Consider the following 72,089-nt stretch of genomic DNA (forward strand, 5'->3'; position numbering starts at 1 on the left):
TGATATTTATATTGCTTAGGAATAGATAACAACAAGGTTTTTATATGGATTGTAAGGATAAGTTTTTCCGCAAAGTTTTAAAATAAAAGAAAAAGGTTTTGATTTTATTTATTTTAAGTATCCTTACAATGGCATTTGTGAAAAGTTGTTGCTTATAAGATTCCATTGATAGCAATATTGGAAAAATGGATTTGATTCTTTCGGTTGTGGTAGTGTCTAATATTACCAAATAAGGAAAGATTCTCATCACCAAGGTTCAATTGGACCGAAACTTGGAATCATGCAAGTTGTATAGTATGATGAATGAGAACTTTCAGCTTGGAAAATTAAGACTAATTCCTTATGTGAATAAGGACAGGACTAAGGGATCGAGTACACATTCTTGTGCACTGGTCAAGTCCACCACAAAAGATCAAGAAGAGTATTCGTCATGATTTACTTAAGTTCAGTAAATATGGTTATACTTATAAGTTTAAGTATAAGTCTGTAGCATTGGAGAAGTTTCAATGTGAGACAGAACGAATAAGAAGAATCAAAGTATGGCAGAAAGATAAAAGTTTCTCAAATCTGAAAAGATGGGAGAGTACTTTAGTATCATGTTTATGATCATCTTAATGATTAAGATACCATATCACAATTGGTCCTCTAAAGTCATCTTAGTGCATTCTTATGACTAAGAAGAGGAGTCATGAATTGTTGAAATGGTTAAATTAAAAAGATGAGTCATACTTCGTTCCAAAACAATTCTTAGAGTCATACTCCAAGATTGTAACTTGAGTGACATATCTTAAAGAGGGTTTGTTAACACTAGTCAAATGTAAGAGTAAAAGGTTATCTACTCTTGTACATTTGAAATTGGTAAGTTGTGATGTTTTGGATAAAACAGAGACCAACTTAGGCCAATTGTGTAAAGTGTTAGTCTTGATAAAGAATCCGCACTATCTCTTGAATATTTGACAAGGGAGTCTTATATGTCAAGAGGACAGTAGGAGTCTTAAAGCTCTTGAAAGTTTCAAGACTTAATCAAGAATAAAACCTAAAATCCTTCACTAGCACACGACTTGAGGTTTATAACCTATCGTGTTGAAATTTTTGTGCCTATTCAAGTTGGCTTTGCATAGGAGTTCTGATTGTTCTCAATTGGTTGCACAACTACTAGGAAGCAATGGCAGGCACCTGAGCTACCAAATGGCAAGAATTTAAGATTGCACAAGTTTAATCAATATGAGTTTGGATTTGTCACTAACCTTGTCTTGTGATTATGGTTTTGACAAATTCACATGGATAAGAACACATACACTATTAAATCTAAGTGTCATAAGGTTTCTCTCCGATTCATGAAAATGATGGTGAGGAAACACTTTCACTAAGTAGATTTTAGCTAGATAGCAATTGTGATATTTGCATTCTCAAAGTCGTTAGTGGAGCGTGTGTGGTTTACCGGCACACTAACATGGACTTGTGAGAAGTGGCAAAGGTCTAAACAATTGAGACTATGATTACGGCATCCCTTTTCATAGTTCTAAAATTATTTAGACACACATGTAAGCTATCTAAGAGAGGTGTATGATTTTGATAAAGTTTTATCAAAACAATCTAGTATCAGAAATCTGAACTTTGGTAAGAAAGTCAGCTGATTTCTGAGTAGATGTCAAAGCTAGTGGGAGCATAAGTGTTATGCTAATAATCATCATGTTAGTGGGAGCACGATAATTATGACAAAGGTTGCAAGTTAGCAATGTTAATTATAAAAAACAAAAGTTTCAATTCGTGAGCTTGCAGGGGTTGAAAAAGTTGTTTTGCTATAATTAAGGGAGAGGAAATTATACTTCATTTCAATTCTAAAAGCTTAGATTGAGATTTTAATCGTATTTAATCAAGGATATATATATATATATATGGGTCCATTATTTGCGTTCTAAAATTCGATTATGATTACGGCATCCCTTTTCATAATCTGAATTTTGAGAACTTGGCAAATTGAAATGGAAATATTATAGCAAAAGACTGGTTTAGTCTTTATGTGAGACATCATGAATCGTGTCCCATATGCTTCGGATATAGGATCGATTACATGTGCTATATTCATCATTTCTAAAATTTTCCAAATGTCTGGGGCATTATGAAGGGAAAAGGTCTAGAATTGGATATGACTAAAATGATTAAGCAATTGTCGAGGACAATCTAAGGTTTACCAAAGATTGGTTGCTCAAGGACAGTTGGAAGTATAATGTTAATTCTGGAAGGACCATATTGACATAATCTGTAAGGAGGCAACTCTTGTTCAGAAGTGATAGTCAAAATGGAATATGGAAATGTTTCAAAGTTAGAATTTATTCAATCTGTGTAAGATTAGGAAACTTAATGAAAGAAGGATGTTTCCAAGGAGCTGATCTCCTTTGGAATGCTCTGTAATGATTGTTGTCAAGTCTTTCTGACTTTGTGCATAATCATTAAGAGGATCAATGCATATAAGTTTAGAATCTAACAAATTTCAGTAAATGGCATGAATTTGGAATTCTTGCATTTGCAGTAAGGATTTGGGACTGTGAAAAGAGGATCATTGGAGTGATGTTCAATTGATCTATTTTACAAAGTAAAGATCATAGACAAACATAGTATGCATACTTGGTGTATGGCATGACTAGTGTTTAGAAAACATAGTGTACATGCTTAGAGAATGGGACAACTATTGTTTTAAATTCAAGCATAAAGTTGATAAAACCGAAACAATGAATAATGAGTAATCAGTATGGTGATAAATAAAAGTGTTTATTTATATTCATAGGGTTTGATACCATATTTGATTCATTTATTCTTGTGTTTCACTTTGCATGTTTTGACTTCCAGAATAACTAAGTCGCTGTTCCTGAATGATTAAGTTATTCAAACCATCCACAGTCGGTCATATGTTGGAAGTAGATATGAATCAAGACTGTCATGGGTTGGTTTGTAGAGGTCCAAGTTGGTGGACAAAGTGGTGCTACAACACTCATGAGTGCTCATAAGTTCTGAGTATTGGATTCAACCCGCACTCATTTGAATCACTTCATGGATTTTATCACGAGTGATCATGAGACGATAATATCTTATATTCTTCAAACCTAGAGATATGAGTTGTTACTATGAGTTGGTTATACATTGATTGCACGAAAACGCATTGGTAACTCGATGTTATAAAACGTGCCTTTGTGTATGATTCAACAAGTAGTAGAATAAGCCATATGAGTCGAAGTTTATCCATTCCTTTTACCTTCGGGATAAAAGCGATATCTGTGGGCCCCTCGATGATTTAAAGATGATACATGTGAGTGCTTGGCCAAGCCAGGACTGATGTATCATCTTTAAATCATCGAGGGGCTTTGTTCAATCAGTCAGTCATCATGAATCGGAAATCGGGAAACAACAAATGGACAGAGAGAATGATTGATAATCTATGTCTCAGTCCATATGATATCTAGAATGGAGGAATATTGATCCCTTATCTAATGGACAAGTCATTGACAAAGGTCAGAGTTCATCGACAAGGTCAGAGTTCGACAGAAGCTTTTGAGAGCTACGATTGCTGATCGGTTCCTGAAGTCATACGCAATAATAGTTTTAGACTTATCCAAGTGGGAGACTGTTGGATTAATGTCTAAGTCCATAACTATAATTGGTAAGACTTGACCCGACCCGGCATGGTCCATTTGGGTTGCATGGCATCATGCATTTGGATAGACTATAATGAGAGAAATAACACTTAAGGTTGGTTAATATATTATAAGTTCTAATATATTAATAAGGTTATTTAATTAGTATTGATCAAGAATTAATTTGGAATTAATTAAGTGATCAAAAGGAGACTAATTAAATATATGGGTTGATTGTGTAAATCATTCATTCTTATATATGTGGGCTTGTGATCCAAGATTCCTTATGTTGGACTAAGTCCATGGGGTGACCCATGGATACTCCATGGAGGTTAAAATCCATGGAGCATAAGGAATGGGTAAAGTTATGAGTTACATGGTGTAACCCTAATAGCCACCATATAAAAGAATCCCATGGCTCAAGAAATCGTGCACTAATGTGTGAGTGTGAGGGCTAGACGATTTCAAGGAGTGTTCAAGTTTCTCTCAAGTTATTCCAAGTGTATTTGGTGTTGTGTGAACCATTTGAGGTGTCACACTTGGGGCACTAGGCACTCAAGCTTCATGAAGACATTCTACATCAAAGAGGTATGTATTCTATCTTGTTATATTTATTATTTTGTATGCTAGATTAGGATAATACCTTGGATGTTCATAATTGTATGTATAATAGAGAAAACATAGATCCAAGGTATTTAGGGTTGCATGTACACTTAAGAGTGTTAGAATGCTCATAACCCAACAACATCTTATAGTCAATCTTTTCTAACCAAACCAAAAGTTGATTTTGTTCCTCAAAAGCCAAATTTTCCTAATCAGACAAAGAAAGAAACTTTGAAAATTTCACATAAAAAAAGGATAACTTCAAGGAAGAACATTGATCATTGGCTTGAAGGCAAAGGAAAAATGTATCAATCGAATACATTTTCAAAGGAGCAAATTCACGAAGCCTATGAGAAGTATGTAAATACTTCATCAAATGGAAGTTTATCTTCTAAGGATTCGAACATATCAGTCAAAGCATGGAAACCAGTAATCAAAACAACGAATGTACATTCACAAACACAGAATATGAAGGGTATTGTCAGTGAACATTCGAAACCATCAAAATCTTATGTTTCGGTTCCTTTAAATGAATATGTGAACTTAATTGATAGTCTCAAAACCAAAGTTTGTGATTGGGTTAAAAGTGCTTCATTACATTCGAAATTGAAATCTAATTTCCAAGGACCCAAAAAGCCTTGGGTACCTAAATTTTTTCACTAATTGTAGGTACTATGTGACGAGCAATATGACAATAAATGGTACATTGATAGTGGTTGCTCTCGTCACATGACTGGGAAGAAGGAGAATTTACGTGATCTTCGAAGCCTAAAGAATGCTGGAGTTGAGAAGTTTGGGAACAATAAAAAATGTCAAGTCAAAGGATATGGGAAGATCACGAACGGACAATTCACAGTGAATCGTGTTGCGTATGTTGAAGGTCTTCAACATAACTTCATAAGTGTTTCTCAACTTGTTGTGGGCACTGGCAATCAAGTTCTTTTTAATGAAGAAGGAAGTGTTATTTCGAATGTCAACACTAACGAAGTTTTACTTAAATCCAAAAGGAAAGGTGACATGTTCACTTTGGACATCAATCCGATAGTAGGGAAAACTGCTATATGTCTTCTTTCGAAAGCAACATCAGATTTAAGTTGGCTTTGGAATCGAAGACTTTCTCATCTCAACTTTCGAAACATCAATAAACTTGTTGTACAAGATATAGTAAGAGGTTTACCTGTACTTAAATTTGATAATGATTCTTTATGTGCAGCTTGTGAAGTTGGAAAGCAACATAAACAAGGTCATACAATTACGATAGATTCGAAAATTGTCGCACCTCTAGAGCTGTTACATATTGATTTGTGTGGTCCATCAACAGTTTCAACACTTAACAAGAAACGATATATATTAGTCATTTTTGATGACTTTTCCAGATTTACGTGGCTTTATTTTCTCAGGCTTAAATCCGAAGTTGCACAAATCATGATTGACTTTATCAAAAAGATGGAAACAACATTGAAGAAGATTGTTCGAAAAATTAAGAGTGATCATGGAACTGAATTTAAGAACAATGTTCTTGATTCATTTTTGGTGGACAAAGGGATTTCGCATAATTTTTCATCTCCATACACACCATAACAAAATGGTGTTGTTGAACGAAGAAATAGATCTCTATGCGAAGCGGCAAGGACTATGCTGGCATATGCGAATCTTCCATAATACCTTTGGGCTGAAGCAATATCCACCGCATGTTTTACTCAAAACAGATCTTTCATTCATCGTCGTTTTAACATCACTCCATATGAAATTCTCAACAGTCGAAAACCTAACATAAATTTTTTCCATGTTTTCAGATGCAGGTGCTTTATTATGAATCTCAAGGATCATCTTACAAAATTTCAAGCTAAAGCAGATGAAGGGATTTTCTTGGGATATTCGCATAATTCAGTCGCATATCGTGTGTTGAATAAAAGAACACGAAAAGTTGAAGAAACTTTTAATCTTACGTTTGATGATTACTATATTAAACAAACTGAAACGCAGTGTGAAAATCATCCTATTCTAAAAAAAATACAAGATGAATCTGAATCTTCACAAACATTAGATATTGATTATGATTTAATTTTTGGTATTTCAGATCATGCTGTTGATGCTGAAATTAATGCAAATGATAATCATATCTCTGAATTAACGAAGCTTACTGATGATTCAACATCAACTTCTCAAGAGAAAGGCGAAAGTATGCAAAATAATCCAGCGGAGGGGGAGCACTTGGATTCGAACACTCTAGTTGAGGGAGAGCATTCTTTCGAGGGGAGAATGAGAGATTGAATGCTGATGTTGAGGGGGAGAATTTAGAAAACATTGAGAATAATAATGATTTTAATGATGTTTGTTCGATTGCAGGTTCAGAGAATGATGATTTATATGAGGATGCACCTTTGGAATTTGATCCAGCTTATCCGCCAATGGAAAAGTGGACAAGAGATCGTCCGAAAGATCAAATAATTGGAAATCCACAAGAGGGTGTTTTAACAAGAGCGCAAATTCGTGCAAAGAATGAGGTATTGAATACTCATGAAGAATTTTGCATGTTCAATGTTTTCATCTCTAAAATTGAACCAAAAACAGTTAAGGTTGCAATGGAACACTCAGATTGGGCTGTTGCTATGCAATCTGAATTGTCTGAATTTGAACGAAACAAGGTTTGGAGATTAATTCCTAAACCTGAAAATGTTTCGATTGTCAGGTTAAAATGGATTTTCAAAAACAAAACCGACAAAGATGGAAATATTGTTCGAAACAAAGCCAGACTTGTTGTTAAAGGATATTCACAACAAGAAGGAATCGACTATGAAGAAACTTTTGCCCCTGTCGCAAGACTCGAGGCTGTTCGTATATTTCTGGCTTATGCAGCTCACAAAGACTTTGATGTTTATCAAATGGACATGATGTGTGCATTTTTAAATGGAGAGCTTGAAGAAACAGTTTACGTGGAACAACCCCCGGGTTTTATTAACGAAGAATATCCTGATCATGTCTATATTTTAGATAAGGCAGTTTATGGTTTAAAAGAAGCACCACGAGCATGATATGCAACTCTTACTTCATTTTTGAAACAATCTAAATTTAAACAAGGATCTGTTGACCCCACATTATTTCGAAAGAAAGTTGGGAATCATTTAATGCTTGTTCAAATTTATGTTGATGATATTATTTTTGGCTCAACTAACCCTGCCTTATCTAGAGAATTCGAAGATCTGATGAAAAGTAAGTTCGAAATGAGCATGATGGGAAAAATCAATAATTTTCTTGGACTAAATATTCGTCAAAGCAGAGAAGGAATTTTTATTAATCAAGAAAAATATACGAAGAATCTGCTTGAGAAGTTTGGATTGACGAATAGCACAAAGTTACGAGTTCCTATGGCAACTGGCATAAAGTTGACACCTTCATTAGATAAACCTGCAGTTGACCTCACTCTTTATAGGAGCATGATTGGTTCATTACTTTATCTTACTGCAAGTAGACCTGATATCATGTTCTCTGTGTGTAATTATGCTAGGTATCAGTCAAATCCATGAGAACCACATCTCACTACTGTGAAGAATATATTTCGTTATCTTAAAGGAACAATTTCGTTAGGATTGTGGTATCCTTCGAAAACGGGGTTCTTTGTACAAGCTTATTCGGATGCAAACTTGGGAGGTTGTAATCTTGATAGAAAAAGCACAAGTGGCGGATGTCAATTTCTCGATGGCAAATTGGTGAGCTGGCAATCGAAAAAGCAAACATCTGTATCAATTTCAACAGCTGAAACAAAATATGTGGCTGTTGCTGCTTGTACATCATAAATTATATGGATTCAAAGTCAATTGCGTGATTATGCAATCAATATGAAAAAGATTTCGTTATATTGTGATTCTCAAAGTGCAATAAGAATTTGTCATAATCATGTGCATAATTCGAAGACCAAACATATAGCTCTTCGTTATCATTTTATCAATGATCACGTGGAGGATGAAAATATTGAAGTACATTTCGTGAAAACAACTGATTAGTTAGCTGATATTTTCACGAAACCTTTAGATGAAAAATGCTTTGTGAAAATTTTAGAAGGACTTGGAATGATGGATGAAAATTCTGTTCCATTCGAAAAAGGAGAATAATGAATGCCCAGGAATTCAAAGACGCTGAATGAAAGACAAAGCAATGACAGTCAACATTCAGAGGTTACTGTTCATAGTCAACGCTTCGAACCCCTTCGAATTCGTAAATTTATAATATATTTTAAGGGTTGATTCAGAGGTTACTGTTCATAGTCAACACTTCGACCCACTTCGAATTCGTAAATTTGTCACTTATCAGGAGATGATTAAATTTCGTGTATTTGCAACAAGTACAGTTAGTTTTAATTTTTAAAAATTTAAAAATCCAAAAAGATTTTCGTTTGTTTTTGTTTTGTCATTTCATTTTCGAAAATTTAAAAATCCAAAAAGATTTTGTTTTGTTTTTTTTTCTTATTTCTTTTTAGTACTTTGTCTCTATTTTCGAAAAAATCTAAACAACAAAAATATTTTGTTTCTTATTTCCTTTTAGTACATTGTTGCAGATAATCATGATGATACACAGAGGATTATGCTTGCAGTTCTAGGGTCAGGTACATTTTTCGTACGAATTGATAAATTTTTTCAATCTTTTGAACTAGTTAAGTTGTCCTAGAAGCATGCTGCTGCATGTTGTCCAAAGCCTCCAATGACTCAATGTGTGTGTACGAAAGCCTTAATGAAATTGTTTATACGAAAATTTCTTCCCAATAAGGCTTATATTCACATTAGTCTCTGAGCTACCTGACTCTTCTCAAAATGAGGTCAGAGTTTACTGTTTTGTCCAAATATAACAGAGGTACCTTTCGTGTCTTAAAACAATCTTTTTCATCTATAAAGTTCTTACACGATCACACACGAAGACATATGTCCGAGAGGTCTCTAATCAAACCCATCGAGACTTAGATATATCAAAACTATGTGTTAATGATCTGACATCATGAGACCGTGATGAAAGTGAAACCCAATTTTCTAAACTTTTAAGGAATTGACGGGGAACTATGGTCCAGATTTTAACGAAACATTTGATTCAATACCAAAATTCGAAACTGCAAATCATATTCATTTCGTATGAGTGGTCTTGATCAAACATTCGAAACCCATGATGTTTGTTACCCAACAAGATCCAGCACAAAGTTTTTTTTTCTTGAATATGATTTCCGTGTGAGTTTTATTCGAACTTCAAAGTCACTTAAAATTTGTCAAAACAAACTTGTCTCTGACTACAATGGTCAAACAAGTAATTTTTGTTACAATTTATCACCTTATGTTTAGGATGACATGTAACAAAAAAATTTCACTACCCACGAAGCATCATAAATGAAGCCCTTCGATACTTATTAACAAGTATTCGATTGTATTTCACGGGAACCTACACAAGCTGTTGATCATTTCTCTTAATGATTAATGAAGCAATCTTTGCCCGGGATTTTATCTGCCTTCGTGTCAAGTTAATATTTTGACATCACAGTATCCCAAATTTTTCTTATCTTTGTTTCTCGTCTAAATTCTTTGGAACACTGCACTCACGAAGTCCTTGAGGTTCTGAGTAATACCAACTCAGGCTGATGATTTCAAACATCTGGCATATGACTTCGCTTTTCATCCCAAAAGTGAAAGAGCCTTGCTTCCATACGAAGGGTTCCGACGGTTACAATCTTCTTGGGGATAACAATACAGGCTGTTTTTTAATGATGTATGGTATTGTTAGGTTTTGAGCATTCTAACACTTCCTAAGTGTACATGCAACCCTATTAAACCTTGGATCTATGTTTGTCTAAGATACATGCAAAATATTATTTTCCAAGGTTTATAACCTATCTAGCATGGCATGGGGTACTTTTAACCATAAAAGAACTAGATGAATTACATACCATTTGTTGATTGTTGATTCCTTGGAGTTTGAGAGTCAAGCACCAATAATGTGAATGCCTCAAATGGAAATCACAAATCACCACAAACTTGGAAAATATATGAGAGAGTATGCTAACTCTTCATTTTGGCCACCACACTTACACACACATTAGTGTCTTTTTCATGCAACATAAGCTTGTTTATATAGTGTACATAGTTAGGGTGAAACCCTAATAACCCATGTCTTTTCCTCTTCCAAGGATCCATGGGTAAAAGCTCCATGGATCATCTATGGACTTCCATATAGGCTTAGCCCATTCCCAAATGAGTGTTAGCCCACACCATATAAATATAATAGCCCATGATTTAATTAGTCTTCCTTTTAATCACTAAATTAATTCATAATTAATTCAAGATTAAAACTAATTAAGTAACATGACTTTATATTAATATATTATAACTTATAATATATTAATAAATCGTAAGTATACAACTCTCATAAAATTATCCATAACTAGTTTGGGTGAAGTGCAACCCAAATGGACCATGCCGGGTCGGGTCAAGTATATACCAAATAAGTTATGGACTTAGACATCTTATCCAACAGACTCCCACTTGGATAAGTCTAATAACTGTATTTGCCTATATTACTTCAGGAACCAACCGGCAATCGTAGCTCTCGAAAACTCTTGTGAACTATGAAGCGTCATTTTAGATAAGTGATCATATAATCCTCTGCTCTCATGATATCAGCCGGACAAATACATGGAACAATGTCTTACTTATTGTCTAGCAGTTGTTTCTCGATTTCCGATTTGTTTGACAAAGAACTTAACTGAACACATCAATTTAGTTCTGACCGGGCCCGGTACATGGGTCAACACAAAATCATCGAGGGGCCCAGATATCGCTTCTATTTCTAGAAGGAACATATAAACTTCGACTCATAAGCTTGTTCTACTACTTATTGAATTGTACACAAAGGCACGTTTTATAACATCAAGTTACTGATGCGTTTACGTGCAATCAATGCACAACCAAATCATAGGTAACAACTCATATCTCTAGGTTTGAAGACTTATATGATATTACCGTCTCACGATCACTCGAGATAAATTTCATGAAGTGATACAAGTGAGCGTGGGTTTATTCCAATACTCATAACTTATGAGCACTCATGAACGTTGTAGCAACCATTGCTATGTCTAAACACCTTTAGCCATCTACAAACCCAATTCATGACAATCTTGATTCATACCTACTTCCGACGTATGACTGATTGTGGAAGTTTGAATAAATTAATTATTCTGGATGTCAAAACATGCAAAACTGAAACAGTAGTAAATAATTGACAATGATAGTAACACTTTACTCATAAATAAATCACACATTTTATTCATCATCAAACGTCGATTACATTTTACAAGTTTCAGAAAAATTATCTAATCTGTAAAACTAATATCGTCCCTCAGCCCGATGCGCCTCGCATGCTGCAAATGCTTAACCCTCGTCAGTCCCTTCGTAAAGGGATCCGCAGGGTTCTCATCTGACGATACCCTCTTTGCCACGAGGAGTCCCTCTTCTATCTTGTGTCTTATGAAGTGATATTTTCTGTCAATGTGTCGGGATCTGCCATGATCTCTTGGTTCCTTGGCTAAGGCAACCGCACTATTGCTGTCACAGAAAATCTCCATAGGCTCCTTAATAGCTGGTACAACTCCAAGGTCTCCGATGAAGTTCCTCAGCCATATCGCCTCCTTTGCCGCTTCACTCGCTGCTATGTACTCTGATTCACAAGTTGAATCAGCTACAGTCTCCTGTTTGGAACTCTTCCAAGTGATTGCCCCTCCATTTAAGGTAAAGACCCAGCCCGACTGAGAGCGGAAGTTATCCCTATCAGTCTGAAAGCAAGCATCACTATACCTTACTACTCTCAAGTCATCGCTCCCACCAAGGGTAAGGATCCAATCCTTAGTCCTCCGCAGGTACTTGAGAATATTCTTTACCGCAGTCCAATGAGCCTTGCCAGGGTTCCCCTGATATCTGCTGACCATGCTCAAAGCGAAGGCCACATCAGGACGGGTACAAGTCATAGTCATACATGATCGAACCAACAGCGGAAGCATAAGGTAATCGACTCATCTCAGCTATCTCATCTTCTGTACTCGGGCTCTGAGCCTTGCTCAGTTTGGCATTGCTTTGGATCGGTAATTCTCCTTTCTTGGAATTCTGCATGTTGAACCTTTTCAACACCTTATCCAAGTAGATACTCTGCCTAAGTCCAATTAGTCTTTTACTCATTTCTCTTAATATCCATATCCCTAGGATATAGGTAGCTTCTCCAAGGTCCTTCATAGCAAAGCACTTCCCAAGCCAGGACTTAACCTCCTGCAAGGTTGGGATGTCATTTCCTATGAGTAGTATGTCATCCACATACAGTACCAAAAAACTAACTATACTCCCACTAGCTCTGACATACACGCAGGCCTCATCTTCACTTCTTGAGAAACCAAACTCTTTGACCTTCTCATCGAAACAAAGATTCCAACTTCGAGATGCTTGTTTCAATCCATAAATGGATTTCTCAAGCTTGCACACTCTATTGGGGTACTCTGCACTGACAAAATCTTCTAGCTGATTCATGTAAACATCCTCAGCCAACTTTCCGTTAAGGAAAGCGGTTTTGACATCCATTTGCCATATTTCATAATCATGAAATGCAGCAATGGCTAGCATAACCCTAATAGACTTAATCTTTGCTACTGGTGAAAAGGTTTCATCATAATCAATACCCTGAGTCTGAGTAAACCCCTTCGCAACCAGTCGAGCCTTATAAGTGTGCACCTTCCCATCCATGTCGGTCTTCTTCTTGAAGATCCATTTGCACCCGACTGTCTTACGGCCTGGTACATTGTCAACCAAGTTCCAAACTTGATTGTCATACATGGACTGTATCTCGCTGTCCATAGCCTCCTTCCATTTAGCAGACTCTGGGCCTGCCATGGCTTCCTTAACACTGTTAGGTTCATCCAGATTTACCAGTGTACTGTCACTGATAAATGTATCACCTTCCGTAGTAATATGAAATCCATAATAAAACTCAGGTGTGTTCCTAACCCTTGTGGAACGCCTCGGAAGTACAGACTCGTCAGCTGGATCAACAAGAATTTCCTCCTCAAGTTGATTGCTAGTGTTTGAGGTTCCTTCACCAATTGAGTCTTAAATTTCTTCAAGGTCAATTTGCCTCCCACTGTCTCCTTGGCTTATAAATTCTCTCTCTCGAAAGACTCCTCTCCTAGCCACAAAGACCACATTCTCACTGGGTCTGTAGAAGAGGTAACCAAAGGATTTTTTGTGGGTAGCCGATGAAAATACACCTTTCACTTCGAGGTTCGAGCTTGTCATGAGTTTCGCGCCTCACGAAAGCCTCGCAACCCCAAATCTTGATATGGTCTAGATTGGGAACTTTCCCAGTCCACATTTCATGAGGTGTTTTGGCAACCTTCTTTGTAGGGACTAGATTAAGGATGTGGGCGGCAGTCTCTAAGGCATACCCCCAAAAGGAGATTGGTAGCGAAGCTCGACTCATCATAGAGCGAACCATGTCCAACAAAGTTCGATTACGCCTCTCAGCCACACCATTCAGCTGTGGTGTCCTGGGAGGTGTCAATTGTGAGACAATCCCACACTCCTTAAGATAGTCGAGGAACTCAGTAGTAAGATACTCACCACCTCGATCGGATCGAAGCATCTTAATGTTCCTGCCCAATTGATTTTCTACTTCCTGTTTAAACTCTTTAAACCTTTCAAAATTTTCTGACTTATGTTTGATTAAGTAGACATAACCATATCTACTAAAATCATCAATAAAAGTCACATAATAGCGATTAGCATCCCTTGTGGCGGTTTTGAATGGTCCACATACATCAGTATATATAAGGTCCAACAAACCCTCACCCCTTGCACAAGTACCAGTGAAGGGTGATTTTGTCATTTTCCCAAGTAGACAAGACTCACAACTATCATCCGACTTGAGGTCGAACGACTCCAAAACTCCATCCTTTTGGAGCTGGCCTATGCGTTTCTTGCTTACATGTCCAAGACGACAATGCCACAAAGATGCTTTATCCAAGCTAGTAGAAGAATCAATACACAATACATTATTCCCTAAATTATCTACAACCGATACAGCTTCATACACACCATTACAAGGTAATGCTTTAAAATAAAGAATATTATTAAAGAAAGCATTAATACTACCAACTTCATTATCAAAAGAAAAGGTAAAACCTTGTTTGTACAAAGCATGAAAGGAAATAATATTCCTCACCATTTCAGACGAGTACACACATTTATTCAAATCTAACTTTAACCCACTATCTAGCAGCAAAGTATAAACTCCAATCTTGGTAACAGGTGCAACCTTCTTGTTCCCCATGATTAAGTTTATCTTTCCGTGCTCCACATCCTCACTTCTTCTTAGGCCCTGCAAGTCACAACAGATGTGAATACCACAACCTGTATCAAGAACCCAAGAATTAGAATATGGTGAGTTATTAGACAATATAGTGTAAATACCTGCATGGGATGGTTTCACTTTCCCATCCTTGACATCCTGCAAGTACTTTGGGCAGTTTCGCTTCTAGTGCCCCTTATTTTGACAGTAGAAGCATTCAACATCCTTAGGGATGGCAGAAGGAGTGATAGAACCACCTTTGGTTCCAGATGAGGAGCCTTCAAGGGACTTTCCCTTGGTACCCTTCGAAGGGTGCTTCCTCCTTTTCCCTTTGCCTTGCCCGATAGCCAAAACAGGGGTAGTAGTAGGAGTAGGAGTAGCAACCGACTTACTCTTAAGACCACTTTCGGCAGTCTTTAGAAGTCCTTGAAGCTTACTGAGTGTGACTTCCTCCTTGTTCATGTGGTATGTCATACGAAATTGATCATAACACGAGGGCAAGGAGTGCAAAATGATATCAATTGCCAACTCCTCAGGGAAGTTCACATTCAGTTTCATTAGACGGTCCACATACCTTTGCATTTTCTGCATGTGGCTCGTGATTGGTTCGCTATCCTTCATACGGGTAGTGATCATGGAGGAGATTATTTCATACCGCTCTTGACGAGCACTCTGATGGTACCTTTCCATCAGATCCTGATGCATCTCAAAAGGGTAATAGTCCTCATAGGACTTTTGGAGTTCAGCTGTCATGGTGGCCATCATGATGCATGCCACCTTGGTGGCATCTCTTTCATGTGGCTGATACTCAGCGACCTCCTCAGGAGTAGCAGTGGACTCATCAAGCTCCTTTAGCTCCTTATCGAGGACATATTCCTTGTCCTCGTAACGAGTAACCATCCTGATGTTCCGGATCCAATCCATGAAGTTGGAACCATCAAAGATGACCCTCCCACAAAGGTTCATGAGGGAAAAGGAGCCAGTAGGGTTTGAGCCCGAAGCTTTGTTGTTGGAAGACATCTGAAAAGAAGAAAACAAGTTTAGATTAGATATTATAACTTAGAAGAGGGATGCCGTAATCTAAGCTATAATATATTTGAAGGTAGGTGAATGACGATTCACCAATTTCCACCATGAAAACGAAATGAATTATTAGGTTTAATTGGTTTTTGAAATTCCTAGATTCCTTTGAGATTCATTGAACTTATCAATGGCATGTTTCAATCTCGATTGTGCCCTTCAAGTTTTGTGACTGGGATGCCGAGGATCACAAAACAAGGTGTGAATAACCATGCAAATTCACTTGGTACCCTTAATATTATCACCTAATCAATGTGCCGGTTAACCAGACACGCTCCACCGATCTATGATAAACATTAAGTCACCCTTCGTGACCCTTACTAGTCCAAGTTAGTGTGCCGGTTAACCACACACGCTCCACCAACGACTTGGTAAGGTACAAAGTGTGAATTTCATGGGTTAGCACCATATTCACATTTTCCTAAAGTAACTAAGATTGGGAATTTATAAAAGGTTTAGTTACTTTATAATATTCATCATACTTTTAATGAGAATTTATAAGTCCTTGTCCTACCCGTTCGGCTAACGACCCTCCACCAGTCAAGCAAGCGGTGGGTGAGAGTGGACACCCATTAAGTTGCCATTTTATAGGCAACAACCTTATACCCACCTTATAGACTGCCTTCGTGAATGAGGCGTACTAGCGGTAAGACGACTTTAATCTTATACATATATATAATAATTAACCATTAATGTTATAAATAGTATAAGGGTTGAATTTTAACTTTTAAAACTCTAAGGGTTTGGAATTAAAGTATATTAAAGTGTGTGTAACTTTACAAATTCCAAAACTTGAGGACAAGTTTTGAAACTATTCAAAACTTTTCATTTCATAACTTATGAATTAAAGGTTCATAAAAATGAAGACTCTTCATTTCCATGTAACTTATGTGTTTTAAGTGTGTGTTTAAAAGAAGTGACCTTTGGATATCCGTAACTTGAGGACAAATTATTGACTCCATTAAAACACATAAATGATCAAGAATTAATCCTAAACAATTCAGCAAATAATTCCTATCATCTTCTAAATTCATAAGAACATGAACATGATCATCAAAGTTTCAAGAATTATATGAACACATACAAAGCATGAAATATTGATATAAGCTATTGTAAATGGATTAGAACAACCATTACACCAACTAAAACAAGTTTTAAAACACCAAAACAGTTTAGGGTAATGTTTCTAGTCCATTTCCAGCAGCAAAAGTCGAAAATCTGCATTCTGAGGCTCCTACTCGCCTAGTGCACGAACCTACTCGCCGAGTAGGTTGAGTTTACTCATGAACTCGGCGAGTCCCCCCATGGACTCGGCGAGTTCATCAGTCAGACAGCAAAAAATCGACTTTTTATCACTATTTTGCATCAAGTATCAAACAAACAAGCCTAGGCTCTGATACCACTGTTGGGTTTTGAGCATTCTAACACTTCCTAATTGTACATGCAACCCTATTAAACCTTGGATCTATGTTTGTCTAAGATACATGCAAAATATTATTTTCCAAGGTTTATAACCTATCTAGCATGGCATGGGGTACTTTTAACCATAAAAGAACTAGATGAATTACATACCATTTGTTGATTGTTGATTCCTTGGAGTTTGAGAGCCAAGCACCAATAATGTGAATGACTCAAATGGAAATCACAAATCACCACAAACTTGGAAAATATATGAGAGAGTATGCTAACTCTTGATTTTGGCCACCACACTTACACACACATTAGTGTCTTTTTCATGCAACATAAGCTTGTTTATATAGTGTACATGGTTAGGGTGAAACCCTAATAACCCATGTCTTTTCCTCTTCCAAGGATCCATGGGTAAAAGCTCCATGGATCATCCATGGACTTCCATATAGGCTTAGCCCATTCCCAAATGAGTGTTAGCCCACACCATATAAATATAATAGCCCATGATTTAATTAGTCTTCCTTTTAATCACTAAATTAATTCATAATTAATTCAAGATTAAAACTAATTAAGTAACATGACTTTATATTAATATATTATAACTTATAATATATTAATAAATCGTAAGTATACAACTCTCATAAAATTATCCATAACTAGTTTGGGTGAAGTGCAACCCAAATGGACCATGCCGGGTCGGGTCAAGTATATACCAAATAAGTTATGGACTTAGACATCTTATCCAACAGGTATTCTGTCCGGATTTCAAGGTGATGTGACAGCTACTTTTTGACGCATGGCTACTTTTACGCAGTAATGGTCCAATTTTCAAGGTGCCACGTCAGATATCATTAAATATACATCCCGCTTCAAATTCAAACTTCAGAGTTACATATAAAAAGGGATTCAAGGGTTCATTCTCAGTTTACCCGATCAAACAAAAAAAAATTCCCAAATTCTCTGATCTTCAAAGTTTTCAAACCCTAACAATGGCGACTTCTGTTCATGTTAATGCTGATCATTCTCATACCACTGAAGATGTCTCTTCCTTACCAATTATGAAGATTCAAGCAACTAACTATTACTTGGAGGGTGATGTCTTTAAATACCCGGAAGAATTGAAGATGTTAATCGTTGCCTTGAAGAGCTCTGTTTTGTCCAAGGCGATGTTCAGTTCATTCTCAGTTCTAATGTCATGGCTTTCTCAAGCAGGATCAGCTGCTACTTACAACAAAGCTTCTGATACCATTACTTTTCATCTCGTGAATGACAAAAAGGTCAGATTATCAAAGAAACTCTTTAGCCAAATTCTTGAAATTCGGAATTCCCCTCCGTATGTTGCTTTCACATTTCCTCAAATAGTTCATATGTTTAATGAGATGGGATATCAGCCTCAACTATCCAAATAAGTGATTTTAAGAAATTTGGTCTTCCAAGCATCTAGAATTTCTTATTTGGTATTTTTTTTGAGATGTTTAACTGGGAGAACAGTTGGTCTTGATAAAGGAAGAATGGAGGTCTATGTCATGGTTGTTGGGCTCTATTATGATCTTCAAGTGGATTATTCTACACAATTGTGGAAGGAATTCCAAAAGAGTGTAGAACACACGAATGCTCTTCATGGTATTTCGTGTGCAAGATACTGGAGCTTCATTTTGCAATATTTTTACAACAAGGAAGGGATTTTGGTACCCAATGATGAGGAAAAAGCTATTTTTCAATCGTACCACTATCCGAAGGATGTCACAGATAGTACTGAGGTTTTTCCATCTGTTGCTCGTATTCCTGATGCAATGCTCAAAAGAGTTGATCCTTCGAATTCTGTCTTAGTGGCATATTTCAAAACTATTGATTCTTCTGTCGAAACTGGGATACTATTGGAAAGAGACGATAAGAAATCCAAGAAGTCAAAGAAGACTGAAACTACTTCTTTTGAAAACATAGTCATATAGTTGAAATCTTCGAAATCTCCAAAAAAGAAGCCTCAAACAGTTGAAGTGTCTGTTGCTGAGACTCAATTGATTGAGCCGGTTGTTGAAGAAACTCAAGAGCATGTGATCATTCCTTCGAAGACTGGTATGTTTCGAAGAATTAAGATGAAGTCAACACATAAAAGCAAGTCTCCAACACATAAAATGGTCCGAAAACCTCATGTCACTCATCAAGGTGTACTAATTCGAGAAGTGCCAGCACCTGTTTCTCCATTGTCCAAGAAACGAAGGGTTGAGGATATGGCAAAACATCTGTCAAAGAAGAAGAAGAAGAAGACACGAAAGTTTGTGCTTTCTACTGAGTCAACAGAACATGATGATGAGAGAATTCCCGAAACACCAGAGGCAACTCTTCATACAGAAAGTTCAATTCCTGAGCAGACGATAGTCATTCCACACAAAGATTTGGTTGCCAAATCAGTTTCTGTGGAGGTACGAACTTCAGGCATCCCTGCAAACGTATCTGATACAGATGCAAATGTCAATACGGGTGCAGGAGATTCGAAGAAAGACGATCCAGGTCATCCAACTTCTATAGCCTTCGAACATATTGTTTCTTTACCTCCACCGATTATTCCAATTACTTCAACCACTGATTCCCCAACATTGGAAAACATTATCAATCAACCCTTTACTTCTATTTTTTTCTTCTCAATCCACTGATACACCCAAACCTAATTCAACCGCTCAAGACACCGTTTTTATGGAGATAGAAACTAATAATGAGGGTTTTGGAGGCATGTTTGAGGACTTAGAGTTTCATGAAGAAGAAGAGGATTTTCCATATCATATGCTGATGACAATGAAACAATTTAAAATTTTGAATCAGAAGTTGAATTCTATAATTCAATCTCAAGCTGATCTGGGGGGTGGTTCGTCTGTTTCCAGTTTAGAGGTTGATTCTTTGTTGAAAATGTTCGAAGCCAGAGTTGTAAGTAAAGTATATGGGATGATTACAGACTCCGAATCACGAATTTTGGAGAAGGTTGATCATAGTGATCAAACCAATGAACTACGAATCAATTCTCAATCTTCGAAGTTTGCCGGAGATCTGAAAGAATTAAAGAATGTAACAAAGGAAAGGCATGTTCTCTTTGTTCAAGACGTAAAGAAAGTCAGGGAGGATGTCAATTTGCAGATTCGTGAACTTCGTGAAGATATGCAAAAAGAGATTGCAAGTATTCAACAAGATTATGCATCTCTGAATCAGAAGGTTGATGTTATTTGTGACGTTGTCACAAAATTTGTCAAATTATATGAAAATTTGAGTCCACAACTTACTCAACTTTCAACATCTGAAAGTGCCAACTTTTTGGAAGTGCTTGCTTTGCTTAAGGAATTAAAAGAACTATCTGTCCAACCGGTTTCTTCTTCCCTGATTAGTCCTGAATTTTTATCTCAAAAGTTCCTACAATTCGAAGCCATTCTCAACAAGCAACTTGCTCCTCTCTCTCGCATCTTAAGCCTTCTTCCAACAACAAATGCCCAGCCTATTTTCACAGGGGTGCAAGGGGGAGAAAGAAAAACTGGTGATTTGAAGGCTAGTAGTGATGATGCGAAGGTTGTAGGAAAGTCGTTTTCTTCAAAAATCCCAACAACAAAGCCAGTTATAGCATCTGCTGGGCCGATTACTTCTACAATCGTAACAACTATGCCAATTACAAGGCCAATTTCGAAAGGAGTTGTGATTGGTAAACCTACTGATACAAGTGGGAGTAGTTCGAAAACACAGGAGGTGAAAGATGATTTTGTCTTGAAAGAGAAAGGGAAAACAATAGTGGTGGAAAAATCGAAAGAAGAAAGGAAAGCCGAAGCAGAAGTTGAAATAGAAAAGCTAAGGCTAATTCAAAGCATAATGACTCAGCGTGCAAATGATCCGAAGGGTATGGATAAAGGTGATCCGGCCAAACACTACAATTATGAAACAATTGATGCCAAGGTAGCTTTCAATCATATGTATTCGTTTGAGAAGAAACCAAAACAAAGTTATATGGTTACGAATACTGATTCAAGTCAGCTGGATTTTCCAATAATTGAAATGATGTTCATCATGCCTCAATTTAAAGCAGAAGGAAATTTCAAGGAAAAGGATGATGGAACACACATGAAAATTCGATTTCATGCTGTTCTTGGAAAATCCCCTGAGGAAGTTTGGTCTTTGATAAAGATCAAGAAAGTAATCAGTATGAAAAAGGATGTGGTGTTCGAAAACACAGTCCAAAATGTCAAGTATGTGGTTGCCAGGGCAAATGGAAATATTTGCGAATTTACAATTGCAGATTTTCCATTAATGAACTTGTATGATCTTATACAAGTTGCATTGATTCTAAAAGACAAATCGTTTTCATATCTTCAAAACACTGAACTAGATGAATTTAAGCTTGGGGTTGCTCACATCAATATTTTCATTGAAAATTATTATGAGTGCTTAGCTCTAACAGATGTGGAGTTAGCTACAGCAAAAGGTATGGAAATAAAAGTTCCAATGGCTCCTACGAAGACACAAGCAGAATTGAAAAAGTATGTTGATGGTGAAATATGCTTAAAGCCATTTGGGATGGTCTTCGCAGGAAAAGACAAGGCTGGAAAAGCAAAACGTTTCTTATTCCAGGCATGCGAAGTGGAAAGATATTCAACGTCTCAATATACGAACTTAATTGTTCGTATGAATCATTGTAAGAAGAACAATGAAGGAGATAAGAAAGAGCTGAAGAAGATTATTTCCTGGTACACGGAAATTCGAAGAGTGATGCTGTATTCCATCCAGCTTCTTACAAATTAAGGAGTTCGACTATGATTACAAAGGGGGATATTGTAAGGGTTGAAATGTTGTTATTAGTCGAAATGTATTTTGCTATCTTCGAATGTTTTGTAATCTATTTTACTAAGGCGCTTTTATTCGAAGCTTAAGTGTCTATGCCTTAGTATATTTTTTGTACGCTTTCTGTTCCCTATAAATAGGGATATTTACTAGAGTTAGATAAGAGTTTTTGCAGACCTGTCTTTGTACTCTGTAAACATTCGAAAGCGTAATAGAGCTGAAACAAGATCATATTTACATCCGGTGTTCAATCTCGCATTCTTACTTGATTTTTTACTCTGATTCATTCTATACTCGATTCTTTGATTCATCAGCCGTCAAGCGTCGGTCGGACTTAGAGTTCCAGGTGGGAGATATGGTTCTCCTGAAGGTGTTACCTTGGAAAGGTGTCATCCTTTTCAGAAAGCGAGGCAAGTTGGGCCCCAGGTACATCGGTCCGTTCAGGGTTTTGGCCCGGGTGGTCCGGGTTGCGTATCGACTGGATCTGCCAGCCGAGCTTAGTCAGATCTACAACACCTTTCATGTTTCCCAGATGCGGAAGTGTTTGGTGGATGACTCCGCAGTTGTGCCCATGGAGGATATTCAGGTAGACAACCGCCTAAACTACATTGAGAGACCAGTGGCAATTTTAGATAGGAAGGAGAAAACCTTGAGGAACAAGGTCGTGCAACTAGTGAAGGTGCAGTGGCTGCACTGTAAGGGAGTGGACATGGGAGCCATAGGAGGAGATGAGGGAGCACTATCCAGGATTATTCGAGACAGAAGACTTCGAGGATGAAGTATGAGATAATTGGGGGAGAGTTGTGACGCATGGTTCCTGGTATGTAATTAAATTTATAAATTATTCATTTTTGTATAGAAACTCGACGAGTTGGAGGCCCCAAACTCATCGAGTAGAGATGGATTGGGACGCGGGTTAAGAAGTCTACTTGACGAGTAGGCTAACAGAATGAAACCCTAATTTTCAGGGTTTTGCACCCTATTTAAACACCTTAACCCCCATAAGCTGGCGTTATTTACAACCTCCATTTTCTCAAACCCTAGCCTCGAAACCCTAATTCACTTTTGAGAGTTTTGAGCCAACTTTTGTGCATTCTTGGTGATTTTGAAGAAGAAGGTACTTCAAGAAGGAGCAAGGACGTGTAGAAGGAGAGTAGATCTAGAAGTTGGGCTTCATTGCTGGTTCATCTAAGGTATAAAGCTCCTACCTTGTCTATAGCATGCTTAGATCTAGTTTTAGGATGCTTTCTTCATGTTTTGGTCCAAGAATGTTGGTTGTTGGGATTTAGACGTCCCATGTGGGAAAACCCTTCAGATCTAGGGTCTTGAGGAGGCTTCATGGCATAAAGGTGCCAACTTTATGGCCATGGAATCCCCATGCAACTTTTAGACCATCTTTTTGGTCTTTTGAGCCAAGTAGGTCATGCACGTTAGTAAAGATAGGAACTTTACATGAACAAACTGTCCTTAGAGTCCAGATCTATGACCTTATGGTCTATATTGAAGTTTTGATGGCCTTTGGAATTGTATCTAAGCCATTTTGAGTTAGGGCTAGAGTTTATTTCTTCTAGGATGAGTTTTAATGGGTAAATTTGGAAACTTTACCCTCCTAGGTGTGTTTTCGACCCAGATTTGGAATATGGGACTTAGACTCGAAGAATAAAGGCTTAATGCATTAAGAAGGTTTAACAGACTAAAGAACTCATCGAGTTCATAGAAGAACTCGATGAGTTGGGTCGAAGGATCCCGATTCTGTTAAAAGGAAGGACTCGACGAGTTCAAGGATGGACTCAAAGAATTGATTTGAAAAGTCCGGATTCAGTGATAGGAGGAACTCAACGAGTTCATGAAAGAACTCGATGAGTTGGATCGCGACTTCAATATTTTATGATTTATGGAACTCGTCGAGTTGAAGGGCCAACTCGGCTACTTGAGTCAACTCGAAATGTAGACTTTAACTTTGACTAGGGTGTTGACTTTGACTTTGACTTTGACCATAGTTGACCCTAAGGGGTTATGAGTATGAATGGGGTAATTAAAGGAAATCCTTTATGTGTAGGGGTTTGAGTTAGGTTGATTTCAGAGCCGATGATTGTTCACCTACTTTACAGCATTTGAGGTGAGTTACCTTCCCGGTAGCAGTGGGTCTAAGGTACCAAGGTCGGACCACTAGTAGAACTTTGTAGTTAGATGATTGTCTTTGTGATAGTTATCTAATATGCCACTATATGTTATGATTTATGTGCTAGTATGCTATGATATTATGTGATAGTGGTAGGGGGTGAAATAGACCCGTAACCGGTCGATAAGACCGAAGGGGTAGGTCGGGCACCCAGATATGCCTGACAATATGATTATGTATGATATTGTGTGGTAGTGGTAGGGGTGAAATAGTCCTAGTAACCGGTTGAAAGAGACCGAAGGGGTAGGCCAACAACCTGATATGATAGGCAGTTACCGGTTGAAAGAGACCAAAGGGGTAGGCCACTACCCTGATATGCTAGGCTGTTACTGGTTGAAAGAGACCGAAGGGGTTAGCCAACACCCTGATATGCTAGGCAGTTACTTGTTGAAAGAGACCAAAGGGGTAGGCCAGCAACCTGATATGCTAGGCAGTTACCGGTTGAAAGAGACCGAAGGGGTAGGCCAACACCCGGATATGCTAGGCAGTATATTATTGTATGGTATGTGGTATGATGGGGGAACTCACTAAGCTTCGTGCTTACGGTTTACAGTTTTGGTTTCAGGTACTTCTTCGAAAGGAAAGGGGCCAACATGATCGCAGGGCATCGCACTATGATTTTCCACACATGAGATCTTTGGGAGTTGTACTCTGATGATGTTTTCTTATGACATGTTTTGGTTATTGAGATACTGGTTTTGATTATGATTTGAGATGATACTATTGATGTTTTCGGACTACTATTTTTATACATTAATTAAGTTAAAATGAAATTTTTGGTCATGAATTTTAGGATGTTACAGACCAGGTGTGAGTCTATCAGCCTCTACCATGGGTGGAGGATTTTATATTTCAGTACAATGAAAGGTCGCCCTAGAATCAGAGGATTTCACATAGAATGCAAGTGTTAATCTTTGTGTTTTGGGATGGGAGTTATGTACCCGGTTATCGAAAGGGGGTTAAGAATTGCGTTGGGAGTCACCATTGATCTCAATTGAAGAAGTAAACAGTGATAAATGGTTGGTTATGTTAACTTTGGTTGGATTAAGAGGGCTGTTGAAACCATTATGGCAAGTGGGATAGGACAGTTCTTGCCAGTTAGACACTCGTTCAGGAGTCGCGTGGTGCGACTGTGTTAGGCTTTCAGCCACATCAGATAGTTGGAATTCTGGTATATCGGTTATTTGGTAGGTATGTATGAGACAGGGAGGTCTCGGTTGCATCAGAATTATAATTATGGGACAATAAGGCGAGCCCAATATGGTTCTAATGTTGGGAACCCGTGTTAGGAGTCGCCTTGTTATCAAGTGAAAGGTTTTAGGAAGCAATGAATGGTCATGGATTCTATTTCCCAATGGAAACAACAAGATAATCCAGGGTTGGAAAGATTTATGCTCAGTTTGGATAGCATAGTGGAGCTGAATTTGTAGTATTTCATAATTGTCTGTCTCTCAGGGAGTCAGACAAGGTTTTTGGATTTCAGATTTCGGGCAGAGTAGTAACGGTTATTCTTCAGTGGTTCATGCTAGTGGGGTAAGGATCCATTCATCGTCAGGAATTGAGAACCCCGCTAAGGTTGGGTTCAATTATAGTTTTGGGAGGTACTTATGTGTGTGATTCGACTTCTCAATCTGTATCGAGGTTGTGGAAGTATAGCCCAGGTTGTCTAGCGTTTCTCGAAGGTAGTAAGGTGTTATTTCGAGGAAAAAATATAATTTAAGTGGGGGAGAGTTGTAATACCCGTTTCCACGATGAATCGAATTAGGGTTTCAAGGAGTTAAAAGGCTGGATTTTGGAATAAAATAAGCCTCACGGCGTGAGACATAGAGGCTCACGATGTGAGATGGGTGTTATAAAAGCTTTTTTTTGGGACTGGTCTCACAACATGAGACTTAGAGGCTCACGACATGAGGGTTGTTGCAGCTCAAGCCCATGATATCTTAGGGTTTACTTTGCATTTAAGCATCTCTAACCTCATGTTAGGGTTTCTTATCAACCCCAAACCCTCTTTCACCTCAGAAAACCCTAGTCTTCATCCTTTATTGATCTTTCATCATTTCGGAGCTTTTCCTGGCTTGGAAGAAGGAGAAAAGAAGAAGAAGAAGGTGATCTTGTGTTGAGGCTTGTAAGGAATCTTCATCATCATCATCATCTTACATTGTTTCTGGACCATTGTAAGTATAAAAAATTCCTCCTTTATTGTTCTATGAGGATAGATCTAGGTTTTGTACCACTTTTTCTCTTGGTTGTGCAATTTTGATGAATGGAAACCGTAAAATTGGCAACTTTATGTGTTATTACAGGTCTTAAGAGTGATATGGAGTTCAGCTCTAGTGAATGGTTGAGTTTTGGAACCTTGCATGAAATTTGGATGTCTTTTCATAAACTATTGACCCAAATGATATCTAGACATGTATTGGACATATATGTCTAAAAAGCACCGACTTTCCAGTGTATAATGGAGTTATAAGACCCTCTAGAAAGTTAGGGTTCAAGGCTTAATGGATTAAGGACTTAAATGTTAGACTTTATGTTTCAGACTGTTCCCATGATGAGAAACTTGGGGTCTCATGACGTGAGGGTTCAATGACCCTAATTTCGGTTAACTTCTTGGAGCTCACGAAACGAGAAGAGGCTTCTCATGACGTGAGGTCAGCTCCAGTGACTTTTTATATCTGAGTTGTCTGCATTGAGTCGGGATGATTTGGAATCGGACCGAGTGAGCTCTCACGACGTGATCAAGGACTGGTCACGACGTGAGGATGGATAGTTGATAATTTGGGCTTTTGGTTGGGCCTTTATGGAATTGGGCATGTATAGGGCCTTCGATTTCTTTTGGATTTGGGTCGGTTATTGGGTTTTTAGTGCCATTGATTTTGGGCCTTGGTCTTTGGGCCAGTTGAAGGGAAGGATAAAATAGTCTTTTACCCTAGGAGTCGGGATTAGTGAATTAAGTCCTAATTATGGTTATGACCTGATTATTGATAATGATTGTATTGCATTGGTTAACGTGAGGATTCTCCTGTCTAGTAGCTCGAACATCTGTTGGATTGTTAAGAGGACTGAGGTGATTTTGTTCAGTATACTGTAGGACATTAGGATTATATGTGCTTGTAGTCTTTGTGACTCTTGTTGTATGTATGTATGTATGCCTATGTGCCTGTTTGCTATATGTATATGGGGTGAAATAGACCCGGTACAACCTTGTGATGACATATGAGTTGAAATAAACTCGGGGGTGAATTAGACACGGGGGTGAAATAGACCCGATACGGCCTTGGGCCGATACATGAGTTGAAATAGACTCGGGGGTGAAATAGACTTGGGGTGAAATAGACCGGGGACAGCCTTAAGCTGGTAGATATGTGTGGTATGCAGTATTTTGGGGAACTCGCTAATATTCGTGCTTATGGTTTATGTTTGAAATGTTTTTCAAGTACTCCCGGTTCGCGAGGGAGGGGCCCGTCTTGATCGCAACGCATCCACCCATGTTTCCGCACTTAATGATTTTGGGAATTGTACTCTGATAACTATTCTACTATGATATACTTTTTACTGATTGAAATGATTAAATGGTGTTTATGGTTGAACTAAAAATGAAATTTTTACCTTATAATTTTGGGATATTACAAGTTTTGTCAAGATTTTTTTTTTTTGATGTATTTGATTGATATATTGTTTTATTTCTATTTGTTTTTAGTTTCACCGAGCCCACCTAGGTAGTCATCTCTGACAGGAAAAACTTGTACAAATCAACCAGTTCATACAAACCATACAGATTATAGAAGGTACCAAAAATATTAACTAATTTTATATACTCCAAAGGGCAAAGTTGGAATAAATTGTAGACTCAAAAGTGATCAATGGAATCAACTTCACAGGGGAAACACATTAAAGAACTTAATCGAACAAGTGCAATGGACCTTTGAATTTGATGTAACATATTCATTATTTAAACCATGAACCAGGCGCTTCAGACACACAGAGAAAAATATACCCAAGTGCTGAATCATCCAAGTCGGATGTTAGCTTAGAGCTGATATCATAATCTAAGGTCTTATGCCAGTGGATGGTATCCACTTAATGATAGAGCCTATTGTCTGGTTTTACTTGAAATGCATAACAATCTAAAATAAAACCACATTAACCTATTTTAATGTAATTTCACATACACCGAAAAATGATCTCTAAATCAAACCAACAGAAAAATACAAAGAAAGTGTGTTATTTGATTAATTAGGAGGCTTTTTATTGGAAACATAGAACATGATGAATTACATCTTATTAAGTAGGAAGCTAATTTGTTTAAGAAGCTTTTATAATTATTGATATTATTTCTGCAAAATTTAAAACCTTTAAAGTGGGAATCAGGAGTCAATGTTGTTGTTGTTTTTTTTTACCATTTTGTCATCTGCTCTTTTTTATTAATTTATATTTGTTATGGATTATGAATTATGACCAATATGGTCAATTTACAGGCTTGTTTCTTTATGAATCCATCAAAAATTTAGTCTTTTTCACCCAACTGAGAAGTATATGTCACCTCATTGCTAATTATTTCTGCAAAATTTTAAACCTTTAAAGTGGGAATCAGGAGTCAATGTTGTTTTTTTTTACCATTTTGTCATCTTCTCTTTTTGATTAATTTATATTTGTTATGGATTATGAATTATGACCAATTGGTCATTTTACAGGCTTGTTTCTTTATGAATCCATACAAAATTTAGTCTTTTTCACTCAACTGAGAAGTATATGTCACCTTATTGCTATAAATGTATGCATATGCATATGTATATGAGAAGTATGTTCGTTTTTTATCAATTTATATAAATGTATTCATATGCATACTCATAAAACTAAGTATATTCATATGGCAAGTAAATACATATGATTATGAATAAGTATATGATATGCATTTGATTGATGCTACAAGTTTTGTCAAGAAGAAAAAAAAGCTGATGTATTTGATTGATGCATTGTTTTATTTCTATTTGTTTTTGGTTTCACATAGCCCACCTAGGTAGTCATCTCTGACATGAAAAACTTGTACAAATCAACCATTTCATACAAACCATACATATTATAGAAGGTACCAGAAATATTAACTAATTTTATATACTCTAAAGGGTAAAGTTGGAATAAATTGTAGAGTCAAAAGTGATCAATGGAATCAACTTCACACGGGAAACACATTAAAGAGCTTAATCGAACAAGTGCAATAGACCTTTGACATTGATGTAACATATTCATTATTTAAACCATGAACCAGGCGCTTCAGACACATAGGGAAAAATATACCCAAGGGTAGAATCATCCAAGTTGGATGTCAGCTCAGAGCTGATATCATAATCTAAGGTCTTATTCCAGTGGATGGTATCCAGTTAATAATAGAGCATATTGTGTGGTTTTACTTGAAATGCATAACAATCTAATATAAAATCACATTCACCTCTTTGCATGTAATTTCACATACACCGACAAATAATCTCTAAATCAAACCAACCGAAAAATACAAAGAAAGTGTGTAATTTAATTAATTATGAATGTTTTTACTGGAAACATAGAACATGATGAATTACATCTTATTAAGTAGGAAGCTAATTTGTTTAAGAAGCTATTATAATTATTGATATTATTTCTACAAAATTTAAAACCTTTAAAGTGGGAATAAGGAGTCAATGTTGTTTTTTTTACCATTTTGTCATATGCTCTTTTTTATTAATTTATATTTGTTATGAATTATGATTTATGACAATTATGGTCATTTTACAGGCTTGTTTGTTTACGAATCCATCCAAAATTTAGTCTTTTTCACCCAACTGAGAAGTATATGTCACCTCATTGCTATAAATGTATTCATATGTATATGCATATGAGAAGTATGTTCTTTTTTTTATCAATTTATATAAATATATTCATATGCATACACATAAAAATAAGTATATTCATACGGAATGTAAATACATATGATTATGAATATGTATATGATATGCATAAGACTAAGTATATGCATAAGGCAATTAAATACATTTGATTATGCTTATGTATATGCATATTCATATGCATAAGAATAAGTATATGAATATTCATAAGTATATGCATAAATATATGAATAATTATATGCATATGCATATGTATATGTATAAGAATAAGTACATATATATGCATATGAATAAGTATATGCATACACATACTATGACATATGCATAAAAAAAGTATGTGCATGCTCATAAGTATATGCATATGCATAAGAAAAGTATATGCATATGCATATGAATAAGTATAGGCATATGCATAATATGACATATGCATAAAAATAAGTATATGCATATTCGTAAGTATATGAATGTGCATGTGAATAAGTATATGTATACGCATATGTATATGCATAAGAATGCGTATATTCATATACATATGAATAAGTATATGCATATCCATATGCATAAGCATAAGTATATGCATAAATCAAGTAAATACATATGATAATGAATATGTATATGCAAATGCATATGCCTTTTAAGATGAATATGCATATGCACATCCATGTGCACTTATTCATGTACATATGCATATGTATATATCCATATGCATATACATGAACATATATATTTGCATACACATTTTATATGCATATGCAACTTAAGATGCATATGCATATGCACATACATATGAAATGTGTATACATGAACATATGTTTACGTATATACATATTCATATGTATCTTAAGATATATATGGACATGCATACTAATACATTTTTGAAACATCACCTCAGCCCGCTCGTTCTCTTCTTTGTTTCCGCTTTATTTTCTTCTAGTAACTGACCCCATCCTTCTTTTTTCCCTCCAATTACACCTCACCAAATCAATGTCTATGGAAAGAAAAATAGAAAAGAATGTTAAGATTATAATAGCAACAAACTCTTATGACACACCATTAATAACATTCTATGTTAAGGTCAACTTAGCAATAATCAATATCTTTTGTTCTGAGTCTTTAAGCAAACTAACACCAAGGGTAAAGATGTCATATCCGAAAAAAAGATGAAAACCCATTATAATTGTAAACATACAAGCTCTTAGATAAAGCACCTAGGGATAATGTTGTCAACTTCAAGGACTATAAATTTTTCAATATTTTCCATTCCTCCAAGCTACAATTACTGGCACCAAGGGCAAGAATGTCACTTTTATTGAAAAAAGAAGAAGATAATCTGGTTAATTTTGGTCAACATTGGTAACAAAAGAGAATTATATAACAAAAGCTCGTTAAAAAAAGAGGATATCGCGTCCTTGAGTACCAACCAGGGGTAATTTTTGTCAATATAAAAGAAAAAGTTGTTTTATCCTCATATTCACTATCTCTTCAAACTGCCAATAAAACCATGAAGTAACACTGCTTGTAACCTTCCAACATGAGATTCTTATTTTACATCTATGTGTTACCCCTAATGTGACCGGATTACCAACTAATGGGTAGAGCGTGTAATTTTACCAGGCTATATAGACTTAAATCCAAACACTGCAGCAACTACCATCATATTTAAATAGATAATTTTATATTAAAATCTAAGATAAGTGAAATAAATGAACATCAAAAACCAGGCAAAATGCAATAAATGACATTGAAATGAAAGTAAGAAAATTTATTTTTTAAGGTACAATGCTATTAAAAATAGAATTTCATATATATATATATATATATATATATATATATATATATATATATATATTAAAACCTCACATTTGACTTGACTTGGTACCAATATACATGAAAAAACATAAAGAAAAATGATAACTTAGTAGTCAGCAGATATGTCATCTGATGCATTCAGCTCTAAAACTTCTTGTTAATTCAGATTACATCATCAAATTGATAAAATAAACCTTACACCCAACTAATTGATGCAGGTGATTACTATTGGTGATGCGTGTTTTAGGTGTGCAGAGGTTCTGTTCCATCCATCCATTATCGGAATGGAAGCTAATATGATTCATGAGAGCACTTATAACTCTATCATATAGTGTGATATATATATATATATATATATATATATATATATATATATATATATATATATATATATATATATATATATATATATATATATATATCAGGTAGTATTTGTATAGCAACATTATTCAATTACATAATTTAAAACTTATTAATTTTAAGTAAACTTTAAGAAAAAATCTTATGAATTTGATTGATGCACTATTTTTTTTTCATATTTGTTTCGCATGTAATGCAAATCGACAATTCACTCGAATCATGTGATGATCCAACATTTTTTTAAAGGTTTAAGAACTATATATATATAAATATATATATATATATATATATATATATATATATATATATATATATAATAAAATTATAATTAATATATAAAATAAAGAAGAAAGTTTTACATAGACGTAGCGGGTAAACGAGTAACAAGTTGTGCCACAACCCAATGTAATAGATAATAAAATTTAACACAAATGTAGCTTGAAGCACAGTTATAATGTAATTTGACACATATGCATTGAACCAATGCATAACTGTATTGAGCGATTTTTTTTGAAATTCATTAACTAAATCGAATAAATATAATCAAAAAATAATTAGAATCGAAATAACAACACGACCGAACTGTGTCTAATAATCAATTACTTGTATTTTTTACAACATCAACAATTTTCAGGGACGATCATGTGATTTCAATCTACAGGAATCATTAGATGAACCAATTGTTGAATACATTATATAGAATCGTGATAATGTATATTGCCCTTCTCGTAAGATTTTTGCTATAATCTGTAACACCCTGTTCGGGATCATTCTGTAATTCAGGGTCGTGGGCCGGAAGTTGATTGTGTAAAGGCTTTGGGCCTTAAGGAGGTGATGTTTAGACCTTTTAATGATGGTTATGACATCTAAACCTTTGAATTGTGTTTTGAAGTCACAGGGTAAAACGGGAAAAGTCATAGGCCGGGTTCTTTCATGAAATATGGATTTTTGTTCGAGATGGTTTTAGTACAATATATTTAGATAATATTGTAGAGCTCCTCAATACATTTTCGCGGATATGTAGAACGTTAAAATCGGATTTAGAACGAAGAAGTTATCTTCGTTTGAAGTTCGGTCGGTTTTGGGTTATGCTGAGTACGTTGGGCATACATAGGGGAGTGTGTTGGCCGTAATGAGGCACCCTGAGTACGTTGGGCATACCCGGAGTACGCTAGGTGCACGCGATCAATGAACAAACCCTATTTTCATGGTTTGAGCCATATTTAATCTCCTTAGCTCCCCTAAAGCCACTCCATTCTGAGCTTCTACCGCTTCCATGAAACCCTAACCCTAGTTGAGCCTTGTGTGCTAAAAGAAGGTGATTTTAAGTGCTTTGGAGTATGCATGGTGCACCTTGGAGAAGAAGGAACTTCTTAGAGAAGTGTTGGTGCATTGGAGCTTGTAGATCTGGACTTTGTTCAACTTGATCTATCTTCTAGAGGGATAAAGTTTAAATCTTGATCATGCATTTATTAGATCTAGCAAGTTTTGGATGTTAGGAGTTTTTGGTCATTTTAGTGCATAAATTTTAGATCTTGAAAGTTTGTGACCTTGTTATGGATAAAGTTGGAAACATTATCCATCTAAACATCATTATGATTCAGATCTGAAAGTTGGAGACTTGTACTTAATGGGCTAAGTTGGAAAAGATGAACTTTGGGTCCCTTTGAAACTTAAAGACTAGATCTTATTTGTTGGGACCATTCTAATGGAAAAAGTTGGAAACTTTATCCATTATAAAGCTATTATGAACTATAAAAATGTGATCTTGGTCCTTCTATCCTTTCCATGCAAGAGTTGTGATGTCTTATTGGGTTAAGAACTTAGGGTTTTGGGCATTAAGCACTTTATAGCCATGCAAAGTCATAAAGTTGGAAACTTTATGACTTAGGACATCATCTTAGGCTTGGATCCGAGTTGGGGTGTAAGAACTAAATGGAATAAGCTCTTAATGGAGTTTTAGGATTGGGCTATGTACGCTGGGTGTACCTAGTGGTAAGCTGCGCGTACACGGTCAGCGCCCTGCTTTTGGACAACACCAGAGTACGTTGGACGTACTCTCTTGGTACGCAGGGCGTACTCTGCTGGGAAGAAATATTGACCTTTGGACCTTGACCGTTGACTTTGACTTTGACCGGGGTTGACCATGTTTGACCTAAGGGCATTTTGGGTAATTTAATTTATAGTTTGAGATTTGGGTTCCTGCTAATTGTATAGGTGACTGTTAGAGATAGCTTTTAGAACAGTGATCGGTGTAGCCAATCTTTCAAACAGTGAGGTGAGTCTCCTCCTTGTATCCACGGGTCGAAGGCACCAATGTCGGCCCATTATTCGGTTATGTAGAATGCTAGCTTTTGTGTGATATATATTTGTGTGTGTATCATTGGGTTGAAATATACCCCAGGGCAGGGCCCAATATGGCATGTCGGGTTGAAATATACCTAGGGCGGGGCCCAATATGGTATGTCGGGGTGAAATATACCCCATGACAGGGCCCATTATGTCATGTTCGGGTTGAAATATACCCTAGGGTGGGGCCCACTATCGTACGATCGGGTTAAAATATACCCCAGGGTGAGGCCCTAGTACGGGGCCCATACTTGCTTATTGGGTCGGAATATACCTGTTGGGACAAAATTTGGTTTATACTTTGCTTTTCTAGGCAATTGGGTTTTCTGTAATGTAATATATGTTTGCGGTTGTGTTTACGGCCGTGAACCTGTTCACGGACCATGTTCCCCACATATATATATATATATATATATATATATATATATATATATATATATATATATGTATATATATATATATATGTGTGTGTGTGTGTGTGTGTGTTAGGGGTGAGGAGAGGGTGTTGAGTGTACGACCAAGAGAGAGAGTGTGTGAGGAGCTTAAGTGTGTGAAACTCAAGGTGTTTTAGAGAGAAGAACTAGTGTGTGTGTGTGCTATGTGTATGGAGCATCATTCTATTCATTGAATACATCATAGATTCACTTATTCTTCTTCTTCTTCTTCTTCTCTATTTTGATCTGGCATCATCCGTTTGATAGGGATTCCGCACCATCAAACAGATCTGATTGATACTCAAGCAGATTTGGGACTTACAAGTTATCGGAAGATCCGACCTGGGACACAAGATATGCACCCTACTATCTATATAATCCTTTATCTCTGTTAGTCATATGTTGTCCCCTCTGTGTGATTAAGAGAGATCCGACCTGGGACACAACATATGCACCTATCTCTAAATATGTCTTCCTCCTTAATAATTGTTTACTCACCTAAAGTACGGAGTTCTTTGGAAGTTCTTGATAACCAGGGTATATCGGGAAGTGGGGAACACGTTCTAGTGCAATTAAAATTGAACCATTTAGAGGTTGTCTGTAGATCTCACTGCTTAATTTAAGTGGACAACAATACCCATGGTCGTCGTCAGCTGATGGTATATTTGGAAAAGTTTGTCAATATTCTTCGTGTTTAAGTGGACCACAATACCGGCAATTGACCAGATTTATTCATGAAGGTGAGGGTACTGATAAAAAAAGTTAAGACTGTCTCACAACTTTGATCCCAAGTATTTTTGGTTTTGTTAAATTTGTTCATAGTTTTCCTCTATGCAGAAATTTAGGGGGGGAATTAAAAAAAATTTCAAAAATCAAACAAAAATCAGAAATTTAAAAATCCAAAAATATTTTGTGCTAAGTTTTCTTTTAGTTTTGTTTTATCTTTAAAAGTGAATTCAGATGTAGACGAGACTCATGGAGACTGTATCGAGATTTCTGAGTCAGAACTTCATCCGTGATCATCGAAGAATACTCATTCGAAGGAGCAAGAAATGAAGACTATTCTTTCAACATTCAATCTTTCAACCCTAGAATCAAGGTGAAGCTACACTTGAATATTATGTGACAGATTGCATTGAAGCCTCCTCAATCAATTTGCTGCTATCTATGAACCTGCTGAAGTGATCAAGAAGATTAGATCTCTCTATTGTTCTCTCTAAAGATTCTCAAGCTGAAAGCGCCATCTTTCAAGAATCTTTTCAAGAAGCCTCCTCACCCAACGTGCGTTCAAAGCCAAATTCTGAAGAAAAGCCCAAGTGCTCAAGATGAAGTCATTTATTGAAGATTCATTAATTTCATCTTGAAGCTGTGAAGAAATCGAAGATAAACGTTGAATCCAAGCTCCAAATGAAGATTGACAAGAAAAGTCAGCTACTTTTTAGGGGGAGCTTGTTGGGTCAATTAGAAAAGAAAGCTATAAACCAAGGGGGATATTGTTGGGTCAAAATTTGGTTTATACTTTTCTTTTCTAGGCGATTGGGTTTTCTATAATGTAATATATGTTTGCGGTTGTGTTTACGGCGGTGAACTGGTTCATGGCCGTGAACCTGTTCACGGCCCATGTCCCCCCCCCCACACACACACACACACACACACACATATATATATATATATATATATATATATATATATATATATATATATATATATATATATATATATATATGTGTGTGTGTGTGTGTGTTAGGGGTGAGGAGAGGCTGATGAGTGTACGACCAAGAGAGAAGAACTAGTGTGTGTGTGTGTACTATGTGTATGGAGCATCATTCTATTCATTGAATACATCATAGATTCACTTAATCTTCTTCTTCTTCTTCTCTATTTTGATCTGGCATCATCCGTTTGATAGGGATCTGAGTGATACTCAAGCTGATTTGGGACTTACAATAGCTCAGGGATAGGACCTGTTGTATGTTACGTATGTGGTATTTTGGGGAACTCACTAAGCTTTCTGCTTACGGTTTCATAATTATGGTTTCAGGTACTTTTGGTTCGAAAGGGAATGATCCGGTGTGACTGCACAACACCCCCTAGAGTTTTCCGCATTGACAATTAATGATATTACTCTGATGTTTAAAAGATATATTCACTTTGATCAATTTTTGTCAAACCCCAGCCGGCGGCGGAAGCGCCGACGTTGTGACTTTGAAAATTGGATCACAGTTAACAATTATACATTGAACAGTACAAGACTTGAATAACATTACATGTCTTCATAGAATTTGAGTACAACGATTACATTTATTCAAACTTCAAAAATGCAAGTTTACAAAACAAGTTCAGCAAGGCATAATTTAACAAAAACAAAAAGGCCTGAACATGTTATCGAACAATAAAAGATAGTTTATTCCAACTCGCGAGGTTTATCATCAAACTTCTATTTCCCTCAGAATACACGCGAGAATACGTCAACAAAAATTGTTGGTGAGTTCTACATGTTTTGACTCTGTTTGTTTAGTTTAAAAGAGGATTTTTGTATAAAAGTCAACAGGTATCAGATTTTACAAAAATGTTACTTTTATAATTCAAAGTGGAAAAACAACAATGAGAAGTGTCATCCTGACCTAAGTGTAAATGTACTTGTAATCCCATACAAGTATGGATGTTGATTTTCTTATAAAATATAAGTTGAAGTCAACATGATTTCGTATTATATACTCTTAAGTGTTTATTTTATTTAAATAAAACACTACACTTAATCCTGATCTGAGAGTAAATGTTTATAAAACGTAGAATGTTTAACCAAATAGTTTGTGCAAAAACATAGTCAACAATGTTACCGATATGCATCGTGTGAGACCTAATACTTGTAATATGATACAAGTATTTATGTTAATATATTTATAATGATTAAGTAAAATTAACATATTTTGTGAAGTGAAATATTAAGTGTTTATTTTATATAAATAAACACTAACAATCTGTTTAACAATTTACACGTGAAACCTTATACTACATACACTATACGGCTTGATCTTGCCTCCGTGAAGCACAATAATAGGTTGGTACTTGTTGTCCTAACGACGCTTCATCAACGCCGTGAATAAAATAAAAATAAAACAAGAAGTTGTCATCCGTTTTGTGTCGTCAAATGATGGTTGTAGCTACCAACCACAGACGGGGGTGTCAACCTGTATAGATCTATACACACATTCTTCGCTCACAAAGGAAAAACAGTTATTACAGAGGACTTCACTATGTTGGATTTCTTAGTTTGATGAATGAGAAACTTCCACAAATATCCCATGTTTTAGTTAAAGTTCTACAATTGTCTTTGTTCGGAAACTTTTTTAAAAATCAATATTGTTTCCTACAAAAATCTTAACAGCACCCCCGGCTGTAAGTGATTTTGACCTAAACCATTTGTGATTATATATACACTGAGACTTTATGACCAATTTTGTAATACACATATTATTCATTATAATGACACTTTTATGTCTCCCTATACGAGTTTAAACAAAACGTTAGCTTTAATTGTCCTTACACGAGTTTAAACAACATGTTGGCTGTTAGTGTCTATAAATGTTTATTACGCAACATGTAATACAAAACAGTTTCCTATACAAATTTTGACAGCACCCCGGTTGTAAACGACCATTACCAACACATTTCCAATCATTTATACCATAAGACTTTTAACATGTTCATTTTATGAACAACTAGTTATAATTAACACCTTTGTGTCCCTAAAGTGTGTGAATTAAAAAATATTATAAGTTGTGTTTCTCTTATCTACAACAAGTCTTTATGCATGTATTTGAAAGACAAAACAACAAAATTAATCTAGAATGCCGATTCTGTCCCTGTTTTAGAAAAATTCTAGAAATATCATCATGATTCGGAATTAGGATCTGTAAAGTCTCAAAGCTTAGAAATTCAATATACTTTGTCCATGATTTTTTCTCTGAATTTATGTGAAACCTAACCAGGGTGAAAATGTCCATTTTTACAGACTGGTTCGAAATGTAATGAAATGATATGCAGTTTTGTAAAAATCATCATAGATTGTAGAAAAATCGTATGAACGTGAGTGAGTAGTCCGTAAAAAGGTATTAATCTGAACTACTTGCATATTTTACATTTTTTCAAACCATAAGGTTTAATAAGGGAAAAATAGTTCTTGAACATACCACAATTTTACTGTAAAAATGTAACGCCTGCAGATTCAGGCTAGTCAATTTAGAGAAGATAAGCGTTAAAAATGACTTTTTGATAGAAAATTGTTTAGAGTAAACAATCTTAACCAAAGTTATAGTATATTTCGCAAGGATTCCGTAGATATAAAGAATGCTAAAATCCGACTTATAATGAAGAAGTTATGACCCGTCAAAGTTTTACGATTAAACCGGCATAGCTCTGCATATCGTAAAAAGTAGATTTTTGATGAAATACTTTTTAGCCTTAGAAATCGAAATGAAATTCGTAGTATACGTTAAACCGAGAGCGTTCATATAGAAAAAAACGTCCAAATCTGACTTCGTTAGAGGAAGTTATGATTTTTCTAAGATTTATCGTAGCAGTACAAAGCCATGGAAATCGAATTTTAGATCGATCGATTTTTAGCAAACACAACCTAAACTAGAATTGAATAACTCATTAATATGAGCTCAACGATATAAAACCAGTCAAAAACGGACGTCAGATGACAAAGTTATGAATTTTTAACGGACTTTAACTGTCTAATACTGTTAAAATATAACTTTAAAAGTAAATCAAATTTACCCGATGGAGTCTAAACGAAAGTTGTAGATCACGTCGATACCTACGTGTGGATATAAAGAACATAAAAAAACAGAGCTCGTATGTGAAAGTTACGGTTTTTATAAGATAATTGGTTTTTGGAGCAACCAACGAGTGACACGTGGCGCGATCTGGGCCGCACCTTCTTCCCCACGGATTTGCACGAGATGGTGACACGTGGCATGCGAACGCCCCACGTTCCGCTCTTGAACGCCCCCCATTTGAGTGATTTCCAGCCTATAAATAGAAGGCGCAAATAACTTATTTTCTCACACCTTTCTCAAGCATTCTCTCTTAAACACCCCCAAACCCTCTAAGACTTTCCCTAGAACCTCCTAGGTGTTAGTAGCGAGTCCCAGAGCGCCAGAAGGCCTTGAGAAGAAGAGCTTTTGGCTCAGAAGTTCTGCCCGCGTAGAGCCCGGTTCCTCGCTAAATCCCCTTGTAAGTGAGTTATGCTTAACATACTTTAAGTTTAACATATTTTTAAGTTCAATTTGCTGCTATCTATGAACCTGCTGAAGTGATCAAGAAAATTAGATCTCTCTATTGTTCTCTCTGAAGATTCTCAATCTGAAAGCGCCATCTTTCAAGAATCTTTTCAAGAAGCCTCCTCACCCAACGTGCGTTCAAAGCCAAATTCTAAAGAAAAGCCCAAGTGCTCAAGATGAAGTCATTTATTGAAGATTCATTAATTTCATCTTGAAGCTGTGAAGAAATCGAAGATAAACGCTGAAGCCAAGCTCCAAATGAAGATTGACAAGAAAAGTCAGCTACTTTTTTGGGGGAGCTTGTTGGGTCAATTAGAACAGAAAGCTATAAACCAAGGGGATATTGTTGGGTCAAAATTTGGTTTATACTTTTCTTTTCTAGGGAATTGGGTTTTCTGTAATGTAATATATGTCTGCGGTTGTGTTTACGGCCGTGAACTGGTTCACGGCCCATGTTCCCCATATATATATATATATATATATATATATATATATATATATATATATATATATATATATACATATATATATATATATATATATATATATATACATATGTGTTAGGGGTGAGGATAGGTTGATGATTGTACAGCCAAGAGAGAGAGTGAGGAGCTTAAGTGTGTGAAACTCAAGGTGTTTTAGAGAGAGAATAACTAGTGTGTGTACTATGTGTATGGAACATCATTCTATTCATTGAATACATCATAGATTCACTTAATCTGTCACACCCCCGAACCAGACGGCGGAAACGTCCGAGGGCTCGCGTGACTCAAATTGAATATCATCACAATTAATATACATGAAACACAACATAAACTTCACCATGCATTAATACATTACAACTGACATTGTTCACATCAAGTACATTGTTTAAATATTACATATTCATATCATAAATTGTTTGAAAGTTTTTCAAAGCATAACACCCTAACATACTTGGTATTACTCTTCAGCTTACCTGTTACCTGAGAATACAAGTTATTTTGAAAACGTCAACATATGGAATGTTGGTGAGTTTATAAGCAGGGTTGTTATAAAAATGTTTGGTGTAGCTCATAAAACCCAGAAAATCCGATATTTTCTGAAGAAAAAAAAACAATTGTTTATACCAAAGTGTGAAGATCCATAAGTTTGTGCATGAATGATTTCAAAACGTGCATAAATGAGAAGTTTTGCATTATAGTTGTTGAAAAGTACAAGTGAATGGTGTTGATTTCCTCGAAAAACCCGATGTTTTCCGATAAGATAATATAATTGTTTCAAATTGTTATACCATCACAACGAATGATTATGATTTTTCCTTGATTACTCGGATAGCATTGGATTTATTTATTTATGTGACTCGTTATAACCATGCATGATAATGACTAGTTCGTCTGTCTTGGCATTCTAATGAATGCCGGAATTGATCTTAAGATTTTGTCACCCTAGACTGGCCGAGTCTAACTGTAGTGAACAACTGAGGTGTGGGGGAGTCACCCCTGTATAGATCTATACACAAACTCTCGCTCTCCCTCCAGGAGACTTTGATTATAACTACAGACTACGAACGACACTTAGAGGTGTCGCCCATTATTACTCACTTAATCCAAACGAAATTGATTACCATTGATTAACAACCTGTATTTGTTTACTTGAATTGAAGGTAAGCCTAACAAACGAGGAGAAGAGGATTACAAAGTCCTGCTAATTACATGTGTTATTGAAGGCTGTTGGTTATATGAAGGACGCGTTGGCCCATTTCACATTTGATTTAATTGGACCTTACTAGCAATGCTAATGGGCCACTAAGGCCCAATAGCACATAGAAGCCATTGAGGGTCCCTTAAACATGTAATTGGGTCACAGGAGGCCCAATAGACAAGTGTTATTATGGTTTTGCCCAAAAGTCATGTCAATGGGCGACGAAGGCCCAATAAGCATGATTAGGATCTTTCAAGCCCAACTATTTGAATATTTACTTGTTTTAGGTATAGTATAATTGTCGGAAGTTTGATTGAACAATTGTTAAATTCGCAACGACACGAAACTTGTCGATTGTTTATAACGATATTTGAAAATATATGTATATTCTTCATTCTATTTTCATAAGTTGTAATTTGGTATTTTTGACCCAAATATCTTAATAATAAAATAATTGACTCAAAATTTTGGTTTGACCCTTTCAGCCCTTCTTTAATAGAAATGACAATTTTAGTCCCTTATTAACAAAAAAAGACATCTTAGGCCCTTAAACCATTTTCTTGACATTTTTGACCCATAGACTTGTTTAGGTAAATGTTTTTAGCTCAAAATTTACTCTTTGGCAGTTTCAGTCCTTCAAGCAAAGAGTTTTTCAGTTAAAGTCCAAACTTTTCGCAACTTTTACAATTTTGGCCCAAATTCCAAAAACTTTACATTTTTGATCCTTTTTGGAAAAAAAAATCATTTTAATCCCTGAAACAGTTTTGTTTACCCTTTTTACCCCCTGTTTTTGAGAAATTTACCATTTCAATCCCTTGAAAACCATATTTTCGCAATTTTTGGGCCTATGGGCCGAAAAGCCCAAAAATTGGCCCATTAAGCTACAAATTACATTTCTAGTCCTTTAAAGAGTATAATATTCATAAAAACATTTATTTTTACTGTTTTGTCTCTTTTGGTCCTTAAGAAAATCGTAAATGACAACTTTCAACCCAACTTTTGTTTGTTTGACAATTATAGCCCAAAAATGAGTTTCATATTGCAATATGTTTATTATAACCCTAGAGGGTAATTTTCCTTGACTTGTTTAGTGTAATATATCTTAGATCATGTTTATTTTTCCGTCTTGTGCCATAGATCTCGAGGTTTCTTTCATTATTGTTGCATATTTACCACATAAACACATGAAATCACACATAACATAGATAAAATCACACATAACATACACATGCACATAGATCTACAATTTTACTTGTATTTTCCCCCATAAAACTGATGAAAACCGAAAATAGAGGGGTATGAACTCACCTTCTCTTGTTGTTTTCGATTTGAAGAAGAAATGGAAGAGTTTGATGCTATTTTTCGGCCCTAGCAAGCTTTCTTGGGTTGCTTTCAAACTTAAGGAGCTTCTAAGGAGTAGATCACGAAAATTGTGTGAGTTAGGAAGAAGTTTTGATGAAATAAAGAGACTAGGTTATGGATCTAAACAATAACCTACCAATGATGATGATTATTGTGGAATAACCTTCTTGAAAAGCCCTAACTTTGGAACATTTTGAAGGAGAAGTGAAGAAGTTGTTGTGTGTTCTTGAGAGAAGCTTAAGTGAATTGTGTGTGTGTGTTTTTCCTTTGGCCGAGAGATAAGAAGAAGAGAAAGATAAGAGAGATAGGTGAAAGGATGGATTGCATGGAGATTTGTGATGGTGCATGGAAGTCCATAATGTAATAAGGAGGTGGCTAACCCTCCTTATTTCATTAATTTCTATTATTTTTTGTTTTCCTCTTGGGCCGAGAAAGAGAGAAGAGAGAAGAGGATTTGGGCCTATTGTGCTTAAGTCTCCTAATGTAAAGCCCAAGTTAATGGTTTTCGGCCCAATAGGTCCTTAAGGGCTAATTAGATTTGTTATGGCCCAATAAGGGTATTTTATTTCATTCTAGGCCCATTATGGCCCAAAATGTTAAAATAAATGAAAGTGGGTCCAATTAGAGCCTATTTAAGAGTTCTAAGCCCAAAATAGTCAAAATTGGAAGCATATTGGTCCATTGGGCCCAATAAAAAAATCCTAGTCCAAAATGGATTTAAACCGGGATTTTTAGGATTTCCAATTTTTTTTTACTATTTGAATGTTTGTATAGAGTATCTGATGGAATTTTGTGGTCATTGAATAAGCACCATACACGTTTTCAAGTTTTAACTACAATGTTATCTTGTTAAGGGTTTTACAAAGCATCAGAATTCCCAGTTGTGACATCATCCCCCCGTTAGAGGGAATTTTGTCCCGAAATTCTTTTTAAGGCTAGCTTTGAGAATGCAAGAATAGGTGAGGGTACTTCTACTTCATTTGGTCTTCGTGTTCCCATGTGAATTCTGGTCCGCGTCTCGCGTTCCACCGAACTTTCACAATCGGAATGCGACTTTGCTTAGTACGCTTCACTTCCATGTCCATGATTTCGACTGGTTCTTCGATGAACAGGATATTCTCGTTGATTTCGATTTCTTCTAATGGAATGACGAGAGTTTCGTCGGATAAGCACTTCTTTAATTTGGAAACATGGAACACGGGGTGTACACTGCTGAGCTCAGCGGGTAGCTGCAGTCTATAAGCCACTGGACCTATTCTGGCAAGAATCTCGAAGGGTCCAATGTATCATGGGTTTAGTTTTCCCCGTTTCCCAAAACGAATCACCCCTTTCCAGGGAGAGACCTTTAACATCACCTGATCCCCGACTTTAAATTCCAAGGGCTTTCGCCGCTTATCGGCGTAGCTCCTCTGTCTGTCTCGTGATGATTGCAGTCGGGCTCTGATTTGAATTATCTTCTCGGTCGTTTCGCGTATGATTTCTGGTCCCGTTAATGCATTGTCTGGTGTTTGTCCTCTTGCTAGCTGAGTGTCACCTACCTCAGCCCTACACAACGGTGATCTACATTTACGCCCATACAATGCCTCGAAAGGAGAAACTTTGATGCTTGAGTGATAACTGTTGTTGTATGAGAATTCGATCAAAGGCAAGTGGGTATCCCACGACCTTCCAAAGTCTATCACACATACGCTAAGCATATCTTCTAGCGTTTGAATGGTTAGCTCGCTTTGACCATCCGTTTGTGGGTGGTGGGCAGTGCTCATGTCAAGTTGTGTTCCCATAGCTTTCTGAAATGATTGCCAAAAGTGTGAAGTAAACCTACTATCTCTATCTGAGATGATTGATATTGGCACTCCGTGGAGTCTCACGATTTCCTTGATATAGATCCTTGTTAATCGTTCCATCTTGTATGACTCTTTTATTGGTAGGAAATGAGCGGATATTGTTAACATGTCAACTATTACCTATATGGTATCCAAACCTTCAGTCGTCTTGGGTAGTTTGGTCACAAAGTCCATAGTAATCCTTTCCCATTTCCACTCGAGAATTACTGGTTGTTGTAGTAATCCCGAGGGCTTCTGATATTCCACCTTTACTTTAGCACATGTGAGGCACTTGCTAATGTAAGTGGCAATTTCTGCCTTCATGTTAGGCCACCAATAATGTTGCTTGATATCCAAGTACATTTTATCTAAACCCGGATGGATGGAGTATCGTGTCTTGTGGGCTTCATTCATGACTACTTCTCTGAATCCCCCAAGTTGAGGGATCCAAATGTGGTTCATGAAATAATATCCTCCGTCCTCCTTCACTTCGAAATTCTTTTCCATTCCACGTAACGCTTCGCTTGTTTTGTTTTCTGTCTTCATGGCATCGAACTAGGCTGCTCTGATTTGGGAGGTCAGGTGGGATTGAATGGTTATGGAGAGAGTCTTCAAATGAAGATTCGAGTATTCCTTTCGACTCAAGGCATCAGCTACCACGTTAGCCTTACCGGGGTGGTACTTGATTTCGCACTCATAATCGTTCAGCAGTTCAACCCATCTTCGTTGCCTCATGTTTAACTCTTTTTGATTTAAAATATGTTGGAGACTCTTGTGGTCAGTGAAAATGGTGCACTTGGTACCATAAAGGTAGTGCCTCCAAATCTTCAAGGCGAAGGCCACAGCTCCCAATTCAAGATCTTGGGTAGTATAATTCACCTCATGTGTCTTTAGTTGTCGGGACGCATAAGCTATCACCTTCCCACGTTGCATGAGTACACAGCCTAAACCCTGATTCGATGCATCACAGTAAACTACGAAGTCCTCTGTTCCCTCTGGTAGTGATAGTACCGGTGCACTGCAGAGTGCTTGCTTTAGAGTTCGGAATGCCACTTCTTGCTTATTCGTCCATTCAAAGGGTACGCCCTTTTGCGTAAGCAAGGTAAGTGGCTTGGTTGTTTTGGAGAAGTTCTGAATGAACCTCCTGTAATAGCCTGTGAGACCTAAAAATTGACGAAATTCTGTGGGTGTCGTTGGGATCGCCCATCCTTCAACGGCTTTGACCTTAGAAGGATCCACATGAATCCCTTCTTGACTAACAACATGACCTAAAAAGTTCACACTACGGAGCCAGAACTCTCACTTAGAGAGTTTTGCGTATAGTTTTTCGGTTCTTAGGGTTTCTAAGATTTTCCGGAGATGTCGGCCATGCTCCTCTTCGCTTCGAGAATAGACTAGAATATCTTCGATGAAAACGATGACAAAGTTGTCGAGGAATGGTCAGCAGATTCGATTCATTAGGTCCATGAATGCGGCAGGGGCATTCGTTAGACCGAAGGGCATTACAAAAAATTCTTAATGTCAATAACGAGTTCGGAAAGCGGTTTTGGGGATATCCTCCTCCCGGACTTTGAGTTGGTGGTATCCGGATCGCAGATCTATCTTACAGAAGTAACTCGCTCCTTGGAGTTGGTCAAATAGATCGTCGATTCGTGGAAGTGGATAGTGATTTTTGATAGTGAGCTTATTTAGTTCCCTGTAGTCAATACACATCCTAAAGGAACCGTCTTTCTTCTTAACAAAGAAAACCGGAGCTCCCCAAGGTGAGAAACTGGGTTGGATGAATCCTTTGTCCAAAAGTTCGCTGAGTTGGCTGGACAGCTCTTGCATTTCCGCAGGAGCCAATCTGTAGGGCGATTTGGTGATGGGTGTAACTCCTGGCACGAGGTCAATTCGGAACTCGACTTGTCTTTCTGGGGGTATCCTCGGAAGATCTTCAGGAAATACATCCGGGAAATCGCAAGCCACTGGGATGCCTCGAATATGGACCTCTTCTTTGGACTTATCCACTATATGAGCCAGAAACGTCAAGTCCTTCTTTCGTAGATACTTCTGTGCCTTAATGCACGAGATAAGACGAAGGTTCGTGCTGGGTTTGTCTCCGTATATAGTTAGGGTTTCGCGATTTGGGAGGTGAAGGCGAACGGCCTTCTAGTGACACATAATTTCAGCATGGTGGGGGCTTAACCAGTCCATGCCGATAATCACATCAAAACTCCTAATCGATACAGGCATTAAGTCTATTTGAATGACGTGATGGTTCAAGGTCAGGGTACATCCGATGTAGATTTCCCCAGTGGATTCTGTTTTCCCATTAGCCATTTCCACCGTAAAGGTTTCATTAAGCTTCTGGGGTTGTTGCTTTAACAAGTGTTTGAATCTATTACTTACATAGCTTCGTTCTGCCCCGGTATCGAATAGGATGCATGCATAAGTGTGGTTTGGGAGAAACGTATCGGTGACAACAGCGGGATCCTGAACCGCTTCTCCCTGACCCATGGTCAGCACTCTTCCTGCTCCTCCATTCCCAGGGTTGTTGATGTTAGGGCAGTTTCGACGGAAATGCCCAGTCTTTCCACATCCATAGCAGGTGTGGCTTGGTCCCACATTATTGCCGTTGTTGTTGGTGTTGTTGTTGTTGTTGTTATTGTTGTTTCCTTGCTGCTGGTTCTGGGGAGGATAGGACATGCAATATTTTGCCGTGTGACCCTTTCGATTGCAACTGGTACAATGCATCTCCCTGCATTCGCCATTATGATGGAGACTGCACTTGTTGCACTTTGGGAGATTCCCGGAATACTGCCTAGGGGCACTTGGAGTAGCTGAGATAGGAGCATGTGGTGTGGAGGGAACTTGGGTGATTGCAGCATTGACTGTCACTGTTTGTTGCTTCTTTGACGACTCTGAGCCTTGTCGCCCCTTTCTCTTGTTATTCTTTCCTTTCTTGTTGTCACTCTCCTTCTTTCCTTCAGTTTCCCCTAGCTTCTCGCCCTTCTTGTTGTTGTGGCCAACCTCTTGGCACTGTCGAAGGTTTCAGGATTTGTAGCTATCACATTTCCTTGAATTGGGGAGGTTAATCCCCAGATGAATTGTTCGATTTTCTTTCCCTCTGAAGTAATCATGCCAGGGAAGAACAACAACAGTTCGCTAAACCTTGATATGTATGCATCAATGTCGGAGTTTCGGACGGTGAGATTCCATAACTCTTGCTCCATTTTTTGAATTTCGCCTCGCGAGCAGTACTCGACCATCAGCATTTCTTTCAACTCCGCCCACGGCATGGCGTTGGGTGCGGGGAGAGTCATGGCCTCTACATGTCCATTCCACCAGGTGAGAGCTTGGTCAACGAATGTGCATGCGGCAAACTTCACTTTCATCTCCTCGGGGCATTCACATATCTCAAATACCGATTCCACTTTTTCAATCCATCTCTTTAGGGTTATCATTCCACCCGTGACATTAAAGGTTCGTGGCTTGGTGTTGGTGAAGTCCTTGTAAGAGCATGTCTTGGTAGGTCCTTGATTTATTCCGTTGTTCGAACTTCCAGCCCCTTGTCCATTGCATCCACCATTGTTCCCTTGGTGGATTTGCGTCATGGCTGCCGTGACCGCAGCAGATACAGCTGCTTGAAATGAAGCTGAGTTGATTTCTGGTGGGGTTGGCTCAGGGTTTCCACGGGTTGGTCGTTGAGGCATCTTTCTGTCATTGAACGGAAAGATGTTGAGTGCCTATGATTTTTGTGAGTTTGTGGTCCTATAAACTAGGTGTATTGCATGTACTTAAGTAGTTTCACATATTAACATACAATCATAGATACATAACACATAATAGATAACAACATCACAATAGAACACATATATTTTTCCATTAATAATATCCGTACTTTGATACATGAAAATTTGCTCGAAAGAGCATACAAAGTGGTGCAAGTTCAGCAGCGTAACGACTCTATGAGTAGTGTAATCACTTAAACATAGAGTCGATGGTACACATCATAGATCATATAAGCATAATACTAAAGACGGATATGACTAGTCCTAGTCATGGTGGGATGTGCCAGGGGGTGGTGCTAAGGAAGTGGACGCTCCCTGAAGGCGAGCCACCTGTCATTCTGCGTCTCGGAGTCAAGTCTCCCACCTCACCTGCCTCATGTGGAACTCTCGGATAACCTCTCGCGTCTCCTGTTCTGCACGCTCAACTCTAGTCCGCATCTGGTGCATCTGATCGGCAGTGCTCTGAGCTAGGTCGCCAGTGTTCCACAATCGTCTCACCACGACCGGAAGCGCGCGATCAGCCGGTCCTCCCTCCCTCAAGTCCTAGAACTCGCGTGCCATGCCAAACGGGGGTCGCTGTCCCTGCTGCCTGCTCCACCTACAAAGGTCGATACCCCAGGGGGGTGTAGGGCCACTCGGGCCCATCCGATGAGCGGGCACCCTAGTCGGGCAAGGGGGGTTGATGACTTCAGACTCCGCGTCCTAATCACCATCATCGCTGGGTTCCTCCTCGAGGTCTTCTTCGGCTTCTTCATCTTCAAGGTCTACCACTGGCTCAGCAGGTCCGCCCTCGACTTCCGCCTCAGGTTCCTCTTCAGACTCCTCCTCAGGGTCTTCTTCAGGTTCCTCCTCCAACCATTTTTTATTCCTTTGATTAGGGAAATACGGATCTCCGGGGTGATGGAAGCCGACCATACTGTCTGCGAGAGTGTATAAATGTACTAATATTATTCCTAAGATGTTCTAATTATTATGTAAATTGATTCGGTGTTCTCTTCTTGGTAACAAAGGGGTATGTTTTTAGGTTTACCGACCATCGAGGTTTCCCCGAGGCACGTGATAGTTGTACTTCGGAGAAAATGTAGTTGATCAGGCTACATTCACCCCTTAATACAACTAGGAACAGTCCCGACTTAACCGAGATGTCAGTATTATCTTATTTGATTTGGTATTATGTTCTTTTTCCTATATCGTACAAGTAGAGATGTTTTATCGTTGTGTTTTATTTGTTTTGTTCAGAGTTGTTTTAGTCCCTCTTTGGTTTATAGTTGCATATCAATGTGTGGTTAGATATGCCAGTTCACTATAAACAGAGCTCTAATACCAACCTGTCACACCCCCGAACCAGACGGCGGAAACATCCAAGGGCTCACATGACTCAAATTGAATATCATCACAATGAATATACATGAAACAAAACATAAACTTCACCATGCATTAATACATTACAACTGACATTGTTCACATCAAGTACATTGTTTAAATATTACATATTCATATCATAAATTGTTTGAAAGTTTTTCAAAACATAACACAATAACATACTTGGTATTACTCTTCAGCTTACCTGTTACCTGAGAATACAAGTTATTTTGAAAACGTCAACATATGGAATGTTGGTGAGTTCATAAGAAGGGTTGTTATAAAAATGTTTGGTGTAGCTTATAAAACCCAGAAAATCCGATATTTTCTGAAAAAAAAAAAAACAATTGCTTATACCAAAGTGTGAAGATCCATAAGTTTGTGCATGAATGATTTCAAAACGTGCATAAATGAGAAGTTTTGCATTATAGTTGTTGAAAAGTACAACTGAATGGTGTTGATTTCCTCGAAAAACCCGATATTTTCCGATAAGATAATATAATTGTTTCAAATTGTTATACCGTCACAACGAATGATTATGATTTTTCCTTGATTACTCGGATAGCATTGGATTTATTTATTTATGTGACTCGTTATAACCATGGATGATAATGAGTAGTTCGTCTGTCTTGGCATTCTAATGAATGCCGTAATTGATCTTAAGATTTTGTCACCCTAGACTGGCCGAGTCTAACTGTAGCGAACAGCTGATGTGTGGGGGAGTCACCCCCATATAGATCTATACACAAACTCTCGCTCTCCCTCCAGGAGACTTTGATTATAACTACAGACTAAGAACGACACTTAGAGGTGTCGCCCGTTATTGCTCAGTCAATCCAAACGAAATTGATTACCATTGATTAACGACCTGTATTTGTTTACTTGAATTGAAGGTAAGCCTAACAAACGCGGAGAAGAGGATTACAAAGTCCTGCTAATTACGTGTGTTATTTAAGGCTGTTGGTTATACGAAGGATACGTTGGCCCATTTCACATTTGATTTAATTGGACCTTACTAGCAATGCTAATGGGCCACTAAGGCCCAATAGCACATAGAAGCCATTGAGGGTTCCTTAAACATGTAATTGGGTCACAGGAGGCCCAATAGACATGTGTTATTATGGTTAGGCCCAAAAGTCATGTCAATGGGCCACGGAGGCCCAATAAGCATGATTAGGATCTTTCAAGCCCAACTATTTGAATATTTACTTGTTTTAGGTATAGTATAATTGTCGGAAGTTTGATTGAACAATTGTTAAATTCGCAACGGCACGAAACTTGTCGATTATTTATAACGATATTTGAAAATATATGTATATTCTTCATTCTATTTTCATAAGTTGTAATTTGGTATTTTCGACCAAAATATCTTAATAATAAAATAATTGACTCAAAATATTGGTTTGACCCATTCAGCCCTTCTTTAATAAAAATGACAATTTTAGTCCTTTATTAACAAAAAAGACATCTTAGGCCCTTAAACCATTTTCTTGACATTTTTGACCCATAGACTTGTTTAAGTAAATGTTTTTAGCTCAAAATTTACTCTTTGGCAGTTTCAGTCCTTCCAGTAAAGAGTTTTTCAGTTAAAGTCCAAACTTTTCGCAACTTTTACAATTTTGGCCCAAATTCCAAAAACTTTACATTTTTGATCCTTTTTGGAAAAAAAATCATTTTAATCCCTGAAACAGTTTTGTTTACCCTTTTTACCTCCTATTTTTGAGAAATTTACCATTTCAATCCCTTGAAAACCATATTTTCGCAATTTTTGGGCCTATGGGACGAAAAGCCCAAAAATTGGCCCATTAAGCTACAAATTACATTTCTAGTCCTTTAAAGAGTATAATATTCATAAAAACATTTATTTTTACTGTTTTGACTCTTTTGGTCCTTAAGAAAACCGTAAATGACAACTTTCAACCCAACTTTTGTTTATTTGACAATTATAGCCCAAAAATGAGTTTCATATTGCAATATGTTTATTATAACCGTAGAGGGTAATTTTCCTTGACTTGTTTAGTGTAATATATCTTATATCATGTTTATTTTCCGTATTGTGCCATAGATCTTGAGGTTTCTTTCATTATTGTTGCATATTTACCACATAGACACGTGAAATCACACATAACATAGATGAAACCACACATAACATACACATGCACATAGATCTACAATTTTACTTGTATTCTCCCCTATAAAACTTATGAAAACCGAAAATAGAGGGGTATGTGTTGGATAAGGTGTCTAAGTCCATAACTATTTCTGGTATGTACTTGACCCGACCCGGCATGGTCCATTTGGGTTGCATGGCACCATGCAATTGGATAAACTAAAATGAGAGAAATAACACTTATGGTTTATTAATATATTATAAGTTCTAATATATTAATAATATTATTTAATTAGTTTGATCAAGAATTAATTTATAATTAGTTAAGTGATCAAAAGATAACTAATTAAATATATGGGTAGATTATGTAAATCTTTCATATCTTATATAGTGGGCTAAGAGGCTCCAAGGATTATCAAGTTGGGTTCCACCCATAGGATGCTCCATGGATGCTCCATGGGAGTTACAAACCCATGGGTCATGGAAATGAAGAGTCATGACACATTAGGGTTTACATGGTGTAACCCTATATGTGTCAACACTATATAAGAAACCCATTCTCCACCAAAATCGGCGACACATAAGAAACAAGAGGGCTAGAGCCGATTTTAGAAGTGTGTATTCTCTCTAAAGTCATTCCAAAAGCATTTGGTGTTGTGTGAAGCATTTGAGGCATCACACTTAGGGTGCTAGGCTCACAAGGTTTCAAGGATCATAAGCAACAACAAGGTAAGTTATTCTATCTTTCATGCAAGTTAAAATTTGTTCCCCATGTATGCTAGATAGGAATATAACCTTGGAATTCAACTTTGCTTGATAATTAGACAAACATAGATCCAAGGTTATTAGGGTTGCATGTACACTTAGGAAGTGTTAGAATGCTCAAAACCCATCAGTGGTATCAGAGCGTAGGTTTGTTTGTTGTTTTTTTTTTGTGTGCAAACAGCTTGAAAAAAATCGTTTTTCTGTTTTCTGCTCGTATGAAAGTTTGCACATTTGTTGCTGGAAATGGACTAGAAACATTACCCTAAACTGTTTTGATGTTTTAAAGCTTGTTTTAGATGGTTTAATGTTTATGCTAATCCATTTACAATGGCAATTATTAAAATTACAAGTTTTTTTAAGTGTAATTTTTGATTCTTGAAAGTGTTCATATTCATGTTCTTGAACTTATGAAGATTAGATGATCATAGGAATTGTTTGTAACCTTCATGGTAGTTTAATTCATGATCATAATGTGTTTTAATGGAGTCCATAACTTGTCCTCAAGATATGGAAAACCAAAAGTCTCACTTTTATTAAAGCCATTAAAAGAACACAAGAGTTATAAAAATGAAGAGTCTTCATTTTTATTACCCAATTAATTCATAAGTTATAAGAAATGAAAAGTTTTGGAAGTTTACAAAACTTGCCCTCATGTTTTGGAACATGTAAAGTCTTGATTAAAACTTTAGTTCCAACCCTTAGAATTTTAAAAGTTAAAATTCAACCCTTATACTTTATAATATTATAAGTTACTAATATATATATGTATAACGTCAAGTCGTCTTACCGCTAGTACGCCTCATTCACGAAGCCGGTCTATAAGGGGGTATAAGGTTGTTGCCTATAAAATGGCAACTTAATGGGTGTCCACTCTCACCCACCGCTTCCTTGATCGGTGGAGGGTCGTTAGCCGAACAGGTAAGACAAGGACTTATAAATTCTCATTAAAAGTATGATGAATATTATAAAGTAACTAAATGCTTTTATTAAATTCCCAATCTTAGTTACTTTAGGAAAATGTGAATATGGTGCTAATCCATGAAATTACACTTTACACTTTGTTTAAGTCGTTAGTGGAGCTCGTGTGGTTAACCGGCACACTAACTTGGACTTAACAAGGTAGGTAAAGGGTGACTTAAAGTTTATTATAGGTCGGTGGAGCTCATGTGGTTAACCGGCACATCGATTGAGTAATAAACATTGAGGGTACCAAGTGATTTGCATGGTTACTTCACACCTTGTTTTGTGATCCTCGGTATCCCAGTCACAAAACTTGGTGGGCATACTCGAGATTGAAACATGCCTTTGAAAAATTCATTGAATCTCAAAAGAATCTAGGAATTTCTAAGAACCAATTAAAAACCTAATATTTATATTTCGTTTTTCATGGTGGAAATTGGTGAATCGTCATTCACCTACCTTTCAAATATGTTATAGCTTGGATTACGGCATACCTCTTCTAAGTTATAATATATTGTGATTGGATCCTAGCCTTAATATTACATTTGGGTGTTTTATTAAGGACTCTCTTAATATCTAAACTAATCTTGTTCTCTTCTTTCAGATGTCTTCAAACAATGCTGCTTCTGGCTCTAATCCTAATGGCTCCTTTACCCTTATGAACTTGTGTGGGAAAGTCACTTTTGATGGATCCAACTTCAATGAATGGATCAGAAACATCAGGATGATTACCCGCTACGAGGACAAAAAAATATGTCCTTGACAAGGAGCTTAAGGAGATTGATGAGACCACTGCAACTCCCCAGGAGATCGCTGACTTCCGGGCACATGAAAGGGATGCTACAAAAGTGGCATGCATCATGTTGGCCACCATGACAGCGGAACTCCAAATGTCCTATGAGGACTTCTACCCTTTTGAAATGCACCAAGATCTGATGGAAAGATACCATCAAAGTGTACGACAAGAGAGGTATGAAATCATATGCTCTATCATAACAACCATGATGAAGGACGGGGAATCCGTCACGAGCCACATGCAGAAAATGAAAAGGTATGTGGATCGGTTGCTGAAGCTTAATGTGAACTTCCTGAGGAGCTTGCAATAGATATCATTTTGCACTCCTTACCATCGTGCTATGATCAATTCCGCATGACATATCACATGAATAAGGAAGAGGTCACACTCAGCAAACTTCAGGGACTCCTCAAGACCGCAGAAACAGGTCTTAAGGGTAAGTCGGTTGTTAACACTCCTACTCCAAACTCTACCCCGGTTTTGGCAATCGGGAAAGGTAGAGGGAAGAAGAGGAAGAGCTCTTCGAAGGGTACCAAGGATAGGACCCTTGATGGCTCTTCTTCAAGTGGAACCAAGAAAGGTTTTGTCACTCCTTCTTCTGACCCTAAAGAGGCTGAATGCTTCTATTGCCATGAAAAGTCACATTGGAAGCGGAACTGCCCAAAGTACCAGCAAGATGTGAAGGATGGGAAAGTTAAACCCAACCATGCAGGTATTTACACTATCTTATCTAATAACTCACCCCATTCTAACTCTTGGGTCCTTGATACCGGTTGTGGTATTCATATCTGTTCTGATTTGCAGGGACTAAGAAGAAGTGAGAATGTGGAGCATAGAAGAATAAACTTAATCATGGGGAATAGGAAAGCTTTACCTGTCACCAAGATTGGAGTTTATACTTTATCGCTAAGTAGTGGGTTTAGTTTAGATTTGAATAAATGTTGTTATTCGCCAGAAATGGCAAGAAATATTATTTCCTTTCATGCATTGTATAAACAAGGTTTCACCTTTTCATTTGATAATGAAGTTGGTTCGATTAATGCTTTCTTTAATAATGTTCTTTATTTTAAAGCATTACCTTGTGATGGTGTGTATGAAACTGTATCTGTGGTTGATAACTTATGAAATAATGTATTGTGTATTGATTCTGTTAATGATAATAACTTGGATAAAGCATCATTATGGCATTGTCGTCTTGGACATATAAGCAAGAAACGCATAGGCCAACTCTAAAAGGATGGAGTATTGGAGTCATTTGACCTAAAGTCAGATGATAGTTGCGAATCATGCTTACTTGGAAAAATGACAAAGTCACCCTTCACAGACTCTTGTGAGAGGGGTGAAGGTTTGTTGGATCTTATACACACGGATGTGTGTGGGCCCTTCAAACATGCCACAAGGGATGCTAATCGTTATTATTTGACTTTTACTGATGATTACAGTAAATATGGATATGGCTACTTAATCAAGCATAAGTCAGAGACTTTTGAGAGGTTTAAAGAGTTTAAACAGGAAGTCGAGAATCAATTGGGCAGGAACATTAAGATGCTTTGATCTGATCGAGGTGGTGAGTATCTTAGTTCAGAGTTCCTCGACTATCTTAGGAAATGTGGGATTGTCTCACAATTGACACCTCCCAGGACACCGCAGTTGAATGGTGTAGCTGAGAGGCGTAATCGAACCTTGTTGGATATGGTTCGTTCCATGATGAGTCGAGCTTCGCTACCAATCTCATTTTGGGGGTATGCCTTAGAGACTGCCGCCCATATCCTTAATCTAGTTCCCACAAAGAAAGTTGCCAAAACTCCTCATGAGATGTGGACTGGTAAAGTACCCAAACTAGACCACATTAAGATTTGGGGTTGCGAGGCTTTCGTGAGACGCGAGACTCGTGATAAGATCGAACCTCGAAGTGAGAGGTGTATTTTCATCGGCTACCCACAAAAATCCTTTGGTTACCTCTTCTACAGACCTAGTGAGAATGTGGTCTTTGTAGCTAGGAGGGCTTTCTTTCGAGAGAGAGAGTTCATAAGCCAAGGAGATAGTGGGAGGCAAGTTGACCTTGAAGAAATTCAAGAGTCAAGTGGTGAAGGAACTTCAAACCCTAGCACTCAACTTGAGGAGGAAACTTCTGTTGAGCCAATTGACAAGTCTGTACCTTTGAGGCGTTCCACAAGGGTTAGGAACGCACCTTAGCATTACTATGGATTCCATATTACTGCGGAAGGTGATACACTTATCAGTGATGAGAGACTGATAGGTCTGGATGAACCTAACAGTTACGCGGAAGCCATGGCAGACCCTGAGTCAGCCAAGTGGAAAGAGGCAATGGACAGCGAGATACAGTCCATGTATGACAATCAAGTTTGGAACTTGGTTGAGAATGTACCAGGTCGTAAGACTATAGGGTGCAAATGGATCTTCAAGAAGAAGACCGACATGGATGGTAATGTACACACTTATAAGGCACGACTGGTTGCAAAGGGTTTCTCACAAACTCCGGGAGTTGATTATGATGAGACCTTTTCTCCAGTGGCCAAGATTAAGTTTATTAGGGTTCTGTTAGCCATAGCTGCATTTCATGACTATGAAATATGGCAAATGGATGTCAAAACCGCTCTCCTTAATGGAAAGTTGGCTGAGGATGTTTACATGAGTCAGCCAGAGGGTTTTGTCAACACAGAGTACCCTAATAGAGTGTGTAAGCTTGAGAAATCCATTTATGGGTTAAAGCAAGCACCTCGCAGATGGAATCTTTGCTTTGATGATAAAGTCAAGGAATTTGGCTTTTCTAGGAGTGAAGATGAATCTTGTGTATATGTCAAGGCTAGTGGGAGTATAGTTAGCTTTTTGGTATTGTATGTGGATGACATACTACTCATAGGAAATGACATTCCAACTCTGCAGGAAGTTAAGTCCTGGCTTGGGAAGTGTTTCTCTATGAAGGACCTAGGAGAAGCTGCCTATATTCTAGGGATAAGGATCTTGAGAGACCGGAGTAAAAGACTAATTGGACTTAGTCAGAGTACTTACTTGGATAAGGTGTTGAAGAGATTCGGCATGCAGGACTCCAAGAAAGGAGAGTTACCCATCCAAAGTAATGCCAGATTGATTAAGACACAAAGCCCTAGTACTGAGGCTGAGAAAGCAGAAATGAGTCGAATACCTTATGCTTCGGCTGTAGGATCGATCATGTATGCTATGACGTGTACTCGACCTGATGTAGCCTTTGCTTTGATCATGGTTAGCGAGTATCAGGGGAACCCTGGCAAGGCATACTGGACTGCGGTAAAGAATATCCTCAAGTACCTACGGAGGACTAAGGACTGGGTCCTTACCCTCGGTGAGAGTGAAGACTTGAGAGTTGTAGGGTATAGTGATGCTAGCTTTCAGACTGATAGGGATAATTTCCGCTCTCAGTCAGGCTGGGTCTTTACCTTAAATGGAGGAGCAATTTCTTGGAAGAGTTCCAAGCAAGAGACAGTGGCTGATTCAACTTGCGAATCAGAGTATATAGCAGCTAGCGAGGCAGCAAAGGAGGCGATATGGCTGAAGAACTTCATTGGAGACCTTGGAGTTGTACCAGCTATTAAAGAGCCAATGGAAATTTTCTGTGATAGTGAAAGTGCAGTTGCCTTAGCCAAGGAACCAAGGGATCACGGGAGATCCAGACACATCGACAGAAAATACCATTTCCTCAGACATCGAATAGAAGAAGGACTCCTCGTGGCAAAGAGGGTATCATCGGATGAGAATCCAGCAGATCCCCTCACGAAAGGACTGACTCGGGTTAAGCATCTCCAGCATGCTCGGAGCATAGGGCTGAAGGATGATATTAGATTTAGTAGTTAGATAACCTTGAAATTTGTAAAGTGTAATTGACATTAGATGATGAATAAAAGGTGTTTTATTTATGAGTAAAGTGTTGCTATCTCTTGTCGATCGTTTACTACATTTCTTTTGCATGTTTTGACTTCCAGAATAATTATGTTTGGTATATCATATTATTCGAACCTCCACAGTCGGTCATATGTCGGAAGTAGGTATGAATCAAGACTGTCATGATTGGTTGCAGAGGTCTAGGTTGTTGGACATGGCTACAACACTCATGAGTGCTCATAAGTTCTGAGCATTGGACTCAACCCACGCTCACTGGAATCACTTCATGGAATTTATCTCGAGTGATCGTGAGACGGTAATATCATATAAGTCTTCAAACCTAGATATATGATTTGTTACTTATGAGTTGGTTATGCATTGATTGTACGAAAACGCATTGGTAACTCGATGTTATAAAACGTGCTCTTGTGTATAATTCAATGAGTAGTAGAACAAACTTATGAGTCGAAGTTTATCTGTTCCTTCTTGGATTAGAAGCTGATATCTGGGCCCCTCGATGATTTTGTTTTGACCTATGTACCGGGCCAGGTCAGAACTAAGTTGATGTGTTCAATTAAGTTCTTTGTCAAACAAATCGGAAATCGGGAAACAAACTGCTGGACACAAAGTAAGACATTGTTCCATGTATTTGTCCGGCTGATATCTAGAACAGAGGATTATATGATCACTTATCTTAAATGGCGTATCATCATCTTCTCAGTTCCGAGAGACCTTGAAAGAGCTACGATTGCCGATCGGTTCCTGAAGTATTGCAGTTATAGTTATTAGACTTATCCAAGTGGGAGACTGTTGGATAAGGTGTCTAAGTCCATAACTATTTCTGGTATGTACTTGACCCGACCCGGCATAGTCCATTTGGGTTGCATGGCACCATGCAATTGGATAAACTAAAATGAGAGAAATAACACTTATGGTTTATTAATATATTATAAGTTCTAATATATTAATAATATTATTTAATTAGTTTGATCAAGAATTAATTTAAAATTAATTAAGTGATCAAAAGATAACCAATTAAATATATGGGTAGATTATGTAAATCTTCCATATCTTATATAGTGGGATAAGAGGCTCCATGGATTATCAAGTTGGGTTCCACCCATAGGATGCTCCATGGATGCTCCATGGGAGTTACAAACCCATGGGTCATGGAAATGAAGAGTCATGACACATTAGGGTTTACATGGTGTAACCTTAGATGTGTCAACACTATATAAGAAACCCATTCTCCACCTAAATCGGCGACACATAAGAAACAAGAGGGCTAGAGCCGATTTTAGAAGTGTGTATTCTCTCTTAAGTCATTCCAAAAGCATTTGGTGTTGTGTGAAGCATTTGAGGCATCACACTTGGGGTGCTAGGCTCACAAGGTTTCAAGGATCATAAGCAACAACAAGGTAAGTTATTCTATCTTTCATGCAAGTTAAAATTTGTTCCCCATGTATGCTAGATAGGAATATAACCTTGGAATTCAACTTTGCATGATAATTAGACAAACATAGATCCAAGGTTATTAGGGTTGCATGTACACTTAGGAAGTGTTAGAATGCTCAAAACCCATCAGTATGAACTCACCTTTTCTTGTTGTTTTCGATTTGAAGAAGAAAGGGAAGAGTTTGATGCTATTTTTTGGCCCTAGCAAGCTTTCTTGGGTTGATTTCGAACTTAAGGAGCTTTTAAGGAGTAGATCACGAAAATTGTGTGAGTTAGGAAGAAGTTTTGATGAAATAAAGACACTAGGTTATGGATCTAAACAATAACTTACCAATGATGATGATTATTATGGAATAACCTTCTTGAAAAGCCCTAACTCTCGAAAATTTTGAAGGAGAAGTGAAGAAGTTGTTGTGTGTTCTTGAGAGAAGCTTAAGTGAATTGTATGTGTGTGTGTTTTTCCTTTGGCCGAGAGATAAGAAGAAGAGAAAGAGAAGAGAGAGAGGTGAAAGGATGGATTGCATGGAGATTTGTGATGGTGCATGGAAGTCCATAATGTAATAAGGAGGTGGCTAACCCTCCTTATTTCATTAATTTCTATTATTTTTTTTTGTTTTCCTCTTGGGCCGAGAAAGAGAGAAGAGAGAAGAGGATTTGGGCCTTTTGTGTTTAAGTCCCCTAATGTGAAGCCCAAGTTAATGGTTTTCGGCCCAATAGGTCCTTAAGGGCTAATTAGATTTGTTATGGCCCAATAAGGGTATTTTATTTCATTCTAGGCCCATTATGGCCCAAAATGTTAAAATAAATGAAAGTGGGTCCAATTAAAGCCTATTTAAGAGTTCTAAGCCCAAAATAGTCAAAATTGGAAGCATATTGGTCCATCGGGCCCAATAAGAAAATCCTAGTCCAAAATGGACTTAAACCGGGATTTTTAGGATTTCCATTTTTTTTACTATTTGAATGTTTGTATAGAGTATCTGATGGAATTTTGTGGTCATTGAATAAGCACCATACATGTTTTCAAGTTTTAACTACAATGTTATCTTGTTAAGGGTTTTACAAAGCATCAGAATTCCCAGTTGTGACATAATCTTCTTCTTCTTCTTCTTCTTCTCTATTTTGTTCTGGCATCATCCGTTTGATAGGGATTCCGCACCATCAAACGGATCTGATTGATACTCAAGCAGATTTGGGAGTTACAATACCTCAGGGATAGGACCAGTTGTATGTTACGTATGTGTAAGTCCCCAATCTGCTTGTGTATCAATCAGATCCGTTTGATGGTGCGGAATCCCAATAAAACGGATGATGCCAGATCAAAAAAAGAAGAAGGAGAAGAAGATGATGATGAATCTTTGTATAAATTGATAAGAATTAAGATCCAGATACAAGAGATTCACACACACAAAACTTCTCTGTAGTTTCTCTCTCTAGAACACCTTAGAATACACACACTTAAGCTCCTTGTCCAACTCTTAATACAATTATGCACTCCTCACCGTATATATAGTAGACATGGGCCGTGAATGGGTTTACGGCCGTAAACCTGTTCACGGCTGTAAACACAACCGTAAACACGTATACGGCTGTAAACACCAAGCTGTTTACGGTCCAAGACACAAAAATACATTTTCCTAGAAAAGTAAAGTATAAACCATATTTTTGACCCAACAATCACCCCCTTGGTTTATAGCTTTCTTTTCTAATTGACCCAACAAACTCCCCTAAAAAGTAGCTGGCTTTTCTTGTTAATCTTCATCGGGAGCTTGGCTTCAACATTAATCTTCAAAGTCTTCACAACTTCAAGATGAAACTTGATGAATCTTCAACGAATGACTTCATCTTGAGAAGTTGGGCTTTTCTTCAAAATTTGACGTTGAACGCTCGTTGGGTGAGGAGGCTTCTTGAAAAGATTCTTGAAAATTTCGCTTTCAGCTTGAGAATCTTCAGAGAGAATAGAGAACGCAACTTTTGGATCATTTCAGCAGGTACAAGATAGCAACAAATTGATTGAGGAGGCTTCAATGCAACTTGACACATAATCTTCAAGTCAGCTTCACCTTGCTTCAGGGGTTGAAGGATTGAATGTTGAAAGAATAATATTCATTTCTTGCTCCTTCGAATGAGAATTCTTCGATGCTCACGGATGAAGCCTTGGCTCAGAAATTTTCGATTCAGTCTCCATGAGTCTCATCTACATCTGATTCACTTTTCAAGACAAAACAAAACTAAAAGAAAACTTAGCACACAAACAAGACTAAAAGAAAACAAAAATATTTTTGGATGTTTGATTTTCTTGAACAATAAATAAAACAGAAATAACACTATTTTTGGATTTTTAATTTTCTGATTTTTGTTTGATTTTTGAATTTTTTAAATTCATTTTTGGATTTTTGATTTTCTTGAACAAGAAATAAAAAAGAAATAACACTATTTTTGGATTTTTAATTTTCTGATTTTTGTTTGGTTTTTAAAATTTTTAAGCCTCCCCTAATATTTAAATTAGAAGAAAACTATGAACAAATTTAACAAAAACAAAAATAATAGCTAACTTTAAGAGTGATTTGGGATCAAAGTTTTTTTAGACAGCCTTTATCCGTTTATCAGTACATCTCCCTTCATGAATAGATCTGGTCAATTGCCGGTATTGTGGTCCACTTAAACACGAAAGATTGTGAAAAAATTAGGACATACTATAAGTGACAAGACAATGTGATCCTATGTTCCTAGATAATATTCCTTAAGGATCATTCAGCTGACGACGGCCAAAGATATTGTTCTCCACCTAAATTGAGCAACGAGATCTACAGACAACCTAGTGATTGTTCAATTTTAAATGTACTAGAACATGTTTCCCACTTCCTGACATGCCCCAATAATCAGGAACTTCCAAAGTACTCCTTACTTTAGGTGAGCAGACAATTATTAAAGAAGAAGTTAGATTTAGAATGCATAAGTTATACACTCAGGTCGGATATCTTCCAATCACGCAGAGAGTGATACATATGACTAACTAGAGTTTAGATGGATTGAGAAGTAGAATGCTGCATATGTTGTGTACCAGGTCAGATGGTTAATCACGCAAAGGAGACAACATATTGCTAACAGGCATGAAGAATTGCATAGATAGAAGATGCATAGAAATAGAGTTGCATATGTTGCAGTCTAGGTCGGATGTATTTCAATCACGCAGAGGAGGCAACATATGATTAACAGAAAGAAAGCAATAAAATAATTTCCTACAAACCTACTTTATCGGAATTCCCCAGTCGCCCCATCAATACCGGAATTAAGGAAAGAGTCCGTACATCAAGGAAGAGTTAAACCATAGTTATAGATACGGATTACTTTAATGTGACCGGTGGATTATCATGTATATCTCCCTGCTCAATCTACCCAAGCGTCGTATCGTCAGGCTAAATGGAACTATCTAGGTTAAGATTTGTCAACTCTCTAGATTCCTTAAGTTCATCTATGCCTAGTCAAGACCATTTTAATCTCTCGTGCCTACCAGCGCACTTAACACAGAGCCTAGACAATTCAGATTCAGTCCCTTACACATGTTTAGGCTGCCCATTATCACTTGAATATATCACTTCCCAACACATCACCGGTAGGCACATTTCATTAACACCATATTTTTGGATTTCCTGATTTTCTAATGTTTTTTGATTTTTTTTTAAATTTTTAAATTTTTGTTTTGTTTTTATTTCTCCCCCTAAATTTATGCATAGGAGAGAAACGAAAGTAAATGCGCAAATTTAAACTATCCTAAAACAAAATTTAGTCTTTAAAGTGAATCAGCTTAAGAAAAACTCAGGAGTATCGAGAAGAAAACTCAAACCGTAAGTCACCGATTGAATTTGCATCCAGAAGGTCTGAGAACAGCACGCATAATCTCAGAACAGATCCAAAAAATTTTCATGTTATTAAGCACAAACCCCATGTGTGATCCCTTCCTTTCTTCCCTTCCCGCAAAGGAAACATACTCTCAAACAAAGTTCTGAATGTTGTACAGTTGAGAGATGCCTCCTATCATGTGCCTGGAACAGCCACTACCAACAAACCGAAGTCTGAAGATATGCCTCCATAGCTGCTCCGACACAGAGCGGGATCAGTTGGTCTTTGGAACCCAGTCCATTTTGAAATTGGGTTGACCTTTGTCATCCTTGCACGGTACCCTCTCCCATGACATATCCTGTTTATCACAAACAGAAGATGAAGAAATATTAGACGCATTAGGAGATTTAGGAGATTGACCCTTTGGTACCCATCTGTAGTCGGGTTTAACCCATTTCTTTTTCGAGAGGATGGGTGCCTCGGTACTTGCTTTCGAACTTGAAGTCGATCATCAAGATGACTTTGACCTAACTGGTCTTGGCTTCACGGGAGCATCTCTTGAATTTGACTTCTGGGCCGACATACCCTTTTTGCCCTTGGGATTTTGATTCTTGGCCTTTTGCGCGTTCCATTCGCCATTGTCTGAACGTGACCTTGAGGGGTTTCTTTTGGAAAATCTCCCTCTTGGCGCGTTGTTCCACACTTGTGCATAGTAGGGAACGTACGCGCGATTTGGACAATTTCTGACAATGTGTTCAGGTGTTCCACAATGAAAGCAAGTCTGCTTCTTCACGTAGGAGTTGTTTCTTCCTGCCCCTGGTGGCGTATGCTTGCCTTGTCGCTTGTTGTTCCCACAAGCACAATTACAGCAAGCACTTTGTTTCGCTTGTTTTGGTGGCCTGTATTTTTAAACAGCAGGTTGATCAGAAGTAACTGAGTTAGAAGCAACAGATTCAGAGTTCAAGGAGACATTTGTTTGTTCAACAGTTTTCTCCTTGTTCTCATCTTCTGTTACTTTACCTACACAAGAATTAGAAGCATTAGAATCGTTCAGCTCAACACTTTCTGACACAACCACATCAGAATCATCAAAGATATCGAAAAAATTTAATTCATCAGACTTTCATACAATTTCATTATCAGACACACTCTCTTCAGAAGCGTGCTTGCAATGACTTAGAGGTTGATCTGCATACGAATTAGAAACATTAGTATTTTCAACATTAATACTACCTCCTGACACAAATCCATATTTAAGATGTGGCTCTCTGTCCATTTCCTCTTTTGTCAAAGGGATATTTGTATATGTATGATTAAAAGGAGGAGGCACTTTGTCATATCCTAAACCCTTGGACTGATTCTCTTTGAATTTCAAATTGGTTTCTATCATTGATGCAACTACTTCACTTGGCACATCAAATTTTCTAAAAGTAAAATCTGCATTTTCAAATTTATTTTTTAATGTGTCAAGCTCAGCATTTGCCTCAGTAAGTTGTTTAGTTACATATCTATAATGTGTACTCTTAATACTATACTCTTCCTGAATTTTTCTAAAGTCCTTGGTTTTTGCTTCTAATTCAGCCTTCAGGGGCCGTAAACCCTTCAACAGATCGCGAAAAAAACGATGTTTTTCACCATTTTTGCTCCAAAACTCGATCAAAAACTCGTTTTTAAGAAAAACACGAAGAACAAACCCACCCTAATTTTTAGAGATCTATCCAAAAAGGCAGAAATCCTCCTAAAATAAGATAAAATAAGCTCCAGATCTGAAAAAATCGATTGATACAACCAAGCTCTGATACCAATTGTAAGTCCCCAATCTGCTTGAGTATCAATAAAATTCGTTTGATGGTGCGGAATCCCAATCAAACGGATGATGCCAGATCAAATGAAGAAGAAGGAGAAGAAGAAGATGATGAATCTTGTATGAATTAATATGAATTAAGATCCAGATACAAGAGATTCACACACACAAAACTTCTCTCTAGTTTCTCTTTCTAGAACACCTTGGGTTTCACACACTTAAGCTCTCCACCTTAATTATTCACCCACATCCACTCCTCACAATATATATGAGACATGGGCTGTGAACAGGTTCACGGCCGTAAACCTGTTCACGGCCGTAAACACAGCCGTAAACACGTATACGACCATAAACACCAAGCTGTTTACGGTCCAAGACACAAAAATACATTTTCCTAGAAAAGTAAAGTATAAACCATAATTTTAGACCCAACAGTATGTAGTATTTTAGGGAACTCACTAAGCTTTCTGCTTACGGTTTCAAAATTATGGTTTCAGGTACTTTCGGTTCGAAAGGGAATGATCCGGTGTGACTTTACAACACCCCCTAGAGTTTTCCGCATTGACAATTAATGATATTACTCTGATGTTTAAATGATATATTCACTTTGATCAATTTTTGTCAAACCCCAGCCGGCGGCGGAAGCGCTGACGTTGTGACATTGAAAATTGGATCACAGTTAACAATTATACATTGAATAGTACAAGACTTGAATAACATTACATGTCTTCATAGAATTTGAGTACAACGATTACATTTATTCAAACTTCAAAAATGTAAGTTTACAAAACAAGTTCAGCAAGGCATAATTTAACAAAAACAAAAAGGCCTGAACATGTTATCGAACAATAAAAGATAGTTTATTCCAACTTGCGAGGTTTATCATCTAACTTCTATTTCCCTCAGAATACATGCGAGAATACGTCAACAAAAATTGTTGGTGAGTTCTACATGTTTTGACTCTGTTTGTATAGTTTAAAAGAGGATTTTTCTATAAAAGTCAACCGGTATCAGATTGTACAAAAATGTTGCTTTTATAATTCAAAGTGGAAAAACAACAATGAGAAGTGTCATCCTGACCTAAGTGTAAATGTACTTGTAATCCCTTACAAGTATGGATGTTGATTTACTTATAAAATATAAGTTGAAGTCAACATGATTTCGTATTGTATACTCTTAAGTGTTTATTTTATTTAAATAAAACACTACACTTAGTCCTGATCTGAGAGTAAATGTTTATAAAACGTAGAATGTTTAACCAAATAGTTTGTGCAAAAACATAGTCAACAATGTTACCGATATGCATCGTGTGAGACCTAATACTTGTAATATGATACAAGTATTCATGTTAATATATTTATAATGATTAAGTAAAATTAACATATTTTGTGAAGTAAAATATTAAGTGTTTATTTTATTTAAATAAACACTAACAATCTGTTTAACAATTTACACATGAAACCTTATACTACATACAATGTTATCCTAGTTTGTATTACTATTTTGTATCCGAGATTTTTGTGAAACAATAACCAAGCTATACTGCTTGATCTTGCCTTTGTGAAGCACAATAACAGGTTGGTGCTTGTTGTCCTAACGACGATTCATCAACGCCGTGAATAAAAGTAAAATAAAACAAGAAGTTGTCGTCCGTTTTGTCTCGTCAAATGGTGGTTGTAGCTAGCAACCACAGACGGGGGTGTCAACCTGCATAGATATATACACACATTCTTCGCTCACAAAGGAAAAACAGTTATTACAGAGGAGTTCACTAAGTTGGATTTCTTAGTTTGATGAATGAGAAACTTCCACAAAGATCCCATGATTTAGTTACAGTTCTACAGTTGTCTTTGTTCGGAAACTTGTTTAAAAATTAATACTGTTTCCTACAAAAATATTGACAGCACCCCCGGCTGTAAGTGATTTTGACCCAAACCATTTGTGATTATATATTGTTGGGGTACAAAGTTTTCCTTGAATCACTTTGTAATGTTTGACTTTTGTAAAACCCACTTGCATGTGGAGTATTAGCCTTGTGACACATGAGAGATAGAGAGTGAGAGAGAGACATGTAAACACCTCTATAAATAGTGGGTTCATACCACTTGTAGAGGTGTGCTTGAGAGATGTAATAGTGAGTGTGTAATTGTGTGTTATTTATGTAGTCTAGATCTAGATCCTTTTTGTGTAACACCATATACAATCAATACATCTCTTGAACACCCAAATCACCATGTTCATTGTGCAAACTTTAATTCCGCATGCCAAACCATGTTCTTATGTCACTACAATTGGTATCAGAGCGGGTCTTCAAGATCAAGGTGATTTTTTGAAGAACGATTCTCGGTTTGGCAACATTTGTCATAATTGGAGCAATTTTTGGTGAGTCTCTCTCTATGATCTCTCGTAATATTTGGATATTTGCGTTGCGTTCTTGATTTTTGATCGTTTGACTCGTTGGATCAAATTTTTCTTGAAAAACACTATTAATAATCCAATAATTTTTTTTTGATCAAGTCCAAAACCAAAATCAAAATCAAATTTTCGTTACTGTTCATTAGATACAATATTCGAAGCCCAAAAACAATTTCCATTACTTAACTGATTCATTGATTGTATTTTGAGCCCAAACTAATAAATCAAGTAATGTTCATCTATCTGAATTCGAAGCCTAGTCCAAACCGATATGTTACTGTTCACATACACGGTTAGATATATTCTATTCTAATCAGTTCTTATACCTTGAATTTCTTCTCTCGTTGTAAATAGGAGTCGACTGCAATCTAAAGCTTTGATTATTCAATTGAGCCAAGTTAAATTTAGGGTTAATAGTCGAACACTTCAACTGTTGTTTGAATTCACGTGTTTGATTTCTGGATTGGAGTCAAAATTGAAGTGTTGGTTGATCTTGAGTTCCAGATTAAGATTAATTGATTTTTGCTAGTGGTATGTGTTTGTATGCTGATTAGTGATTTGAATCGTGTTTTTGAGTCGACATCTTGAAATCAAACGTAACTGATGACTAAACAGTCAAACTAATGGTGAAATTGATTTTGATGATAGACTGTTTGGAATCAAATGAGTATGATTGTTGGGTCAAGTTCACTGATTGATGAGTGTGGGCAGTTCGATTTGAATGGTCAAATAATAGTCAAAATTGATTTTTGTTTGTGGAATCGGAATACAGTTTTGACAGGAGAAGTAAAATCGCAGACTTGATGTCGATTGTATTCGATTATTTTGTTGTATGATGCTCGACGGATCAAGTTTGAGTTGAAATCAGTAATCGACAGACGATGGGTTAAGAAATCGTGATTTGGAGTAGATGATTCAGTTTTGGATCAGGGATACGAAATCAAATGGAAAGTAAAACCAAGTGAGATTTCGTTTGTGAAATTGTTAATGTCGACTGTTTTAAATGACAAATCGATGCTTAAGATGGATTGAGTTCAAATCGATTTGAAATCATGTTCGTTGGTTTAGTGGTTTCTAGTGAGTGGTTTGATTTGGAAGGGCTGAGTTAGATCGTTGGATGATCGATGATTGATGCCGACCAGATTTGGTTTGGAACGAACATTGTTTGTGGTCAAATTGTTGATTTGGAATCGAAGGGTCCCTGTGTTTGGCTTTTGAAGACTAGATGGGTCGATTTCTTCGAAGATTTGGGAATCAATGTTGGCTAATGCTGTTTGCTGTTGATGATTTGGGTTGATACTTGAATGAACGAAGCCTTGGTTAATTGATCGATGAACTGGAGAAGAATTGTAAGGAACGAAGGGATAAAACGAGCAGTGAGTTAATTCGATTTAGAGGTTGGATGATTAACATGTTACTGTTTCTGAAAAGGCTTCGAATGCCTTGAAATTCGTGAACATGGTTATGGATTTGGTGCTATGATCATACGAAGAGGAGAGAGAAAATTTTGGGTGAGGATGATTTTCGTACGAAGGGGAGAGAGAAGAAAAAAAAATTTCGTGTGTTTGGGTTGCCTGATTTCGTGTGAATTGAGGAAAAAGAAAGAAATGTTTCGAAAATGGTCCTTGAAGATTCGCATGTTTGTCACATGACAATTTCATACGAATCACAAAATTTTCGTATGTTTGGACGCAAAATTTCGTATGTTTGGAATAGAAAAGTAAAATTTTCGAATGTAGTCCCTCAAGTTTTGAATGGTTGACAAATGGAAAAAGGCTTCGTATGAATGATCAACATTTCGTATGTTTTGATCAAAAAGCAGAATTTTCGAATTCAGCCCATGTACCTTCGAATATTTATCACCTCAACAATTAATTGAAGTTTCGAATGTTTAACACTTTTCACCCAAATTCGAAATTTTTCTGAAACTTCGAATGTTTGGGACAATTCTTCGTATGTTTGGAACACAAATGGCAGAATTTTTGAAAATAGTCCCTGAGGCTTCGAATGTTTGGCGGTTCATACCCAAATTCGAAAAAGGACTGTTTTTGCTGAAAATTGAAGAAAATGCATTTCAAGCCCCTGCAGTTTTTGCAAATTGACGCTTTCTACCCAGCTTTGGAAAAGGGGAGAGTTTTGCATATTTTGCTGTTTTGGGCGCACCGGGTCACGGCAAAATTTTGAAATTGACAATTTATACCTATTTTTGAGAAATTTTGTCAAAGGCTATCTGTGAACGAAGCTAAAAATTCAATATTTTTTTTGATTTTCCGGATTGAAGCACAAAGTTTATGCCATATGTTAAGGGGGAGTTTTGACACGAAAAATTCCTTATAGAGCACATTCTCTTTCCTTGAAGGTTTTATAATCAAATTTCGATTATAAAAAGGGGGAGAAATTTATATGGAAATTCGAACTTGAATTTTTCATATTACGTGGATTTGAAGACCGAAGTGATCTTGAAGTTTTGAAGCTTACGAAATGATGCAATTGGAAGTTCGGAAGTGATGTATTCGAAATGGGTTTGGTTTTATTGAAGATTTTTGGGGTGTGCTTTATGCTCAACTTTTGGTGATCAATTTGGAGTTTGAGAAGCTCGTGATCATTCGTTGATGCTCGGTTTGCACGGTCTCACATCCTAGAGCCCAAATTGAAGAATCATGGAAGAATTGAAGATTGAAGTTCGTTTCGGGATGTGTCACCTTTGAGGCTCGGATCGTGTAGTTGCTCGATTTTGGAAGATTTGAAGTGGGTCATTCATTCCTAACTTTGAGGGGGAGAATGTTGGGTACAAAGTTTTCCTTGAATGACTTTGTAATTTTTGACTTTTGTAAAACCCACTTGCATGTGGAGTATTAGCCTTGTGACACATGGGAGATAGAGAGTGAGAGAGAGACATGTAAACACCTCTATAAATAGTGGGTTCATACCACTTGTAGAGGTGTGCTTGAGAGATGTAAAAGTGAGTGTGTAAGTGTGTGTTATTTATGTAGTCTAGATCTAGATCCTTTTTGTGTAACACCATATACAATCAATACATCTCTTGAACACCCAAATCACCATGTTCATTGTGCAAACTTTAATTCCGCATGCCAAACCATGTTCTTATGTCACTACATATATACACTGAGACTTTATGACCAATTTTGTAATACACATATAATTCATTATAATGACACTTTTATGTCTCCCTATACGTGTTTAAACAGCACGTTAGCTTTAAGTGTCCTTACACTAGTTTAAACAACATGTTGGCTGTTAGTGTCTATAAATGTTTATTTACGCTACATGTAATACAAAACAGTTTCCTATACAAATTTTGACAGCACCCCGGTTGTAAACGACCATTACCAACACATTTCCAATCATTTATACCATAAGACTTTTAACATGTTCATTTTATGAACAACTAGTTATAATTAACACCTTTGTGTCCCTAAAGTGTGTGAATTAAAAAATATTATAAGTTGTGTTTCTCTTATCTACAACAAGTCTTTATGCATGTATTTGAAAGACAAAACAACAAAATTAATCTAGAATGTCGATTCTGTCCCTGTTTTAGAAAAATTCTAGAAATATCATCATGATTCGGAATTAGGATCCGTAAACTCTCAAAGCTTATAAATTCAGTATACTTTGTCCATGATTTTTTTTCTGAATCTATGTGAAACCTAACCAGGGTGAAAATGTCCATTTTTACAGACTGTTTCGAAATGTTATGAAATGATATGCAGTTTTGTAAAAATCATCATAAATTGTAGAAAAGTCGTATGAATGTGTGCGAGTAGTCCCTGAAAAGGTATTAATCTGAACGACTTGCATATTTTACATTTTTTCAAACCATAAGGTTTAATAAGGG

Source organism: Lactuca virosa, chromosome 5 (genome assembly GCF_052849685.1).
Source record: "Lactuca virosa cultivar CGN04683 chromosome 5, Lactuca_virosa_CGN04683_v6, whole genome shotgun sequence".
NCBI lineage: Eukaryota > Viridiplantae > Streptophyta > Magnoliopsida > Asterales > Asteraceae > Lactuca > Lactuca virosa.